Raw genomic sequence first — 72,089 nt, 5'->3', positions numbered from 1 at the left:
AGATAGATGGATGAATGTTGCTGCTTATCTTAATCTGCCTGTTGGAAGTTCATTATTATTATTTACTTCTTCCTGTCAACAAGGTGTTTAAGACATTCCTCAGAGATTTGCATCCAGCTTTACATGACAGCACCACACAGTTTGTTTTTTTTTTGATGACCGCACATCGCTGACATGGTGACATGGTGTGCTATCCTGCTGGAATAAGACATCTGAAGATGAATATGCTGTAGTCATAATGAGATGGAAATTGTCAGCAATAATGCTCAGATATGTTGTTAAACCACGATCAGCTGATGCTAAGGGGCCCAAATTAATATATAAGGCATGATGGATCCATGGTTTTATGTTGTTTGCAGCCAATTCTGACCCTCCCACCCGAATGTGGCAGCAGAAATCAAGACTCATAAGAGCAGGCAACATTTTTTTAAGCTTCTATTGTCCAATTGTAGTGAGCACGTTTGCAAAATAGGTTCAGTTTACTGTTCTGTAGCAGTTTCAATGTTCAGCATATTGCGCATTTATATATGCTTGTCTAGATACCTCGGTTTATCAACAGTTGATTATTTGAGTTGCTGTTGCCGTCCTATCACCTTGAAACAGTCTGGCCGTTCTCCTCCGACAACAACAAGGCATTTTCACACAGGGAACTGGATGTTTTCTGTCAAATTTTCTATCAAATGCATTATCACTGCAGTTGATACTTTAGTGTAAAATTTATTTCATTTTTATAATAGACATCTTAAATACAGATTATGTTTTATTGTCCCATCCTCACCACTCATGACGAAGGGCTAGAAACCATTGTACTAAACTGGACTGTGCACAAAACAGACTCAGCCTTGACTTGTTACAAGAGAATAAGCTGCAGTCATACCTATATACCAGTACGTAAATTAAATAATAGAATACTTCTTCTACTGCTGATAAAGGGCTTCAAGGACTGATGTGTCATACCACGTCATATCATGTAACTCCACAAATTTTAAATGAAAATTTTTTAAATCATCTTGAAGCTACAGCAGGTAACTGTATCAGATTAATAAAGGTATTTCTAAGTAAATTCTCTCCTTGCAGCTTCTTAAAAATCTGAATATTTGATAGTTTTCTTATTATATTAAACTGAATATCAAGTTTTAGACTCCTGTTCAATCACACCCAGCATTACAAGGACATATTATTGACGTCTGCATAGTAATGAAAGCATTTTTGATTATATTGCTGAGACTTTATGGGTTTAGGTAGCAAGTATATTATTTGCTGTCTGTCTTTTGTTTTGGGAAATAAAACAAACAAACAAAAAAAAACACCACACCTCTCCTGAGCAAAAAATCTTTTTTTTTTTTATTTCTCGTTGAAAGGAACTTGGTAGAATACAGCAGAACACACATGACTGAAACAGCTGCCATTTCACGTAACACAGTACAGGAAGAAGGATGTAGTTCAATCGCATGTGTAATATCATATATAGTATACTCATATCAATAGAAAAGAAAAAAAAAAACTATTGCTCCCAGGTGTTTATTTTTTTCATATGGCATTTCTCTGCTGTGTTGAAGTGGGTAAAGTAAAATTCAACGAGAGGTTTTGCACACCAAAGGAAATGGGACAATGAGAGTGACATTTCCCAGAATATGTGGGAAAGTTGTGGCTTTTTTTTTTAATTAGGCTGTGAAGTAAACTTTCTTTTGTCTATTGCAATGCAGAAATAAAACTTTAAACCGCTCTCAAAAAATATGGATAAATACCATTATACAGCAATCAGAATATGCAAAAGAAAAGAACACAAGGCAGCTCCGCGTAAGAGCAGGCATGCAAAAATGATCATATTTTAAAAAGGAGCACTAAAGACGAAATGTCGATGACTTCAGGTGTTTATGTTTGCGCCATTTGGCAACTGATGGAAAGCCAATTCATGACAAAACATGGGTTAAAAGGTGTGGACTGAAACGAGGGGACAACTCGATGCTCTGTAAAGTGAACTGGAGTGCTGAGTGTTTGCTGACAAACTACTTCAGTGAAGTTGTTTCTATAAATTGCTATAACATACTCTGTTATCAATTTGTTGTACTCTCTTTAATTTCCTCTAAGGAAAAAAAAAAAAGACATGTTAGGAAAAAAGCAGGTATGAAATATCACCCTGGACATTTGCATCCAAGTTTAGTGTTTTAAATAAGCCACTTTAGGCAGCATTATCTATTAAATGTCTCGTATTTCTAAGACATATTTTAATATATCTCTTTTGAAAAATAATTCTATCTATACTTGATCTTTTTTAGTAAGTAAATCTCTTCCAGTATATATATTTTTCTTTATGTTCCTTTAGGTACAGCACCCCATTATGGGTTTTAGTTTTCCAAAAGCACCTAATTTATGTTACAATCAGACTGAATAATACTTCAGTCATTAATGGTCTGAGTTCAAGATTAGAGGATCCAAATGGTGAACCCTAAGTGAGTCAACAAGATCAATACCCTTGAGACTGTAGCTCAAGCCCGGCAATATTAAGCTTTTTTTAAATTCGTGACCAGTGCTACAGGCCTGAGCTCACTGCGTCCCCCTTTGAGAAGAAGGTCACAGGGGTCAGACGTGGCCATGCATCTTAGGAGACATCATCAGTTGCCACAGATGGCTCAGCTGCAGCAACTGGCTGACCAGATCTGCACCCAGAACCTCTTGAGGATGATGCACAGGCACAGGTAGTGCTGATATATATAGATATATACCCCAAAATACAGATGGGACTTGCCAGCCCTGAGACACAACGAGCCACGTGTGAGCAGGCCACACCGCAATTCAGCTATCGGAGCAAGAAGTCAGCACCTGAGGAATGCCCAGGAGGGAAAGTGGAAGGGTGCAAAACAAGGAGAGAAGAAGGGTGGGAAGTCATTTGAACTCATTTGGATTGTCTGTAGAATCCAAATGAGTCGTGTGCTTGTAACAGATCACCTTACAGGGAACCTCACTGGGCTGAGAGGATGTCCGGCGATGCCAAGGGTGCCACCCCACTCCCATGTAGCTGAAACTGTGGCTCTGAGCGTTGTGGGTCTGTCTGGGCAAGCTGTTCATTACAGGTCACTTTAGACAAGAAACACACACAGCCATGGTGAACGGTGCAGGTGCTCTGGCTCACTGGCACACTGCACCTGCTGGTTTGGGTATGTAACATGTTTCACACTTCCTTATTATCATCACACAGACTACAGGTCAGCGCCAGGTGAGCTCTTACCATTTGATGTCAACTAGAAAGTGGTACCGGTAATCTACTGCTGTGTCTCTGCCAAACTTAATTTGCTGGGCTACATGTGAGGTCATATGGACAATCAATATATTTATATTTATATATATATATTCATATATATTTTTTAAATCAAAAGGGAAATCTCATACAGGAGCTGACTACTGCAGTCTGCACTCAATTAGCTATAACATCCACCTAAACTTTATAACATTATTCTCTTATATAGACAGTAATTTCTCAGTCAAATATACTTTTTTTTTTAATTATTTAACTCCGGATTCATTTCATCATGCACAGAATAGTCGTTCCTCTCTCTCCGTTTATATCCAGGCTTTGCATCATGTTGTCAGCTCCATCACAAATAGCCACCACTCCTCTCTGCATCAATCGTCGTCCACATCGTCTCCCTCCGACTCCTCTCCGGCTCTCCTCTCGTACATCTTATCCCGGTGCCTCTCCTGGATCTCTTTCATTTCCTCGGCGTAGCGGCTGAACGCTCCCCCGAACTTGCTCCACGCCTTGAAGGGGATTGTTATAGAGTTTCTGTAACTGGGCTTTACTTCGCTCACCCGCAAGAAAACTCCATACTTGTTGGATCCAACGTCAAAGAAGAACCGCTTGGAGTCCACCATGATTGAGGTGCCCTCCGGAAGCTCGCTGTAGCCCCCGGCCCCTCCGCCACCGGCAAGCTCTTCCTCATCTCCCCCGTAGTCGTCTATCAACTTGGCCAAGGCGTCACGGAACTCTATTAAGCCTTGGGCCGGGAGTGCGATGGTTTGTCCAGCCTGCAGGCCAGCACCGGGAATGCCACCCACTCCGACTCCGAAACCAGGGCCTCTATTGACGGTCTGTCGGATCCGGAGAAACCGACCCCGCTGGTTCTCCTTTAGGTCGAGGTAGTATTTTCGGTTCTCACGCACCAGGAACTCGCTCTTCAAGGCCCGTCTAGGCCCGGTGTCATCCCCACCGGAGGACTGAGCAATCTGCTCCGGAGTACTAGGCCCAAGTTGGGCGTAGTGCTCTATGAAATCCCCCAGGTAGTCACGGAACTCCGCCGCAACTGACATAGAGAGGGTCAGCCGACTTTTGGAGCCGCCAGCTCCGACTTCGGCGATTTTGATGAACCGGCCTTTGGCGTTCTGCTTTACGTCAAGATAGAAACGTTTATTCTGAATGTCCAGCCGCTTCGACGCCAGTTCCTGGGTCTCCGGTTCCCGCTGGTAATGCTGAAACCCGCCGCCTCCACCCCCTCCGCCACCGCTGCTGCCACCGCGCTCACTACCACTATCCCCATCCGCCATCTTCGCCACCAGCAGCCCGTTTTCTCTGCGTATCTTTGACCCCCCACCCCCCTTGTTACCGAGCTCACGGAGGCAACCGGACGCTGACTGCTGAGCTCCGGTTGGCTGTTGTGCCTGTCAGTTAAAACATCAGACGAAGAGCCCAAGTTTTCATTCGCTATTTCTCCTGCCTGTCAAGACAACGTAACGGCTTTCCAGATGACATTCGAGGAGATACTGTATTTGCAATCCATAACTGCTTATTGATTATTTGTAGCATATGTTCAGTGGAGTACATGTCATTTAGAGATCATTTTACAGCCATAACTAATTCATGTATGACGCCAGTAGAATAATATACACGTTTGAAGACGTTATTCGTGTCCTTGCACTGAATTTCATGGATTTCACTGAATTAATCCGAGCTATAGCCCGCTTTGTTATGTATTTTGTACGGTTTTAGGATGGATGTCCCTGGAAGGACACTACACACAAACACACAGTCCCGCCTACTTCGTGGTTTCGTGCGCAAAGACAGGCACGACGAGCTTAGGGTGGGGGATGGGTGGAATTTCTGCAAAGGGCAAGGCTATTGGTTTAGACTGAGATTCGAAGTAACAACGCACTCTCCTATTGGCTCTCTCGGCTCCCACGAGGGGTTGCATGCAAACGATTTGCGAAAAGGTTTATTGTTTCTTTGCTTTCGGGAGCCGAAACTGTTTGGAATCTACTCAGCGCTACAATAAAATAACGCGTCGGGAAAAATGGTATGTGAACTCGGGGTAATGCTCAACGTGTTATAGGATATATTGCCGTTTTTTAGCTTGAATAACTGTGCAGTTGTAGAAAGTCCTGCTTTGAATTTGAACTGGGGAAATCCGCGCAGAATGTGTGTGGTTAACAAGCTTGCTAAGAAGCTAACTGACAGCTAAACCATTAGCATTATCGTTACCGTAAGAAGTTCGATTCGTGTGGATTTTCGGCTAAAAGTAGACTGCTTTTAAGCTTTGAGTGTTTGTTCCGAGTTGTTTTGGGTATATTTGCAAATTTTTGGAGGTGGGTCGCTCATTTAAGAGATTAAACTGCTCTTTGAGTCGGTGTAGCCTGTGGATGGTGCTTTAGCAGTAACTGCAAGCTAACTTTAGCTAGTTCGTTGGCTTAACGGCTGGTTAACTGTTAGCTGCTGAATAATTCCTTTAAAATAAGTCTGCAGGTGATGCAAATTAGTAAAGACTACTTTGTGTTTTATTTGAGTCCAAGTGACTTTGTAAGTCCAACTTTCTTTGTCAAAATCTCTGAATGAAAACTTGACCGCTGACGGTCTTAAGGCGGCGCGTCTGTTTTGTTTGTCGCGGGGTCACTGCCAGCAACCTGCTGACAGGTTCTCGTATTTTTTAAAGAACGGAGTCGTTATTGTCTCTATTAAATCGGTTATTTTATCTTTAGGGTGTATACTTGCTGTTTCCGGGGCCGGTTAACGTTGCTACTTTTCATTTCTGTTTTATTTTTGATTGGCGGGAAAGCGACAACTGTTGAACCGGGCGTAACGTAAACTACTAGAACAATAACACGGAGAGCTCAGCGGTGACTCTCTAATTTATTCAGATTCGATTTTGCTATGTCACTTTAAGTCTTTTATTTTTCATTTAATACAAGTCAGGCGTATTCGTTTCACATTTGCTTCCACTTTCTGATTTCATCTTCTTCTTTTCCGTTTAATCACTCAATGCAGGCTGGTGGCAAAGCAGGAAAAGACAGTGGCAAAGCCAAGGCGAAAGCGGTGTCGCGCTCCCAGAGAGCTGGTCTGCAGGTAAATGTCAATCATTTGTCGTGGTGCAGTTTGTGGCTTTGCTGCAGGTGTTAAACGCCACAGGACGTTTGCTTTTGAAAAAGAAAATTGGACCACTATCTTACTTCTGTTTCCTGACAGTTCCCAGTGGGTCGTATCCACAGGCACTTGAAGACTCGCACAACCAGCCACGGTCGTGTAGGAGCCACAGCAGCTGTTTACAGTGCTGCCATCCTTGAGTACCTCACCGCTGAAGTAAGACTTCCCATTCCCTCCATTTTAAACTTTGTTTTGATTAACAGTGTTACTTAATGTCAGCTTTGGTTGTTTTCACTGTAGCTAATTTTTTTGTTGATATGAATCCTTGTTTCTTTGTTTTTTTCCAGGTACTAGAGTTGGCGGGTAACGCCTCCAAAGACTTGAAAGTGAAGCGTATCACTCCTCGCCACTTGCAGCTGGCCATTCGTGGTGACGAGGAGTTGGACTCCCTTATCAAGGCAACCATTGCTGGAGGAGGTGAGCTGGCAGTTTTCTGGACTGATTAATCGATATTTTATATAAACCATCTGTGTACAGATTGTATTCTATTTACAGATTATATATGTAAATCTCATGTACATTTCCTTTTGCTTTCAGGTGTCATTCCCCACATTCACAAATCCCTCATTGGGAAGAAGGGCCAGCAGAAGACTGCATAGATGCCATGTTGACCAGAAATTTGGGGGCTTGGGCTTTGAACGGACCAGGAGTTCACCTTTGTTCTTTTTTATTATTAATATTATAGCAAACGAAGAGTGATTGTTAGCATTTGTGTTTGTTATATTTACCAATAACTAGATAAAAAGTACAGAAAACCCCTTAAAGACAGTAAACCCTTTGTATGTTAATGTAGAGCGTTTGACTGGGGAGTTAATGATTATTTGAAATGGTGGCAGTGAATTTGTTTGATTGGCCTGGCTCTGTGTAATGTTTTATACTGAAAAAACAAATTGTTAAACTGTTTTTTATATAAAAGATCTTGTTTTGTGGTTATTTTCTCTGAAGTTATGATATTTACTATGACACATTTTTAAGGAGAATTTCTTTTTTGAAAGTAAATTGGATAACAGCTAAATAGTAAAATGGTGCTTCTTTTCCTTTTGACTTACTGTAAAAAAAAAAAAAATTGAACTGCACAAGAATAGTGATGTATTAAAAGTTACTTTTTTTTTCTTACATCAAAATGAAATAACGTGTTGTAACCGCCTGCTACAGTGTTTTGTCTTAATGTTTACAGCAGTTGAAAAAATGTGTTAAACTTGAAACTACGTATTAACAGTGTAATCCTCAGCTAATTGGGAAACACTGATTGTAAACTTGTTGCCTCACTGTGGAACACAAGTCCTGCCATTTGTCAGCTACATATCACCACTGGGTACATTCAGTACTCTGATACTTTGGGAAAATAAGTAGAGGATAAGTAATCAGCGCTGAAAACATTTGTCTACACTACCAAAATATATAGGCATACTAAAAATATATTTATATTCCCCTTCTAAAAGTCCATTTCATTTTTAACGTTCAGATTTTGGAGCCTTTTTTTCTTTTTCTTTTTTAAGCTGTATTCAGGGAAATGACTTTGCCTATTTTATCTTTGAATAAACACCATTGGCATGTTATCTCTGACTTGGTTTGAAACATAAACTCATTTATAGAGACTGGAACATTACGTGTGACGCTGCAAATCATGAGCATAACTCCAAATATGCTTTCACATTGACTTATAGTCGTATTTTGGAAACTCCAGAATGGTTAAAAACAAGACTGTGCTCTTATGACTCAAAACAGCAGTACCAGATAAAAGCTTTCTGCATAAAAATAATTTCAGAAAATTAATGTTAATATAAAATCCAATCAAAACTAAACTATAAAGTAGCTTACGTTTCTGAGATCTTATTCAAGTTAGAAATTTCAAGTGGTCTTAACACTGGTTCAGGCTTTTATGTCAGGAGGGTTATCCCCTACTATTGCCAGTTACTCCGTACACTAAATAAGCCTGTTCTTTTTTACATTGACATTAATAATAATTTATCCTACAGCTAAATATATCTCCACACTGAAAATACCCCGAACGGAAAACATGGGAAAGTTTTCTAAAAACTACAAATCGTCTATTTCAATTTATATACCATCAGTTCTCTTAACATTCTTGTAAAATTTACTGACAGTTGTTTTAATTGCATGATTGTTATGCATCACTAAGATAGAGGGTTTTACGACATGTGATCAGATATTTAAACCTGCCTTAAGTTCCATTTAAAAAAAAGTGGGCAGTGATTGCATTTAATAGTGATGCAATCACTGCCCACTTTGATAGGAACCCCTGTTCCACTGTTTGTTATCTCAAATATATAATCACACATCAGCAACTTGATGCATTTAAGCATACAGACATGGAGAAGATAACCTGCTCAACTGATCATCAGAATGGAGAAGAAAGCTAATTCAACTTTGAACGTTGTTGCTGGTTCCAGATTGGCTTATTTCATTCATTCATTCCATTCATTCGCTTCCGCTTTTCAGGGTCGCGGGGGGAGCTGGAGCCTATCCCAGCTGTCATAGGGCGAGAGGCGGGGTACGCTCTGGACAGGTCGCCAGTCTGTCACAGGGCCAACACACAGGGACAGACAACCAGTCGCACTCACATTCATTCACACCTAGTGGCTATTTGGATTAATCAATTAACCTATCCCCACAAGCTGCATGTCTTTGGACAGCGGGAGGAAGCCGGAGTACCCGGAGGGAACCCACGCAAACACGGGGAGAACATGCAAACTCCACACAGAAAGCCTGATGATGGAATTGAACTCAGGACCTTCTTGCTGTGCGGCAACGGTGCTAACCACCGTGCCACCGTGCTGCTGGCTTATTTCAATATTTAAGAAATTTCTGATCTGCTAGAATTTTCCTGCACAACCATCTCTAGGCTTTACAGGAAATGGTTAAAAAAAACCGAGAAAAGTGGCAGTTTTCTTTGTCCCACTGACAAAGTGGACAATAGAAGAATGGAAAAATGTTGCCTGGTCTGATGATCAGAATAATGCTTCTGCAAGCATCATGTAAACGCTACGCCATGAGTATTGATGCCGACCACGTTCTTTAAGATCGCAGCATGCCCATCTTCATATGGCTCCTTCCAACAGGTTAATGAACCATCTCACAAAGCTCCGATCATCTCGTACCGGTTTCTTCATCATGACAATTTAATGATTTAATGTACACAAAGTCATCACATCTCAATCCAATAGCCCCTTGAATACATGGTAGAACTGGAGATTCACATCATAGATGCTAGTTGTTATACACCCACACACTACTTTCACACTACTGCTTCAGCAATCAAAACTGGATATTATCATATTTGTAAATATTTTGATTACTCTCTTTTTGTCTCTACAATAAAAGATATAAGGTTATTTAAGTGAGCACACATAAACAAATCAGGCTGATGTAGAATATAATTGTAAATGAACTATTTATTCTCAAGAACAATACTATATTAGATAACATCCCGCTTCCTTATATCATTTAACTGTAATGGTCTCAGTTTGGCTCATGATGTGATCAGCTGTCTACAAAGTTTGCAGTTACTTGCAAATTTGTAAATGCAAGTTCTGTATAAGTTGTCTTTGGTGATATCTCCTATTTATTTATTTCAAATTACTCTGCATCTTAGTTCTAACTAGTTTAGTTTAGTTCTATTAAAGTGGAATTTCTGAATAAAAATAAAAATGTAGTCATGCATTAATTACAGAAGAAGTGAGAGTTTTAAAAAGGATCCAGTTGTTAAGTAAACCTCATACAGTGATTGGCAGTTTTCAGCTCAGCTGGGGAGAGCACACACCTCTCATGAGAGCAAAAACTTTCCTAGAGAATATAAAAAGAAAATATCTAATATTTGTTTGTGACACAAGGTCAACTATGGCATCTTTTTGGTCTTTTGCTTACAAACCCATCAGTTACTCTGATCCGCCTCGCTCCTGCTTCCTGTCATACCCGATTCATCCACTAGATGTCCTCAGACTTCTGTTCCAAGTCCTCTGTCCACCATAAACCATCTTACCTTTCCCTAATTTTCCCAACCACTGTCTAAATATTTACCATTTTTCTTTCTCCCATACTAGAGTATTAGTTGAGTTCTCAGTCACTACTCTGATTCCTGATCAAGCCTATATTTTGTGACAATCTGAGGGCAAACCTCTATCTAAGAATACAGAATAGAATAGAACTGAATAGCCCTTTGTTGTCATTGTACATCTACAACAAAATTATGGGTGCTCAACAATTAAGAGGGATACATGCAAAATAGGAGAAATATATTCCGAAATAAGAAAAAGGCACACAATAGAGAACAAGATGTACAGTGCTTAGAAGTAGTGAAAAGAAAAAAAAACTTGGTCTGAGGTGTTACTCATGAGTCTGAAGGTTTGGGACCTGATTGGCCTAAGCTTGAGTTATGCATTTTTCGCATGTTCCTCGTTGCATGTGGGGTTCATGTCAATACCTGGGAACGCCTCCCTGCACAAACCATGACAAATACACTACCAGTTTATTGAAATCATTCAAAACTCTGGAGAACATGCTTTTTGTTTTCTTGGTGAGAGTTGGACTGGCAAACTGGAAATACTCAGCCATTCTGACTGATGACTGTGACCATAACCCCGTCGTTTTTCATAGGGCTGCTTAAGGATAGCTGTTTCCATATACTTAGATGAACTTAACCCAGCTTAGGTCTCAATGGGAAGACTTGAGTTATCGCTGTCTTGATGTCATCCTGGTGTGTTTATGCCAGACATAAAGATCAAGGGGTGGATCTAACTGCACAATCATATGATTTTATGCTACTTTATTCTTCTTTTTGACAATAATAGGTACCATAATGTACAAAATAAACAATATGCATTACACTCAGAAGTAATGCCTATTGTCCATTTTTTAATGTCTATTCTAGCCTTATGTTTCCAAATAAACAGAGAAAGCTAAGTATTTACCCAGTCATTAAAAACCTCATTTTTTTGCAGTGCTTTTTAATTTTTCTATAATCCCTTATGACAAGCTAGTTTTTATGTTTTGTATCACCACAACACCTCATTGTCGTGCTCATCTCATTATTTTTGCAGTTCCCACAGGCTGAAGCGTCAGATAATATCTTTTGAACTGCAAATTACATGGAAGAGACGAGTGATGAGACGGCAGAAGATCAATCACCTCTCTGGGTGACAGGAACAGAAGGCCAGTTTATAAAAAAAATAAAATCACAGATACTTCTGAACTTTTGTTTACTTATGTCTGACTCAGAGGTGTAATGACTCTGAAATGATGAAACGCGTTGCTTCGGATGTGTGGTGGCTCACAGGATCTTATTAGAATAGAATAGAATAGAATAGAATAGAATTCAACTTTATTGTCATTGCACATGCACAGGTACAGGGCAACGAAATGCAGTTTGCATCCATCCAGAAGTGCTTTAGTGATATAGATATATTACAATATATATTAGCAATAATATAGATATGTGAGTATATTACAGAAATGGGTCTATTATGGTATGTTATAATGTACACGGTATGAAGTATGTTGTGAATATTCTATAACTATAAGTATGTACAGGCTGTAGTGAGTACAAGCTATGTACAGGATATGAACATTACATTGCTAACAGGGCTGACCTTTGCGGACAGTTCTCGAATACACCGAGACACTTTTTCTTTTCTCTTTACACGACAAACCTAAACTGAGTCACGGCGTTTCATTATTTTTTTTGCCCATTATCAGGTCCAAATGAAAGTGGAACAAAACATCTTTCAAAACAGTGTCAGGCAGTGGATGCTTCTCAAAATACATGCGTTACCCTTTCTTTTAACCAAAAGATTGAAGGCAGATGCTCTGAAAAGGTTACAGATTTTAATGAGGAAATTGCAAACAGAACAAGTGAGAATGATGCAAAACAAACTCTCGGGGGTCTGGCTCAATCTCTTCCACAGGATAAATCTGCAAGGATCCACACTCAGATTATTCATTTAGAAGTAAAAGAATCAAATCACTCGAGAAGCGAGATCCCCAAAGTAGTTCAGCCAGACCTTCAAATCAGACTCTGCTCCACTCCCAGGTTAATTAGCCTGGAGCTCAACACAAAAGTCCAAATCTCCATAAAACTTGACTCTTAGGTTCAATGCTAAATATCTCCCCAGGCTCCACTCTCCAACTTTTCCCACTATTCACCAATAGTTCTTGTAGATGGGCTTAGAGCCAGCCTTCTCCCCAAGCAATCAGCTGGCCCTCCAGGAATAAATCTAAGCTACAAGCAAAGGTAAGTAAGACTGGAAATGGGAGCCCAAGTGATACTACCAACAACATAGTACAACAAACTGGGAGTGAACGACAAGGAGAGCCGGGTTTAAATACTGCAGCTGATAGTGATGAGAGACAGCTGGAGTTCAGGTGGCCACACCTACTCCTGGGAGGAGGTAAGCAGGTATTTCTGCCCATACGCGCCCACGTGGAGTTGTAGCAGGGAGACGGAGAGAAAGGCAGATCAGCACCTCGAGCACAAGAGGGGTCGTAATGTCCTGTGGTGTTGTATCTAGGTACAGTTATGAATTTCCAGAATTTCTTTATATTTTCCACAACATTCTATCGACTTCCATTTTCACTTTTTTCAGAGCGTGATACCTAGATCATTAAAATCTACATCCACATTATCCCTGCATTTTTGAAAAGGTCTCCAATGAACAAATATCCTTCTGAATCTTTTGGATCCTATTTTATTTGTTTATTTCATATCGCATATAAAAGTGCAAATTTGTTCTTCTTTTGGCCTGATGCTCATTGCTGTCTGATTTCATCATTGTTCAAGCTTCTTCCTCTAACCTCGCCTTCACAGTGTTTTATTTTTTGGTATAATGTTTGTTGTCTTTTAATAATTTCTCTGTATTATTGTTGGCTCTGAACTGAGCTGAATAATAACAAATTAAACTTAACATTTTTGACACATTTTGTAACACTTTTTCCCAGCAAGGACAGGCATGAAAAGTCTGTAAATAAATGTAAATAAAAGTCTTCTTTCTAAGTAATGTCACTACTTTCCTGAAGTGGAAACAAAATGTTCTGGACGAAACAAGCCAGTGATAATCAACCGTCTCTAAGACCTGGTATCATTAGTCACATATTGAGTGATTGAGCTCATGGGTGGATTAATTTAACACTAATATCTTTATTAGGTGAGAATGATCAGAAAGCCCATGAAACCTGAGAAAAATGTTTTTTATTGTGTTTTTTTTTTTTTTTTTGCTTTGTTTTGTTTTGTTTTTTGCAGTGCATTTGTAGCTTTGTAGCAACTTCACACAATTCTTCTTCTTATTGTGTGAAGTTGTAGTTCCCAAATGGTGCAGAGGCACACTGTTGTACCTAGAGATTTTGTGTCAGTCTTAAGTACTGCAAGTGCACAACAAGTAATGAATTACATTTGAATTTGCCATATTTGTACACATCAAAGGGTGTGACTGATAGCAAGGAGGATCACACCATGTGCGCGGGTGTGAAATGCATCACTTTCATGTGCACAGTGAGCCACAGTTTACTCGAAATTCTCAGTGTTATGAAAGGTTCCAGCACTGCAAATATGCTATCAAAGGTGCCTTTATCTAACATTATAATCAGAACAAGAACTGATTATATTTCAGAGGACAAAGTATATATTTTTTTGCAAAACTGAAGACAGCTGTGACTTGAAATGTCGCACACTTTCTTATTTTAGAGATACCCAGAAGCTCAGCCTCTGGGTCTAGATTTGGTCATACCCATTGCTGACCCATTGCTATGGCCTTACCAGGAGAAAAGTGGTGGACTAATGAAAAGTTTCATCCTTACAGCTAATCATGTGGCCACAAGGAGCAGCATTATTGTAAAATATCTGCAAAGGAACTCTTTGATTACCATCAAATATGATGGCAGATTACTCCTTCACCTTGTCCATCAAATCCTCTAAAATAAACCGGATGTTCAGACTTTCAGGTAAAAAAAAAAGTTGGTTATGAAGCAGCTGCAAACTCAGGAACTCCAGCACATGAAGTAAAGATTTCTGTGATTGAGAGTGACATCAGATGTATTGTCCACATGAATGTGGGCCTCTGTGGGAACACATGAAAGCCAGCGCTGCCTCACATCTTCAAAGAGTAAGAATCATTTGTTTATTCTTACATCTCCCTTTGTCTCCTTCTTTACAGTTTTCTCCCGAGGATGGTGGGAGTGTGACAGCCAGAGGTCAGCCTTCAGCTCCCATTATATTCTGCACTGCCTGAAATGCACCACACAAAACGGGGACAGCTTACATGGTAAGAATTCTGAAATTCTTTTTCAACTTGTTTCTATAGTTTTCAAACCTGTAAATTCCTGAAGTTATTTAATGTAAAAAAAAAAACAACTTCACGCATTCTAACAAAGCGTGAAGGATTCCACATTACTTTTTCCTTGAAGAAAGTAAAATACGGACTAGACTGTTAGTATCAGTGGGGAAACAAAAAGCAGCTCCTCAAGATATTTTCAAGTAAAAAGATTGTCACAGTATGTGTTGTTATGTGATTGTGTGCAGAAGGTGCAGTATCAAGGGAAGAGAGAGACACAATACTGGAAAAAAAAGGAAATGCAGGGATGGTTGATTTAAAGCTACACTAAGCTACAGTGTAAATTAACCAGGCACTAAATAAGATGCTTTAAACTCCTCTTGGAATTTTTTCTTGGTGTTTTGAAATAAATAGTAGCCTGTTTCAGCTCATGTTTTAGTTCAGAAGAATGCGTTCAGTGTCACTCACAATGTGTTGAGCTACAGAAAGCAGCCGTTTATGGTGTAAAACAACAGCTAAGAAATCATTTTTTTCATGTGGTGACTAGTTTATCTGAATTAGCTTTTTCCATGTTTTGACTGTATTATTCATTTGATTAACCTCCTAGGACCTGGCGTCCACATATGTGGACATCACATTTTGGGATGTCTTGACCAAAATATGAAATTTTACTCTACAAGGGCCTGATAACCACTTACGAGGACATTATACTGCAAATGTTTGATTGAAATGTAAAACAAATGTCCTCGTATGTCAATCTTATTTTTGTCAGAGATAAAATCAGGTATAAAAAAAACCTGGAAATTCTTTGTTTTTATATTCATCAGGTCCCAAACAGCCCAAATAGCAAAGAGAATTTAAAAATGCATGCCATGAAAGAGTTTGGGTCTTAGGAGGTTAAGCACACACAACCATTCATCTGGTACAGTTAGCAGAGGGGCTGTCTCAGCTCACAGTGGAGAAAGGATATCTTCAGTATACCCAGGAGTGTACAGTGCAGTCAGCCAAACACAATGAGTCCTAAAATATTCACACAGTCCCTTTCTAGAAACTATTTAATAAAATATTTAAATAAAAAATAAATATAAATATAAATAAATATTTAATAGCAGAATAATTATCATATTTAATTTGAATGAGGTATTAAATCTGCATGTGCCCAGTTGTTAGGATATGCTATACTGGATATATATAGCATATCCTATTGTCCTGATAAAATATCTGAAGAGACCCTTGTCACCTTTACACTCTCAAAAGATAAGGTAAGCTCACCAAAACGCTGACCTCTAAGGTACCCTTTACACAGGGAATTTATCTGTATCACACTAACCCTCTTAGAGAAGCATATTACTGCCAAATTATGATCAGCGACTCACATAACTAATATTGCAAACATACGTGTATCTTTTTGGCACTCAAAATTAGGATATTCTGATGCTGGCCGACACCCCAAACACTGCCCGTTTATCTATAATGTACCTACCTTCCCTACTATCTTTGTACTTGTTTCTATGTCCCATCCTTCCTTCTTCTTTCTCTGTTTGTCATCCTCTCTCCAGGGGGTACCAGAGAGATCTTCCATTTATGGGAGCTGCGATTGATCCACAGTCAGGGCTCTAAGAAACCACAGCCTCCAGTCTACTTCTTTGCTTTTCTGTCTTTTTTCTGCCATCTTCATTATTAGTAAACCTTTCAGTACCTGCTTTTGAGGGTACAAATAGCTACCTTGAAGGCCAGTAATTAGCTCTAGGAGGAGCTTTTGTGTAAACTGGAACTGTAGAGACAGGTACAATGGAATACTGCTTTGATCTGAAATGCTGTGCAGCTACTACACAGTTGTTATTAGTTGTTATCCAATGAAACACTTACAGATTTATACCTTTTACTTCTAAATTATTGAACAATTTAACTTAATTAAATTAAATTATATTTAACTCTGCCTTGTGGAATGTACTTTGAAAGTGTATCAAACTAACATCAAACTAAAGACATGTCTGGGTTAAAAGCACCCTGGATATCCTTTAATCACAAGGCTTTTATTTTATGTACTGATGCTATGACTTGTCAGCCTTTTTAAGCCCTTCCAGATGAACTGGATTAAGGTAAGAAAACCATTTGAATACTGTCAGGAACTGAACAGCCCTTCTGGTGACCTACAGGTGTCGTTTGTTGCGGTGTGGTTGTGAAACTGAAGGTAACACCTACACAGGAATAACTTAATAATGAAAAGAGACGTACGCTTGCTTTGATCTTTGATGTAAAGAACATGTTCAATAGACACTGACAGGGAACATCTTCATCCACTTCGAGGGAGAGGTGTTTCCAGAGAGGCCTGTCAGTGAGCCTATATCACCGTGTCTTTATGTTTGACATTTTAAATCCCTTTAAACCTCGTAGCTGGAGTTCAGGGAACAGACTTTACCACTGAAGACATTTATTAGAAGGACATCTTAAAAAATAACACAAACTAGCAATAGCACTATGCTGGCCTTGAGCGTAAAAAAAAAGCAAAAACAGGTTTTCAGTGAGCCTCTTCCAAAAGAACTCGTGAGCATCTATTCAGTAAAATAGCCCAAAATAGCCATGAGGAAAAAATTAAAATGTTTTGCTAACACAAAAAGTTTTACAGTTGTTCAGAAAAATCAAAGCAAAGACTTGTTTTCTCTTTAAAATCGTTTGCATTGAACCTTGATTGACTTTTTATGCAACTGGAGTTCATAGTGCAACAATAACGCAACCATCTTTTGACCATTCATCTATTTCTACATCACATCAAAGTCGTCACATATTCTTTTAACGACCCACACACGAGAACTAACAGGGAGTTAGTTGTACTTTCAGTTTCAGACTTGTGTATGGCACGGCTGTTGTAGCTTCAGCAAGTGAGGTTTTCCCTGGAGGCACCAACATGGTGTTGGTAAAGGTTTATGTTGGCTACGGGTTCAACATCAGCAGTTTGTTTTCTTCACATGTGCTGCACATGTTGGCCACATTCATACCTGAGTAGGTATCAACAAAAAGAGATTTTTTTTTTAAATGTTCCCACTCATCTAGCTAGAAAAACACCGTTTTATCTCTCCCTCTGCGTCCCTGAATGTGTCGGCACTGTTCAGGAGGCGTTTCATCGTCACTGTTGCTCTGCTCAGTGGATCAGCACCAGGCAAATGACCTCCCCACCATTTCAAAGAATAACTTGTTTGGCTTTCTGAAGTACCGACAAAGCTTCTTCAAGGCTTGGGTACTGAGTGGAGCATGTGGCCTGCCTTTAGACTCGTCCAGGCACTTGTCGTGTCCAGCCGACAGGAGGCAGTAGAAGCCCTTGGTGGTGTTGTAGTAGAAATTGCTTGGGTTGATCCTGGGCGGCAGGTCCAGAAACCTCTCTGCCTTCCTCAGCTCAGGGAAGGGATCCCGAATAAGCGCATCTCCGTCCACCACGTGGATCTGCTCCCTGGGGAAGACCTCCAACCAGCGGGCAAGGTGCTGGTGATAGAGGCTCCTCTGCAGTGCCTTGTATCCAGGATCAATATGGCCCTTGTGGAGTAGGAGCTCCTCTAGGGGCTTGTAGGGCTTGTGTCGTGTTAGGCGGTTGTGCAGAACCTGGGTGTAGTCAGAGATCAGCCTCTCAGCTGGGTCCCGGACAATGAGTAGCAAGCGGACAGCAGGGTTCATGTCCGAAACTCGTGCAGGAACCTGAGGAGCTGCGAAGTAACCTGGGGTCTTTTCCACTGTCAGTTGACCTGGGACTGTGAAGGGCATCTGGGCTCGGTACCAGGCCAGACCTCTGCGGTAGTGCTCCTCCACATTGAAATAATGCACCTGTCAGAGGATGCAGAAGGTATTTAGTGATGTAGATTGCCTGAGTTGCATCTCCAACTTTCCGAGTGCAGAGTTTTACACTTCTACAGTATATATTTGCACCTGGGGCATTTTGTTAGCTCCATTACCTTGAGATTGAATTTTTTGCTTCAGTGCAGCTCTATATTGTTAGAGCTGAGTCTGTTAATACATATTTTCAGACACAGAAGGTCTATCCACAGTTACAATCATTATTACTTACTGAATTTTCAACTAATTTTCAAGTACTATGTTATTTTCTTTGCTTGGAGTTTTCAGATTTTTCATGGCCAACCAATGTCTGGTTCTTGGCCTGGAGTTTTGCCACTCTAAATACAAAATCCTGCGAGCTTCTCGAGGTTGACCTTGCTATTCTTTGAATACCATCAGGTGGTTTTGAGGCACACTGATGAAATTTGTACAATTCAATAAAAGCAGATTTTTTTTAAAGGATATACAAGTGAAAAGAAAAAAAATGTTGATGTGAGATTTCACATAAGGGTTTCAACAAAAACTACAAATGAATTTTTGACACGTATAAAAATAGATTTTGACGTCCATCATATATTTAAGAAGAAAACAGACATTTTTCTGAATGGGAACATTTTATCCCAGTTTGACGTTAGAGTAGAGAAGATGAAACTACCTAACAACACTTAAGTGCTTAAGTGCAAACTGAGTAATTATTGTCCACAGCTGGTGATAGTGAAAAGTGTTTTGTTTATCACCTCAGCCTTTGCCACTTCCACATCTGGGTGCAGATTGAGCATCTCGAGCAGGGCTCTGGTGCCACCTTTCCGCACGCCAATGATAATAGCTCCGGGCAGCCGCTGCTGGGTAGCATTGTAAAAGGAGGAAGAAGATGATGGAGGGGAGTAGACAGAAGAACTGGAACCCCCAGAGCGCAATTCCCTTAAGCACACAGACAGCTGAGTCTGCAGCAGCAGAAGCACCAGCAGCGCTAGTAGCACTGTCCACAGCATGGTGCCACACACAGAGGTGGAGTGATGGTTATGAGCACACTCTCATGAAGCTCCCGGACTAGTACGTTGTGCTTGTTATGAGTCAGCGGGGGGTCTCGGGAGGGAGCCCTTCAATTGGACAACCTATGAAGCAGGAAAAAAATAAAGGTTATCATCCACTTTTACTGTCTCACTCTGCCACTTTCTTCTTTAATAGCACCAGTGTAGCAGAAAGGTCGAAAAGTGATACACTTGTCAAGAAAGTTGATGATAAATAAGCAAAAATTAATTCCGTCTGAATATAAATTACTGTGAGCAATCGTTATTAAAATTCAACAGCATGAAAACTGAAGGCTGAACTAAGACCTTTAATGTTTTTTTTATCACTTTTATTGCAACCTCATAACACATTTTAGGCTGTTATTTACTGTAACTCAAGGAAGCTGCAGTCAGATCAAAACAAGGAAAAATGTTTTAGCCTCAAGCATGAAAAAAACATTTTGAAAAATCGAATGTATTATTAATAAGTGGTTTATAAGAGTTTAAATAGAACAATAGGTGCAATGAGGCAACTATTTTTGATCATATGTAGGTTAACTTTAAATGTGGTACATTTTTCTGTCTGCTGCATGTACTGCACATATAACTGCATGCTTTAGGAATTCCACGTTAGCTGTTGAATCTGCACCAAAAGAATAAAAATCTTTAAGAAAGGATGTCGAGTCGGCAACACTCAGATTATGACCTCAGTCACAGTGCAGTTTCTTTTCATCCCACATAGCTAAAGCTCATTGCTACATGGTGCTTGCTCGACTGTTTCGTGATCCCATACAGTATGTCTGAGACAGCCCTGCACACTAATGTGTCAAGTCCAGGCCAAAGTAGTGCAGGTTTGGAGCCTCAGATATAGGGCTGCAATATGAATGTAGACAGAAAATATTAAAATATTAATCTATATCTAAAGCAAATGGAGGAAATGCATTGAAAATTTATGCTGTTATGGGGTTTACAGTCTCCCTAAGGAGCGCTTACACCCATCTGAGTTCAGTGGAACCATTTTTACAGTGGAGGAGACGAGCCGCAGAGATCCTGAAATCCCGAATGTGGAATTTTGTCTCATTGGGTTGTTTGAGTTTAATCTGGTGGTGAGGTTTTAAATTAGCATAAAATTTTGAATGCTCGTGTTAAAAACAGACAAGGTTTCAAATGATGAGTTCAGAGTCTGTACGAGGAGTCCCCGTCAGGGGAGAGATCAGACCTCAGACGACCTTAAACACTCAGGTTCAGTTTTTTCAACTCTTGACTCTTTATGCTGACAAAGAAAGCAGATATACCTCATATAGTCATGTAAAACAAAGCCTATTATCAGATAAAAATCAGATTTTGTGCTACTAGAGTCCAAGAATAAAAATATGGAGTTGCTAAACTTGCAATGAACATTTTAGGTCCCCTCTAACTGTAAGAAAACATTTTTTCCACTACTGTATCTAAAGGAGTCCAGAGATCTTCCATCCAAAAAAATATCTTTGCAGGTGCCCCCCCCACCACCTTTTTTGTCTTTACATAAATAAATAATATGTATCCAGGCACAGTATACAGGAAAACACTTCTTAAAGAAAAGACAAAGGAGAAACTAAAGAGCAGTTTAACTTCAGTTCTTTGTGGTGAATTTGTTTTGAAGATGTGAGTTTAATAGTTACTGTTTCAGATTCACAGCAGGATTTTTACAGAACTTCTGAGTCCTGACCACAGTGATCAATAACCCATGAAGGGTGCCAAACAAATACATGAATAAAACATACTCAGATGGAGGAATAATGATCGTTTTGTTCGAAGCATGCTTATGGGCTTTAGTTTTAAAATAAAATGATTGAAATAGCTCTCATATTACTGGGGTAAGAATAAAGTGAGGAAGTGAAAAAAAAATTAAACGTAAAAACAATAATGCAAGGTCTGTAGAGCTTAAAAAAAGAGGCAACTCTACTTCTTTAAGTCTTTGAAGATTTCAGCTTTCATCCAAGAATATCTTCAGTTTAAAACCAAGCGGTGGAAAGTCCCAGGTATTTATACCCGAGTGAGGGTTGTTCCCTTGGGCACGAACCTGAAGGTCACTGACCCACTACTGATAATATGAGTCATCACGTGGTCACGTGAATAAAAAGGTGCAGGCCATTCCCATCACTGCGGGTTAAAGGTGAAGCCACTGCGAAACCTTACCCCACCCTGGATTCACAGTCTCTGTCCGCTGTGAAAGACCGTCATTGAACAAAAGTGGAAGCTTACAACAGCAGCTATCAGCCACTTGCAGTGAAGTCTTCAGATCCCTTCCCAGGAGCTTCAACACTAACACCTTTGTCCAGGTGAACTCAATAGGTCACATGATAGTGTGAGGCAAGGTCTCACAGGGGTTTCACTCTGAACCCTGGTGAAGAAAATGACCCACGCTATTTTTTCACACCTTGGCTATTGATCGGTTAGTCAATGACCCTCAGGACAGTATCCGAGGGATAACTCCCATCAGCTTTTAAACAACTTTTTGTTCATTGCCCTTTTCAAGCTCCCTAAGATGATTGAAAACCTACACAGAGAACAAACTGCAAGATCTGAAAATTAGTATTATACATGTAGCTGTAGAGGTTGGACACCAATGTTCAATTTCAGATTTAATCTTCCACTTTATCACAGTCATTAAGCTGAAAAGGTCATTCCACACCTCCCAGTTTGATGTGACAAATGAGTGCAGATTACCTGCATATATGGCATTTAAGGAGACTTATGTGAGAAATTCATGTTTAACTGGTTTCTGTTTTATTTTTTATAAATGTTTTGACATGAGCCATGTAATAACCTGCTTTCTGGGTGTTGTTTTTTACTTGTTGCTGGATGTTGTGTGGACATGTATGCAAATAAGAATCCAGAGAACTCAAATGCTGTGAATAGCATTTCTGTGCACAAACTTTCCTTCAGTTTTTATCTGTTTTGACTTCAGAAATTTGATTTCAGGAGCTTTTTCCCAGTAAACGTGTTGCTTTCTGCTCGTCAAACCAGCACGATCTCAACACAAAAACATCAGATGTTTAACAACTCAAGCCAGCGGCCTCTTGCGGTTTAATAAATGCAAGTAAATTCACTACTGTTGATGCTACAATCAGTCCATTTGATAATTCCAAAGACGTTTGTTGCACATGAGAAAAGACTCCCATCGGCGCTTTGTTCCACAACAACATGTAGTGAACACTGTGAAAGAGTCTTGTTTTGTGAATAAACAAAATAAAGTAGTTTAGATGCTTTAACCTAACAAAACAGCAAGTGAACATGAAGACAGAAAAATATAAAAACAGCGAACAAAGGGTAAAAACAGCGTCCCCACATACTAAGCTTCTTTGTTTGGCAAAATGATCACAAACTTCTGGAAAAGGAGACTATATATCGTTGTATCTCCAAACAATTTATCATTATAATTTGAGCAGTGATACTGATTCAATCACCCTGATTATACTCCACTGGGTGGTCCAAAGTGCTGGTAAATTTGCACCAGTATGCTTTGACATGTCAACTCCAACTGTAGAGTGAAATATTCCAGTCAGGAGAAGGTAAGAATTTGATTGAAGCCATGTCAAAGCTCTCACACTGTAGTTAAAAGCACCCGCACATTTGATTTGCAGTGCCCAATTACATTATTATTATTATATCATCATATAGTCTACAAATTTTAAAAGATTTTTATTTGTATGGTACCAAATTCTGTGCATGTGAGACTGTGACAGTTGAAGACGACGTACAATAAGAGCTGAAATAATTGGTCCATTTACATAAAATGATTGCTTACTTATACATAATAAGTTATATCATAAGATTATAAATAATATTTATAATTTATCAGATTTTTGCTGAAAATGATTTGACTTTGACACGTAATATTTAAATTTTGATGCCTCACTCTTGGCACAAGGCGGCTGTGTAATTTTTTAACACTTCCACAAGATTTTTTCCTGCATTCAGCACTTTCATGCTTGACGCTTTGACCACATTTTGTCGATTCAGCTTTTATTTATGTGATATTTTGAATGCAGCTCTTGCTGCAGAGTGCTTTTACACTGAAATATTAATCCTTCTACTAATGTAAAAGAAGGCCAACAACAAAAACTAGCAATGTTTTTTTCTTTGAAGAAAATCCAGTAAAGAAAAACAGCTTCATCACTTATAAAGAACTTTGTTTGTTGCTTTGGCAAAACTGTGTTGATATATGTAGACTCAGGCATTACATGACATGACCACGGTCACATGACGGGTGGATTGCATTATGGCGGTTTAACCAGAGACACTCACTTTTATTTTTCGGCGTTTGTGGGAAGCTAAATTAAAGGTCAGGTTGTGTTTGTGTAGGAAACTTTTAGCGATCACTTGTTTTAATTAAAACACAGCTTCTTCCTGTTCCTGCTCTTGTTGTTGTTGTCGTTGTTGAGCTGAAGTTGCAGTGACGCGACTGAGTTATTAATTAGTGTAACAATGTTCTGGTTCAGAGGAGAAACCCTGTCTAGCATTGTTCCTGTAGCGACTCACTAATTGCACCTTCAGGGAGCGTAACTGCACCCCGACCTTCTGTGCTATCCTCTGGCTTAGTGACGCTGGCGTCACACGTCCCTTGCTGGCTGTGGATGGGACTCCCAATGTACATCAGCAACGTGTGGATGTTGTCGGCTGAAGTAGGTGTTGTGGGTGACGTCATCGCTCATTATTATGTTTCAGAAGTGAGAGTAAACAGGTTAATTTTAGAAAATGTTCAAAGGAACATTTCTGCAGTTTTAGATGACTTTTTTGTAAAGAATCAATGGGATTGGATAAAATTAAGTATAGTCATGTAAATTAAAATAAAAAAGAAACATCTTAGACCTGTGCAAAAAATGCATATTCAATGTACATTTTCATGACGGTTATGTCAGCACTGACATAGAAAGAAAGCTGAATCAATCTGCCCACTTTGTCAAAAAAGTCCAAATTCTACTCATTCAACTTTAGTCAAACTACAGCTAACAAACCACATTTATTAGCCCTAAGCTACTCATTTGATTCCAAACTATTTGTAGATAATGCCACAATGATCTCTCTGTTATCACTCATTATTATATGCAGCTCTGAGCTGAATGAATGTTGTTTTGTTGTTTTATCGCAAATTCTGACCGGTTCCAGCTTTTGACTGAAAAATATATTCTCCGTTTTTGCAAGCTCAGATAGATGAACAAGATTTTCAAGAATTACACAGGGATTAAAAAGTTGCATCTGCAGTGATTATTATTATTCCTGTGGTGTCTTATCGCTTTGTACAAAACCAGAACATTCGAGTCGACTATTACCTCCAGCCTCACACTGTTCAGTGATTACAGCCCCTTAATAATTCAGCCAATAGCAACTAAAATCCCCGGCTCCTATACATTAGCTGCTTTAAGCAAGTAGCAAGATTTCCTGATTCAGATTCCCTACAGTCATGATTTTGATGTAAAGTGGCAAACTGCGTGCTGACGCCAATCAATCACAGTGTAGGGCATGTGCAATTTATGTGAGTATGTGAGCAACCGAGACAAAGAAAGTAATCCTCAGCGAGGTTTATGTGTGTGCGCGCTGCACAGAGACACGCATGCCTTGCATTAAGTGGTTGCACGAGTCCCTTGTGACTTCTCTGTAAGCTGGAATATTCCCCTGCTGTCAAGTCGCTTCGCTTCCACTTCACCTCGTGACCTTCCTCTCCCTCTTCCACCTCCTTATTACCCTCCTTCTCACCTACACTCATCATCTTTCACCCTCACCTCTGCTCTTTGTTTCCTCAGCCTGTTCCTGACTCTGTCTTCCTGAGTTGTTTGAATCCTTGCGTGTTTATGTGGATCAGCAGCACATGCAGCACCATGCTAATGGGGATGCCCTGCAGCAGCCTCTTAGCGGCTGATAAATAAAACACAAACGCACCTTTCCGCCCAGAAATATTTTTGAGTCAATGAACTTTTAATCTTGATGAACAAAAAATGACACAGGATTGCAGTTGGAAATGGGAAATAGTTCCACGGATGTAAAAACCCGGCACTGATTAAAAGTTATTTCAAGGTTTAAATAAGGTTATTGCTGTTTGGCTCAATGTCGTGATGGAGCACACTTTGAAAAGTAAACCAAAGAAAACACTGTAAAAGTACAAAAAGGGCAAATCAGCAATCCATTTTTCATATTGCTCATGTATTTCTTGGTTCTAAATTATTTGTTTGAGTCTTTTACTTGCAGACAGATTTGCAAACTTGCAATCGGAGTTCCTTTAAAAGACAGAAATCTTTGGGATAAATGGTATGTCTGCTGAGTTTTACTGAGAAAAGTTTTTGCTTCCACCTAAACCTTCATGGAGATAAACATCAAACACACAATAGCTCAACGTGGCCGCAAAGTCAAGCTCAGCCACAGTCCCAGCCAATCAGCTGATTTCAGTGACAGCCCACATCGGCTGATACCTTCTACACTCATAGTAGGTTCTTTCAGCCAGTCTACAGTTGCAGCACATCTGCAAGCCACTTTGAAACCCACCTCCCCTCTAGCTCCATCATTTATGCAGTTCTGACTTTCAGCATTATGTAATATTACTGATTCTTGCTTTATTGAGACGGGGTCTTGCTGATGTGCTTTGGCTTTTCATCTCTGGTGGGGATTTCCCAGAATGGACCTACACCAAATGTAAAAATGAATGCAGATAGAACTCACAATTTTCTATTTATTTTTTGACTACAGTGGTTCTGATTGAAATTACTTTTTCAGTTTGCACTTTGCTGAAAATTGACTAAAAACTAACATGGATGTTCTCTTCATTCAGTGCTTATTAAAATGCATGCACAAGTCCCCTGTTAATGATAAAAATAAGCAAATGAGTTTAGGATTAAAAAAACTGAGAGATTTCTGTTTAGCAACTGGCTGGACTGTTTTCTTTTTTTATTGGCACCATATGAGCAGCCTCTCAGCTCTGCTCAATGAGCCTCACATGAATCATTGCAAGTCCTTGTCTTTCCCCGCTCATCGCTTCTTGTGATTCACATTAGCCAGCATGCAAAGGGAGAACAAACAACAACAACAACAATGCCAAGATTGCCAATGACGCATGAATTCTCCATACTGACAAACACACGTTATCTAGCCAAGCTGCAGACGATAGAGATGGAGGGGAAAGGAGAGAAAAGGGGGAAGGGTGGAGTGTAATTATCTGTGAAAGGCAGATGCTTCCATCTGCATTTGGGGAGAGTACCAGTGTCTTATAAGTTCTGGTGTGAGTGTGTTTGTGTGTGTCTTGTGTCATCTGCATGTGTGCAGAGCCTTAGCCTTTTGTGCAGACACCCAGCATGTGACTGCTAGTGATCCAGGCCCCTGGAAATATCTTTTTACAGAGCGATGGTATTTGGGGGTGGGGGAGGGATTATCCTGTACAGAGAGTCAGAGGGTGGCAGGGAGGGAGGAGATGGGTGGTAGGGGGGAAGGATGAGACTGAGGTACAGTTGTTGTGTGTGTGAGGCAGCAGGAAGATTGTCTCTGGTAGGGGGTGGCATGGTGAAACGCTTTGGATTGCCAAGCCTGTCATATCACCAAGGCTGTGAAAGTCTGATAAAACTCTCTCTGTCCTCCTTCCTTTTCTTTCTTCTTTCATTTGCCCCCCTCCCCATCCATCTCTTTTTCAGACTCTACTCACCATCCTTTCCTTTTTTCACCTTGGGTTTCACCTTCATTTACCCCAAACTTCCCACACATTTTCTTAGTTTTCTGTCTCTTTATATACCTTCTTTAATCCAGGTCCTGCTCAGCCAATCACGCTTGCTGATTACAGCGAACATACGCCGAGCTGATTGCCTTTCAGAACAACAAAGGAAATGCAACAAGGCTGTTCCTATTCCCCATCCCTTTCCCATTACCCGCCTGGAGAGGAGATGGCCAACACTCAGAGGGGGGTCTGTAATCAAAATAGATGGAGCTGAGACTGCAATCGGTCATACTTCCAGATCACGCCGACCGCCAGTTTTCCTCGAAGCCTCAGACAATAAACAGTAAGACTGAATGCTTCAAGTCCATCTTTTTGCTTTTCCCAAAAATCCTTTTAACCCCATAGAAGCTGATCTGCTGCCAGATCTTTCAAAGTTTATGCATAAGATGAAAGAAACATCAGATGTGAACAAAAAAGTGAAAAGTCCTCTTCCGTATCTATTGAAGTTCAGGAGTTTCACCTCTTCCAGGCATTCTGTTTTTCTGCGTGAGTAGTTTGAGGCACCTTGCACCAGGTACTCAGCCAGAGGAAAAAATGCTGAACTCGGAAGATTTGATCTATTTCTGAGAGAACATGGGAAGATGAAGCAGAGGGTGAAAAAGAAGTGTCTGAGAGGTTCTTGACAGGATCCTTTTTCTCCCTTGTTATCTCTTCCTCGTGGGTCTGTTTCTGCTGTAAAACTTCATATGAGAGTTATTTAAAATATCCCGAGATGATATAATCTCCAAATTCATCACATATGATCAGAACTATTTTGCTTTACATTTGCATGCAGCAGATATCCTTTAGCATGACTTTTGAACAAGGTTACTGTTGTGTTTGTTTTTTTAGCTCAAACTATAATCTAAACCCCAAGAAGCAGACAGTTGCCTAAACTTAACTAAAGAAGTTAATGCGTGCATTGTACAGAACAATTGTTTTGCTCAACCAGTGCATATCAGCTTAAAACTAAATAAAATAAAGTACAATAAAGCTCCACAGTCAAATGAGTGTGGAAACACTAAAGCAGGAGTTTACTATTTCTGAATCTCTTAGAAGCTGACAGCTTTTGGAAAATGCCAATATTTGAAAAGACTATTTACGCTGACAAAGCATAACGTTTCTGTTTTCTAGAATGAGATACTTTTTAACAAAGTTTGTTTCACTTCCTAAACTATTTCAAATACCTTTTACAAATGATATATGTGTTTTGTGGGCAGCATGGTGGTTTGGTGATTAGCACTATTGACTTGCCTAAAGTAAGTCCTGAGTTCGACTCCACCACCTGGTTGGAGCCTTTCTGTGTGGTGTCTGCATTTTCTCCCCATGCCTGCATGGGTTCCGGCTTCTTCCCACAATGTGAGTGAATGGCAACCTGTCTAGGGTGTACTTTGTCTCTCACCCTATAGGTGATAGGGATAGCCCCTGTGCTACCCTGACAAGCAGAATAGGAGCTACATGTGCTTTACAGTATGAGAGTGCCCAGGAGATTTAGTAAGAAGTTCATGCCTTGGTTTGCACTCACTTAAGAGCTATTATATTTCTTATTTTCTATCCCCTGCATATATACTGTTACTGTGGTAGATGCTCATTTAAACGTGGCCCAAAATAATGAGCAGCTTATGTACAAGTAATCCCTGTGAGCCAAAAGATCAGGATTTATACTGCTCTAAATTATGTCAGTGAGAGTGAAAATCCTTAACATGCCCATACACAGAACTAGCTGTGAGAGCAGAAGCCCCTCCCACCTTGTGTTGTTTGCAAAAGGCAGCCAATCAGAGAAAAGTTCTGCCTGACAGTGGGTGATGAGAGAAGCTGCATGAATATCCAGTTTAAGATAAACAATGGTTATTTATGAATCATGCAAAGTAGTTGGAAATAGGGGAAAACTTAAAAAGGAATTATGCACAGAATTAAGTTTACTACATGCCACCAAACTGGTGCTTAACAAATGGGTATAATAATGGGAACCAGTGCTTTCTGTAGGAAATAAATTTCATCGAATATAAGTGTTTACTTCAATTACACAACAGAAACGACACAATTATGAACACAATGTGTCAAAAAGTGTCAAATGTGGTCTAATAGTAGCCTGGACAGCAAACAAACATAAATTCGATTTTATTTATTAATAGTGTGACTTCACAACCCAGATGTTTTCAGAACACACAATAAAGTGTGTCATGCAGGCTGACCTTCGCTGATGTCTGTCCATCTTTTACTCATCAACCCCCAGCTGCTTTTCAAATTAGACTAAAAAAAGGGGCCTGGCAGCTGGCAGTCACTTACCTTTCACCCGCTTATCATCTTATTCATTCACACATGCACTACACCCATGTAAGCCCCCTCCTCTACCAACCCCACCCCTCCTCCTTTATCCTCCCTCCTCCTCACATCCTTAGCCATGCACGCGCCAAAATCTGGGTCAGCCATATCAAACACTAAAGTGTGCGTCTCTGATGTGTGTTTACTGTGTGTGTGGATGTGTATGCGTGGCGTATGAATATTGAGTTTTAATATTGAGTCTGGAGGGGAAGGATTTGGGATTCTACTGTTGTTATTTTATCAGGCGCTGCACTGGGGGGGAATGTGATTAGGAAATGCAGTTTTATCAAAGGGATCTTTGTGTGTGTGCATGCATAAAAAAAGCAAGATGTTTCTGTAATAATGTGTGTGGTGTGTGTTTTAGAGAGAGAGAGAGAGGCAAACTGAAAAGCAAAGCTTGGAGGGGCTGTGTAAATTTGCTCTAATTAAAAGGATTTTTGGCCGGAGCGTCTGGGCATTGCCACTGGCATACATTCAACACTCATGTTTGTGTGTCTGTGTGTGTGTGTGTGTGTGTGTGTTTTGGGCCACTTGGCACAAAGCCTGGTACAAGCCATTTGGATTTAGAGATGAGAGAGAGAAGGAGAGCTGGTGTTTTCCTGACCCAGGTACAGTTGGGGTCTGAAGTTTACACACAGTCATCATGGGCATGAATGTCATGGTAATTTGGGGTATTTAATGATTTCCTTGAATCATTCTTTTAAAATGGTGGAATGATTATAAGATACACATCTTTAACAAGTTTGAATTTATTGTTGAATATTGGATTTTCTCTAATCTGTACCGTCAAAGTCAAAGTACACATCCAGGTTCAAAACATATACATAGACCCTCACTAATACTTTAATATTTGGTTAAATGTCCCTGAACACGTTTCACCTCAATCTGACACGTTTGGTTGACGTCAATAAGCTTCTGGTATAATTCTGTCTGGATATTTGACTGCTCCTCTTGACAGAATTGGCAGAGTTCATTGAAATTGGTTAGTTTCCTGGCACTTATATTGGTTTAAAGCAAAGTCTACAAATTTTTAGTTCGATGAGGCTTTTGGTTTTGGAAAAGTCATTCCAGAAGTCTAATACAATAAAGCTAGCCTGCTTTATCCATTCCAAAACAATTTTTGATGCATGATTGGGATCTTTTTCCTGTTGGAACACCCAATCCTGTCTAAGTTCCAACCATCTAGCTGCTGATTTGAGGTGACATTGAGGGATTTGGAGGTAGCTCTTCATTATTCCAGTTGCTTGTGCAATGTACTGCTACCAATTACTCCAAAACAACACAAAACCATGATGCTGCCACCACCATGCTTAACAGCTATTACACTGTTGAAAGATTCACCTTTACTCCTTCAAACATGTAAAACTTCATGCTGGTGTTCCAGCAGTTTTAAGTTGCTTTTCTGGAAAATCCCAATAAATTTACTCTCAACTTGGTAAAAGTTTGGATCTTCATCCAGATCTTGGAAAAGTGGTGGCATAATCGAAAAACTTGTATTCAGTACAGTTGTTTGAGCTGATGATCTTGGAATTTGGACTTGTTTTGAAATGACTCAGAGAGATCTTCCTAACTCGTATAAATGTACAATTCTCCTTCTTAGATCTACACTGAGTTCCTTGGACTTTCCCTTTGTTCTCAATAGTGGTCAGTCGAATGAGTGATGCCAAAAAAACAAAACGCTTTTTATGATAGGGAAGAGATGATGACTAAAAAAATGTTAGTAAGCCTTGTAAAGTTAAAATACATCACTTAAAAGATTTAAGTGAATAGACCATGTGCAGAAAATCCAAAATTAAAAAGTATGCATCCAATTACTGTTTATTTTTTAAAGTATTCAAATTTCTGCTGTATATGCTGATTTATGCTGTATAATCATTCCACCAAAGAAATCATTAAAAGCCCCAAATTACGATGACATTCATGCGCGATGCATGCCAACTTCTGACCACAGCTGTACATGATAAGAGACATGTTACCCTTCCTGTTTAACTCTCTTGCACACAGGTCTTCTAAAGTGGACTTACTGCTTGTCTTTTGTCATATTATGCTGGCAGTATCATGCACACTCAATGTGACTCTAAAGGGGTACGTGATGGAAATTTTATGAGAAAAGAGTCCTGGCGGATCTGCAACAAGAATGTTTTTGTTGCAAATGTTAAAAATTGAAAAAAAAACAAACCCTTCAGATAGGAAGGATGGCAGAAAGTCCTGCATCAAAACCTTTGACTGTTATGTCTCAGCAAAAATGCCTAACAGATTGCCTCATAATGTAATTTAAGTTGAAATGAAATTAAGGTATTCGTAACAAACATAAACACAGAAAATTAACAAATGAAAAACAGCAGAGCCACAGCAGATATTTCACTTATGGCTATTTGAGGTAAATTGGATTAAAATGGTGGTTGAGCTCGCTGACCACACACATCCTCCTTAATTCACACCCCTGTCCCCACCCTGCTGCCAGGATCCTTGTTTACACACTGATACGTCCACATTATCAGACATAACATATGTGGGCTTTCTCACAGGCAGCTTGGTCTGACAGTAAGAGGAGTCTGACCTGTCAGAGTGGATTTAACCAACTGTCACTGAAGGAAAGCGGGACAGTCGCGGGGTGCAGGATGTGTAAAATAGCAGGGTGATGGGAGGATTATGGGTGTGTCCCCCCTTCACAAGGTCAGAAGCTCCAGGGCAACAAATAAATCAAATAGTTTTCTGGGTGAATTCAGTGTCATTTGCTGTACATGTGAGTGTTAAACTTGTGTACATAAGGGCGTCTGGAACAAGGGCAAGCTGACAGATGGGGCGAGCAAGTTGTGTCTGGTCAATATCATCATGGTCCAATGAGCCCAAATATTAACTGGGTCCTGAACTGTGGTTTTTCTGGGTTACAAACTGTACAGAAAAAAACCAGATGGTGTTTTTGTAAATGAAGAGGATTTAATGGATGGAGGTAGGGGAGAGGAAAGTGAGTGACTGATAAAAAGGGATACCATAGGAGAAAAAAAATGCTTTTCCAGCATCGTCAGGTGTGTTTGGGCGCCTGCTGGCAGTTTACCACAGCAATGATTGTTAAGTCTGATGTCACCTGGGCAGTAGACCCCAGGGACGCCAGTTTGTTAAAGCGCAGAGGTGAGGGAGGAGGGGAAGATAAAATGAGAGGCTGTGGAGGTGCGGAGGGGAATCAGGGGATGGAGACAGGGTGGTGGTGGGTACAGATGATGCCACAGTTGGTGTGGTGTTGCAGCCAAACGGTGCCCTACGGCGACAGTAATAAACCATCCCGGCTGTTGGTGGCTTTGTTGTCCAAAATGGACGATTAGTCTGATTTGTGTCTAAAGTGTTAAACCCTAAAGACAACACGGAGAGAAGGATACCCAGTTTAGCAGCACAAATCACAAAGTCCCTTACTTCATAAAAGAATCTCCGCTTTTCTTTTAGTTTGAATTCAACAGACAATAATTCACCTGTGAGACAAACAGAAATGAGTAAGATGTGTCAGAGCAGCGAGGGTGCTCAGCTTGTCGCCTCCAAGCAGCAACCTCTGGGGCTGAAAAATGAAGCCAGTGTGGGAGTGCCAAAAAATGCACTTGATGCAGACCGCTCGAGGCTTCAAAAGTAATTCAGGCCCTCATATTAAAATGCCCAACTTCAGAGAGTAAACAAAAAGGTACGGACACGACTTTGGGATCTGTAGTTAATTTTCTCTCTTTGTACAGGTGGTCGGGTTTTTTAAAATGCTTCACTTGACTAAACATTTCAAGGCTGAAAGCTTGCGTGATAGGTAGATGCCAACACAGATGTGACTAACCACTAGCTGCCTGCTAAGCTTTACCTCAGCTAATCTGAGACACATGAATATCTCTCTCTGTGCTTGTTCTGTTGGTGCCTTTTGAAGCAATTTAATACAAAAATTTGGCAAATAATGTCTTTTTTTTTTTTTACTGTTAACACTACAACCTTTGGTAAGTGGAATTCTCGTATTTAATTTCTATGCTACTTAGCGCTAACTAGCATGTATCTTCACCTATACAATCAATGCCATCTGCTAACCAGACTGCAGCTAAAAGCATAGTACTCACCCAGCTCCTCTATATGGTTGCTTCAGTATGCAAGTCCACAAATCTTGTATATACAGTCTGTGTTTAAAATATAATGACCAGACAAGTGAAGAGTCTGCAGTAACTCAGTTCAAGCTGCAGTTTATGTGGAACTTGTCAATTAATAATGAGCTTCCTGGTAGGTACTTGCACCTGCATTAATCAATATTTTACTCTGTTTAATGTGCTAGTATTGTTGACAGGGTTCTCTAGTCTCTTTCGGCAGTTCCTCTTTGTTATCTCTATCGAGTATCAAGACTTTCAGGTAGCTGTATTTCAGTAATGTTGAAAAACAAGCAGCCAGAGTTATTGTTCCCAGCCTATCCAGTGTGAAGCTGCAGATAGAGAAATTGAATGCGTGAACACAATAGAGCTCTGGAGTGATGCACTTTTTATCCTGTTAGATTTAGAAACAACACAAATGTGGCACAAATGCTGGTTGCGCACAATGTGATGATGCAGTGTTCTTGTTCAGCCATTTGATCATATTCCCATCTCTTTTTTAATAATTGGCATGTTTCCTGTTCCTCTGTGGGTTTTGTTTCTGTACATTTGTGCTTGGCAAAACAGACGTATTTACAAATGACACCATTAAAGTGAGCTAATGAGTCAACAAACCAGGGAAGAAAAGTTTCTGGCTCACAGGGTATTGTCTGAGCTGGATAAAACTGTAGAATTGTCTCTTTCTTGTGGAAGAATCCAAATCAGTCTGTAAAACAATTTGGCAATTTAAGCAGTAAAAAAAAAGAGTATCTGCAAGCAGAACAAGAAATACATAATGGACATGAAGTCCTGCAGAGGCTTCAAATTGGGCTGAAAATCTGGCTGAGGCATAGAAATAGGTGCAAATGCATGCACATGTATTTGCACGCACAAACACGCAAACACATTGTGATGTATCCAGACAAATTGCACTCTAATCACTGCATCTGCTGTGTTGCCATTTTCACACAAATCCAATGGTGATGCATCCTTTCTTTTTGCCTGCCTTTCTTTCTCTCTTTGAGCACAGCATCCCACTGCCTCTCCAGACTGGCTCGTTCACCCCTTTGGCGCACACACACAAAGACACACATTAAAAAATATAAGCACACATGGATGCACAGGCTCATTTCCCCAGATACACAGAAACCCATCAGTGCATTTTGTAACTCCTCTTCTTACATCCACACACACATACATATCCACACACACACAGTATCATATTTATACATACATGCACATACACAAAATCAGAGGCAGACATGAGGTGCCTAGCAGGGGGTGGTTTTGATTGACCAAGCACTTTATGACTCTTAAATGGCTTTATTGCCTTCCTACTTAGCCCACACACCCCCTCCTCCTTCCTCTCTGTCACAGCACAACAGCACAGATACACACACATGCACGCACCATCCTCAGGGGGTCTCTGCGACTGGAAATTAATGAGAGCCATCACTAACTGCGCGCACACATGTGTGGTGCCACCCAGATTGCAAACTCCCTCCTACTGTCTGGAATCTATCAAGGTCACTCCACAAAACTAAAGCATGGTTCCTCCCTCTGGATTCTTTATCTCTGCCCCCTATGACCTTGCTTTGGTACTTTTTCTTTAAATTTTGGGAGAGAGCCAGGATTCAATCCTAATGACTTTGTTACTATACATAGCAGGTCGATGCATGGGCGATTGGGTTGATTGATTATAACTGGCAGGACATCAGGAGGCGTGGGGGGGACGCTGGAGTCCTGTCAGCACAATGGAATGAGAACTTCCCTGTTGGGATATTTTGAAGGCTCCTGCTGATCATGTTGTTATCGTTTGACCTCTGTCATGAGTAGCATGATGAATATTAGAAATATTTTGTTTCAGTGATAATTCCCCATCTTTTTGTCATTTCCAGGGTCAAATATGGCTATTTTTTAAAGCCAAAGTATGCACGACACGTTGTGTTGTGTCTGTGCTTGATCCACAAGGTTTAAGCAACAGTAAGAGACTGCAGGATTACTTGTGGTTCCTAACATATAAGTAGAATGGGAGGCAGAGCCTTCAGTTTTCAGGCCCCTCTTCTGTGGAACCAGCTTCCAGTTTGGATTCCAGAGACTGACACTGTCCCTACTTTTAAGATTAAGCTTAAAACCTTCTTCTTGCTAAAAAATGTAGTTAGGGCTAGATCAGGTGACTCCGAATCCTCCCTTAGTTACACTGCAGTAGGTGTAGGCTGCTGAGGGATTCCCATGACGCACCTTTTCCACTCACTATGTGTTGATACACTTCTCTTCCACAGCATGTCTTTTGTCCTGTCTTCCTCACCTTAACTGGTCATGGCAGATGACCCTGGTTCTGCTGGACCCTGGTCTACCTCAAAATATAAAGCACCTTGAGGCGACTGTAATAGTGATTTGGTGCTGTTTAAATAAAATTGAATTGAATTGTTTTTAAACCTGGTCTGTGTAGTGCGTTCTAGTAGTTCAGTCTTTACTGCTATTTAAGTGAGACATCAGCAGCTCCCAGATTACAGAGAGCGAGGTGCAGCAACAGCTTGAAAAGAAAGAAACCTTTGAAACTGGAGAAACACTCTTTACTGTAAAACATCTGATTTACTGTACAGACATCAATCCAGCCTCCTAATATGGACTTTGAAGCTCTTTAAAAGAGGACAGATGGCTTGTGCAAGGTGTCAAGACACTTGCTCCAAAAGACACAAAGTGTTTGACACTTTGGGGTGAGAGCACATCCGATTCGTATACCACGCAACTGTTCATATTGGCTCAAACACGCAGAGTTAAACACTGCATCATGTCATAAGTAGACAACACTTTACACTTGATTGCTGTAACTATTTGCTGGAAAACTTTCTGAGATTTTCTAGTACACTAATCGCATCAGTATTCCTCTCAGGGAAAGTGAAGAAAGATGTTCCTGTTATGGTGAGTGGGAAGATCATCTTTCAGCCTGAAAACTTTGGCTCGAGCCCAGTGTGTTGACAGACATCTCATCCTGCTGATGTGCCCTTTAGCTACTCACTGAAAACTTGCCAGCCAGAATGACTGCTCTGTAGCTGACCTCCCAGTTCTGTGAGCAGAAGGCCAAGTGAAAGGAAAAAATCCCTCCAGTGATCAATGCAGTATTAATTAACAGAGCTGAAATACAGTGTGTGGGCCAGAGTATGAGAATATGTAGCCCTGGAATCTGTTCGAAACTTTGGCTGTTTAATTAATAAACACAGCCTTGTTTACAGTTTAATTCAGCACAGTAGCTGTTCCTGAATATATCACACAGTCATCGTCAGGAAATAGAGCTGGTGACCAGTCGTGGTATAAGAGCTAAACTACTACAGTAACTTTACCAAGGTCTTTTTTTGCCACAAAATTTCAGTTCTTTCATTTCGATTTTTTGCAACTCTAAAACATTTCTTACTGATAGGAACGTCGAGTCCATAAGTCATAACAAAGAGGAGTTTTCATTTCAGCCATTAGCTTTGAGGTAAGATCATGTATCACGTCAATGTCTGCAGGACGGTAAACTCTGCGTGGCCCTTTTATTACTCATGTTGCCGGGATGCGACTCTGTTTGCAGACATAGTTTTGTGACCTGTTTTGTTTCCAGGGACAAAATGCAAGCACCCGTAATATAATCATTAAAGTTTAAAGGGACAGTTCACCCTAAAATCTAATATGGATGATTTAAAAAAAAATCCTCTAGTACCAATATAACATTTCTCAGTTTTGAACGTATCAGCTGTAGACATGTCACTCACCTGATGGTTCTTAATATATATTTGGAAACTCAGCCGCAATGTCTCTTTTCAGAAATCAGGACTCACTGACTTAAAATTAATCTAAAAACTTGGTGTAAGCAGTTTCATACAGGAACTATTTTCCTTCCGCTGAACAACATCCCGGCACTGTGAAGTAAGAAGCATGCACTGACCCATGTAAACATGCACATGCTAGTGACTGTGACAGGATATGAACAATATTTTTAGAAACATTTCCAACAAGGACCTGATGACACAGCCAAAGAGAATATGAATATATTTCTGGCAGAGTGACCTCTACATTTCAAAATATTTAAGAGAACAAATATTTCTATGGGCGATATCTCAAAAACTGTGCAAATCTGACGAAAACAATCTAGTTCGGGCCTGGGCTGCTGTGGAGGGCTGCACCAATAAGCTGAACTGGACTGTGCTCACTATTAATGCTATCTTTTTATAAGCTTATTGGTGCGACCCTCCACAACAGTCCCAGTTTCTCATGGTGCGACTCTCAACAGCAGTCCCATCTCATGTGGCCCTTTGGGAAAATTATTTGCCCATCCCTGGTCTAGTTGGATAAATATCACTGCAGGCCAGATAAAAAAAACAACAACTTGACTTTCTAGACTAGACTTTCAGGTAAACTTTCCCTTTAAGGTGAAGGAACGTATTAACCTTATTTTAGGGTGCGCTAATGCTAGAGTAGTATTAAATATATGAGCTTAAGTAGCACTACAGATATCTCTGTTGGTTCACTCAGAAGTCAATTGCTTTTAGTTGTTGTCAAGTTTCTCTTAGATGAACATGATTAAATAAATTGCACTTCATTCATAAACCCTTCGGCTAGATTCTATATTAGGGATTGAGGTGGGAACTTTACTTTACTCTTATACTTCAGCATAGCAATGCATGTCAATAATATATTAATTCAGGAGGAAAGAGTGTTCCAGATGGCACAGGGGGAAACAGAAAAGAGTGTATCTGTGTCCATCTGCCTGCCACCAGGAGTTCTTGTCACCTCAGAGGCGCTCAGAGGTGTAACAACCACTTTTTGTGTGTATTTTCCTGCTCAGCTAGAGTCGCTGTGAACCTTCACCCTGACAGAGCGGCCGGCTGCCAGGCTGATGACCTCCTACCCCAAGGTTTTGCAAATACAGTTAACACTGACCTGGCCTCCCTCCAGCTGCAGCTCTTTAACCCTCTCAAGGCAGGCGTTGCAGATTTGCAACAGTTAAAAGCTAACAACCTGATTACCCCACATACATATTTTATGAGTTTTTTTTAATCAGAAGTACCACTGCAGGTATTCCTTTGTGCATTAGCAACAAAAACTTAATTTGAGCCTGAGAGGGTTAAAAACCACTCACCACATCCCGAAATAAGACAGCCAATAAAGACATTAAAGGAACACAATGGTTTGTATGCTTTTAGCTAATTAACAACATGTTTCTAGCTAACCGCTTCAGTTTAGAAGGTGCATTAAGCAAATTATCCTGCATATAATATTCGATTATATAAATAAAATACAGAATAACTGTAGCAGTTTCAATAATCAATGGTTATAATGCAATAAAACTTAAAGGGCTCATTCTTGTTGTTGCTGTGTGACCAATGCAATAAAAAAATGTAACACCAGTCAAGATGAAAGAGACATATTAGCCTCCATGCTTCCAGCTGTCTTTATAATCTAAAATATCAAAATGGACTACAGAGAAATCATATTCTCAAGGCCGTATTGCTTTATTATGATGACTGAAGGACAGTTATTCAAATAATGTTCAACATTTAGCTTTTTTTAAACTGCTGAACTACCTCTTTCCATCCTATTAAAGCAATTGTTAGATTAGCCTTTTTGTATTTTAGATTCAAGAATTCTAACTTTTTAAAACATCAGTAGTGACTAAATCCAAAATATGCTTTTCATGTCAGTGTTTCATCATGCTTATTTAACTTGGAGGGCTGATTTCACAATATTGTATGTATACTTTCTGTTGAAATCATAAACTTCTCTGATTCAGCAACAAATAAAATTTTGGCTTCTCTTTCCTTCAAGGTCGTCTCCTTGGGCACCTCTGGACTGTTTCCAGTGCTGCTGCTCTATTTATCTCCCTGGAGGTCCTGTTTTGAACACTTGCTGTAATGCATTTGTGATGTGCACTGGATCTCCTTCAGCGTGTCCAAACGCCAACCTTTCTTTTCTTTCTTTCTTTTTGGTGAACAGTGTGCAGGGTGCTTAGCTAGACTGCATACATCACAGTTCAGGTGGTTTTACCAAATGTTCTTCCTCAGCACCTCGGGACATAACAGTAAGAACTTGGCATTGACGGTTTTGCCCTGCAGGATGAATTTCATGATGCATAACCCACTGAATGTCCAAAAAAAAAACCCAAAAAAGAGATGAATACCCACAATAAGCATGCGACTCATACTCTGCCTTCAGGCATACGGCGTCTTCTATTGAAGACTTGTTTGTAAAATGTGATTATGAATATGTATTTCGGGTCATTTTGACATAGAAGTTGTTGTTCGATATCCATACTGGTTTGATTTATGATAAAATCAAAAAGCACACATGCAAGTGGCCAGAAGGAGATTTAAAAGTAGCAGTTTCTCTGTAGGATGTCCAGATGTGCACAAAGATGGCTTGAAATTGAAATTTTAAACCTGGTTATGTTTTTCTTTTCTTTTTTAGTGGGTAGAGTTCTGAAATTTATGACAAACCTCCTATTACCAAGAAAAAGCTTTTCAAAGTCCATCTGTTCATGATTATTCTAGTTCATTATTCTCTTCACTAACTACATGATGTAAAATTCATTGCAGTGGATTACCTAGTTACAGAAAATGGGTTATTTGTTATATGTTATTGTGGATAATTGCCTACAACTAATGAAGCTTGACCTTGATAATATGGGTTTATTTATGTCAACAACAAAAAAAAAGATTATCCAATCCACCCCCAATAAACCATAGATCACCAATTTGATATGAACACACTCATGCTGAGCTCATATGACTGTGTTCCCTGCAGTCATATCTGAGATTTGTCAAGTCATATCTCGTCTCCGGAATAGAATTAGTATGTAAGAGAGGAGGAAATTCACTTGAAGAGATAAAACTCTGAGAAGAGGCGATCATGAAAATGTCACTTAAAAGTTTTGATTATGAGTGTGTAAGTTTGTAAATGTGTCTGAGGGAGTGTGTGAGCTATAAATGGGCTCATTGGCTTCCCTATTACTCCTAAGGATTGTTCAGTGGAGTGCACTGATTGTCTGATGTCACCTTTTTGTGTCGACCTGCACAAATGTTGCCACGAAACTTGTACACGCACACACACACAGATGTATCACCTTTTTGTTCAAGCACTCAAAATCACATAATTTTGCAAATTGTTTTTCCATATAGGCACATTACTCATGCTGACAGTACATAACTCCATTTTTATATTGTGGGGAGAGACTCACTGTGACAAAATAATTAAATATCACGGCTTGGTTAGGATAAGGTTAGGTTTTGGATAAAGAGAAGGCTTGCCTGGTATCAGTTACGATTAGCTTCATGTTAAGTCTCTAGAAAATTAATGAAAGCCAAAGCAATGTCCTCTGAAGTGACAGAAGCATGACTGCATGTGTGTAGCCTGGTTTAGGGTGCTTCAGAGGACGTTTGCACTCTGCTCATAAATAAAAGCCATGTATTATTCAGGGCTGCTCCTCCAGTTAATGCCCCTTAATGTGCCCAAACAGCCATAATGTACTCTGCTAGCAAAGGTGGCAGAGACCCCCTCACTCACACAAACACACCAGCATGAGCAATCTACCCTTTAATATCACACAACGTCTTTGTCAGTGTTACTCTCGACCTCTTATCTCACTCTCAAAAAATCCTAATTTTCTAAAAGATCCATTTTACTTTTCAAACAAATTGCTCCTGCTCACACATTCTCGCCATGTTTCCATCAAACTTTGCTTGATTCATCCCTAATTCTCACCCCTCCTCCCCTCCTAGCTACCCCTCGCTGTTTCTTTCTGTCTGTCTCTTTGTTTTATAAAAGCACAAATACAGAATACAGTTATGAAAACTCTACCTCTCTTCACAGTTGGGAGGTGCCAGCTTTCCGCCAAATTTTGTCTAAGCAAACTGAGAAGCTCCAGCAGTGAAGCTTCCTAAGTACATAATCTTAATCAGATTTTAGAGGAAATTACACCAGTGTAATTTCCTCCAAACTGTTCCCTGTTTACACAGAGGTAAACAGAAAACAGTGTGAAGTAAAATTAAAAAAGCCTAAAAATCCATAAAATCAGTTTAAGGTGCAGAATTTATCGCTGCTGCTTTGCTCGTCCGCATTTTTATGGACAGTGTTTTATGTTCTAATCACTCTGTAATTGATTTGCCTCTTTACCATCTGTGCTTTTAATTGTTTCGGCAGTTTGTGATCCCGTTTTGTTTTGGTCTCTCTGAAGCACTGTGTGTAAAATCACTTGGGCTTTAAATTTGTCATTTGTTATTATTACTTTTTAAATTTTCTGTCCCTTTTCGGGGGAGCTGTCTTGAATTCTGTGTCTTTCATGTTGATATTGCACTGTTTCCTGAGCAGTTCTGAACAGAATCAGTGGTTTTGTTTGGTCAAAGTGTTGCATGACGTTCACATTGAGCAGCAGAAAGTTAACGTGGTAGTCCTTGACGTTGTTTTTTTTATTCATTAATTGCTGTCGTTTGTCATGTACGTTAAAGCTTCTCTAAGCCATGCAGCTGTATTGACAAACCCACAGAGAACCTATAGCCTCCTTCAGGTCTGATGAGCTTTGTAGCAACTTTACTTCACTGCCTTTGCTTTCTGGCCCAAAACTTTGCTGTTTTGATTCATTCTTGCTGTTCTCAAAACAGTGTTATCATTCACAGCAGGCAGCTGTTTTAAACAGTGTCAGCGGTAGTGTCGTGGATGAGAGAAGGAGGACCCAAACGCTGGACTCACAGGCAGGTAGGTGAAGGTGGATGTTTATTGCCGAAGGAGCGAGCAAACAGTACAGAGGGAGGAAATGGCTGGCTGGCTGGCTGGCTGGCTGAATGAATGAATGAATGAATGAATGAATGAATGAATGACCAAAAGACTGACTGAACATACAGACGACATCAGACTTACATCAATGACCCGACACTGAATGGGTAGAACAGAGGGCTTAAATACACAGGCTGGTGATAATGATGATAATGAGGGACCGGTGAGTACACAGCTGAACATAATAAACTAATGATAATGGGAAGAGGACTGAACATAATACACACAGACCAAGGCTAACACAATAAAACAGGAAGTGGAACAGGCAGTAGATAAACAGTGAGTGTGAACTGAAAACACTGGGTCACCGACCCAGGAACCCTGACAAACAGAAACACTCCAAGCACCAAACAGTAGGCAAAATTGGTTTCAAGCAACTAGTTTGAGAAAAAAATGGAAGACTTCAAATAAATGACAGTGCTACTTTGTAACTGTTTAGGAGCGAGGCTGTGATTCCCTCAGGTCAGGATCAGTGGTTTGTTTTAAATATTAAATATTAAAGCAGTTTCTATTTGTTTTAGACATCCGGGGGATGATTAATGGCTTAGCGAGCTATGTCAAGCTTAAAGTCTGAGTTTTTTCTGTGTCATGAAAGTAGCACTCGTGTTACCGAGCTAAATGATCATGCTAACTTATGCTAAACATATAACCTGAATGGGAGCAGGTTATGTTTGAGGTTTTGTTTTAAAATCGGCTGACAGCGCCATGTTTTCACTGATTCTTTCATTTACAGCATGTTTGAAGTTCATTATACATTCTCTGCTGGGAAATACTTTTGTTGGTAAGCCATACCTTAAATATCGCTATAGCTGAATTTAATGTGCTGCTAAGTTTCTTTTAGTCTGCTGGAAATGCTGCTACTATAACACAGAACACACATTAAGAATACTTTACCAGTCATTATAATTATTTCACTTTGAACTGCCAACAAACTGATGCGATGCTGGGATATGTGCACTTTTTGATGTTTGGATGTTATATATATTATTTTGGATAAACTGTAAACTAAGCTAGTGTATTAGGCTTCATGGTTTTTCTATTTTTAAAAATCTTCTTCAGCACCATGTTGTACCATGGCTGTGAAGGCACAATGCTTATATATTTAGCCAGTTTTATTTAGCCTGTTTTGGAAAAAGAGAAGCTGCTCATTTTGTGTGTGAAATAAAGCCCTTCCTACAAAAACATTATATGGCTCTCCTTCAGTAAAAGTACAACAGTGGCTTCTTCTCTGGGCCCTGCAACAGCTAGTGCACTTGTTTGTTTACACAGGAGGTAATCCGCTTGTTGCACATTGCTTTATTGCTCATAGCTGGTGCTACCGGATATACCAAGCGCTGGTCGCCTAGGTAACCTTCTAATGTATTTGCCACACAGTGATATGTTACTCAAAGGTATCCTTAGTGGTTATTTTGCCAGGCTTGAAGTTGCTGACTAAAGAGGACAGAAGTTAGAAGAACAACACATCTAAACTCATAGAACAACAGTATAGACACTTAATAGTTATAGATTTATAGATTATGAAGCAGCTTTTTATTTTGGTGGTGGGTCAACAGGTGGAAAAGATATTGAGATGTCTGCAGTGTGTGCATCAATGCAGGAGATTTGTTTTGAGAATATAAAATGATGCTGTTAAGTTGATCTATAGTTTGTTTTGTTTTTTACGTCTACATCAGCAGCAGCAGAAGTTTGGGTTCTGTTTAACATCTTAGTGATAAGTGTGTTCCATATTTATCCTTACGCTACTTGTGTATTTGTACTTTGGAATCATTTGTCACAGATTTCTAGGTTTCTGTTAGTCTGACCTTTAATGTTGGCTAAAGTTCACTCGGTGCTCAGACAATCCAGTGCATAAAATCACTCTGACTATGAACAGATGAAGTCCAGAAGTCTTTGTTTACAGTGTTCAACACTGTTACCAAATGTTACCAGAGCAGCCTTTGCTAATGTGAATGTTTCTGCGAATATTGTTATTGTTACCGAGTCGTTTAATGCGATTTCTTTGATTACAAGACGGGACACATTTTGGTGTAACATTAACCTCTCACATGTCACCGATTGCTCAGTTTGTTTTGTGACGTGCAAAACACACCCCCTGACTAAGCGCACACACACACACACACACACACACACACACACACACACACACATAGAGACACACACACGGACACACTAGACAATGGGTTCATTCATTCATTTTCCCACTTTGTTCCTTCTTTTTTTCTCTTTTTTTGTTTTATCTTCTTATAAACACAGTGAAGCTCAACAAACCAACACACACACACTAACTCAATCTTTTCACAGACTCTGTGACCTGGATTCACTCCAGTTTGTCTTTTTACAGACTGTTTGACTGTTCAGATGTACCAGAGCAGGAACTATCTTTCCTGGTACCACTTAAACAAATTATTTGGGAGTGGCATGCTCCTGAACAAAAATGACTCCCTTGTTTTAGGCAGTCATGTGTTCACAGTATGCTACAGACATGCAAATAAAATGTGTTAATTGAGCACAGAAAAACACCACTAAGTGGAGGACAAAGGATATTGCACATGTCAATAAAGGTGGCTATTACTAATCAAGTGTTTCATTTTATACGCCATAAATAAAAAGGTTTTCACATTACATTAAGCACGGTACTACAGGAGTTAGCTGTGGCTAAAACTGTCTTATATTTGGCTACAGTTTGGTTGGAGAGCACCACAGATTAAAAGCTCATATGCAGTCATTTTTTTTTCTTCAGCCTTTGTCTTTGATGTGAAATAACAATAGTATAAGGAGAAGAAGCTGTTAACTACATACAAGCCAGGAGGTGGCTTAAGGGCTGACAAATGAAGCTATCGCGGCCTTTACCAAATCCTTCACTTCCTTAAATGCTAATTAAACCTGCATTCTTTCAGGTGGCCAGAAGGGGGCACCTACTGTAACTACAAAAAGAAATCTGAGTACAAAAAAGTGTATGAGAAAACAACCCTTCAGCTCACTCCACTATTTAAACATAATATACAATTTGTAAAAGATAGTAACCAATAATGGTAAACCAGGGTATAATTGGGGGTGGGCCTATCTTGTGGTTGATAAATAATTGTCGCTGTTAGCTTTCAGGGATTTGAGTGAGCATCACCCAGCATTTTGTCAGTCTGATCCACCAATCCCTCAAAATATTCAAGTTAAAAACATTAAGATGCAGACAGTCATCAATATAAGACTTCAAGATGAGATTTTTACATTTATCATTTGCTAATGATAGTGCTGAAAATTGCCAGTTTACAGGTGGTGCAAAAGTGATTTTGGCCTCATTTATTTGACTCATCAACTTAAATTCGATTAAAGCTGAAATATTCCTTTCCCTTTCGTTATTACAGGCATGGCTACTCCTGACTGACAGACACCAACACATGCCACTATTTCTTAGGCATCCGTTTGGGTAACTCAATGGACATCATGGTCATGTTTGTGATGTTGGTGGCTTTCTGGAGCATTTTAAAGGAATTATCTGATAAATAATTTGGTCTGAACTTTGATTATTTGTACTAACAGCCTGCCCTAGAAGTATATATTCTGGTACTGGTGAGTGAAATTCAAAAATATATCATTTCAAATATACCACATTTTGCACAAATTAGGGAACAACTCTGTAACCATGCTTGCTGCTGTTAGCTGATAAACATTTAAATATGGTCTTAAAAAAGACATAGTAAAATTAGAGGCTTCAAAACTGGACTGCACAAACTTTTAACTTCTTTAACTTAAAGATATGACACTGTGTCCTGGCACACTTATGATACTTGAGCCTAGTTTCCGTGTTAATCTGTAACCTTAGTAAGCGCAAGTTATAAAGAGACGTTCTTCTCTGAGACACACGACTGCTGTCAAACTCTATGGAAAGGATCTTTGAGATACTGTTTTATTAGATTTTTACTTCCTCTGAAGTTTGTTCTTACTCTAAATTAGTACAGAAAACATGTTTCAAACACACAAAATTATACCCTTGAGATCATTTATGCAGTTGTTTTTCTATAAATGCACAACATAAAAGTTCACTGCAGTTTAATTCTGCAGTTTTACCGCCCTTTCCCGCAGGTAAAGAACAAATAAAAAAGTCTTTCATAAAAAGATCATAAACTTAAAAACGAGACATGAGGTCACGTGAGCCTGCTGGTACAGAGTCAGGTGCACAGTGTGTATTTTTATTCACACTATGTGCATGTTACACTCAACATTTTCTGTGCTGTGTATGTGAGTCGGTTTTTCAGTTTCAATATGAAAACTAGTTCTACGTAAAAAGGGAAAGATTAAAAAAAAGTGGTCTTACCTGAGTGAAGTTTTATCTAAATTTGTTCCTGTTTTTCTCTCAGGATATTTTCTCTTCTTCTTTTACTTCTTGTCTTCCTTTCTCTGGTGTTGTTTTCTTCTTTCCTTCCTTTCCTTTTTCCTTCAGCTCCGCGGCCGTCACTGAGAAGGTGTGCGTGGAGGCGTCTGAGCTTGTGTGTGCGTGCCGCGGCAAAGTGTGTCGGTGTGTGTGTTTCTGGAGGCTGGTAAGAGAGCGACTCTGCTTTGTGCTGCCGATCTCGGTGAGTGTGTTGCTGCAACTGACTGAGTGACTGCGAGAGTGAGAGAGAGAGGGAGGGAGTGTGTGTCTGTGAGTGTGTGAGAGAGAGAGAGATAGAGGGAGAGAGGGAGATTAGTTCATACACAAGCACATCTCCGCCTTTAGGGAAACACCCCTCTCCTTCTCTTTCTTGCTTCTCTTTTCTTCTTTTCTTTATTGCTTTCACATCAGGTCTGCTCTTTCATCTGATTACGCTGAAGGGCTCATGATGGAGCAAAACATTTCCAGTCCTCCTCTTCCATCTCCCTCCTTTCAGCACCCATTCGACCGGAGCAGATCCTCCTGCTTGATTCTGGATTTTTAACCTTCTCTTTTGTTGTCCTCCCTCCTCATATCCCCCCCCCCCCCCCCTTCAGTTTGCCGTTGCAAGTCCCCCGAATCATAAATAAGTTACAGAGCAGACACGAAACAGCACAAAAGCAACAAAACAACTCAAATATCTCTGACTGGCTTCTCTTTGTGAGCTTCTGTATTTTGTTTGACTTCATATCAGTGAAAATATTTAATGGTTTAGCATTTGCCATCTATTTTCTGCCTTTGAATATGCAAAGACATTTAATTGAATAGCGAAGCAGTAGGTGGAAAGAGAAAGGAAGCTTTTCGCTTTTCAAATCATTTCAGGGACATGCTGCTTATTAGTTGCTGTGGAGAGCGACTGTGGAGAGCGACTAACAGAGCAAATCAAAGTTTTTTGGTTCATGTTGTGATGTTGAGTCAGAGAATCAGCCGTTAAACAATAACACAGTTGCAAACAGTTAAATATTAATACAAAAAATAATTCCTTTTAAACCTTATTTCCATAAAACAAGTGCAAAAATCCATTATTGTATTAAAATATGTCTGGCTGCTATCAAAAGGAAATAACTTGTTTTTGTATCCTTTTGTTTGGAGAAGATAATGTTCAGCTTTGTTCCTTTAAAAAATAACTCAATTACAGAGAAAATGGACTTCATGAAAAGTAGATTTTCTTTAAACATGTTGTAAAAATCAATACCTGAACGAACATGTTGCAATAACACAGAGAAAATGTCTGAATGAACACTGACAGGTAATTGAAAGGGACAGGCATCACTTTAACCTTGAGAAGACCCCCACTCAGTTTTGCCTAAGCCCATCACAGCGATTACAGAATTTAGTTCTAGCCTCCTAATCTGCAGATCCACATTAAACTGCTCCTCAGGAGGTTGAACAGAGGGGGGTGTTTTTGTAGCTGAGTATTAATACAAAGCTCTATCGCCTGAGTTTTCCGAGTCGGCTCATTTCAACACTTTTATTTTGGTTAGAATTAAACAATGATCACAAGGTGAAGATGTGGATTTTTCTATTTAATTTGAGGGCGTTCACATTTGCTTATTGGGAATGTAACCGGTTTTGTGCACTAAAGATACAAACAGCCATGAGCCTTACTGTTCACGAAATATGGATGTAAACAAAGTCAAATATGCTGAAAGCTAAAAAACAAAGAGTACTTTAAATCTTTTTCAAGATTTTAAAGTACTCTGTGCCCTAATGAATTACTCCATGTGGTATAAGCAATTGCCAACAAATTCATTCTCAGCCCAGGCTGCCAAATACTGCTGTTCATTCAGATCATACTGGCATCTCAGAGATACGGACAGGGTGCCCTTCAGTGTTGCTGCCTTGAGGGTGCTGCATTATTGGACAAGGAGAAACACCAGTCTTTTGTTGAGGAGAGAGACACGGACAACATGAGGAGGTTGATTGAGTGCTGATGGAATAATTCTTTGTTCACACCAAATATGTAGCAAAGTTTTAGCACAGAGTGATTACATGCAAGGTTTTTGAAAAAAGACAATATAAGAGGGGCAAATCTGCAGCCGTGCATGTTAAACACTCTTCAGCATAAGTGAACCAACCTGAGATTCTCCCGGAGACTAGACTATCCTGATGCTACTGACAGAAATTCATCAGAAACAGATGATGAACTTATTGATAAGGGCAGCTAGAGCTGTTAGTTCAACTTCACTGTTAAAGATAGAAAAGCAAAAAAGAGGTGTACTTGAAGAAAAATGGGCAAAAACTTCAATCACTGTTCTAAAAAAATGGAGGTACACTTTTGAGTCAAAGTATTCCAGGATACGGGCAGTTTCTTTAAGAGAGCCGGATAATGCTGCAGGAGGTCTTCAACCCATCAGCAGTGCTGGTATCTGCTTCTTTGTGCAAGCAGGAAAAGGATGAGCACTGCCAGAGCCCTACAAAATGACCTACAGCAAGCCACTGGTGTGAATGTGTCTGACCAAGCAATTAGAAACAGACTTCATGAAAATACCCTGAAGACCCAGTGTCCTGTAGTTGGCCCTGTGCTCACTTTGCAGCACTACGGAGCCCGACTGGCATTAAACATATAATACCAGTATTGGCAGGTCCACCAAGTTGACCCTGAGAACATGTTACAGACATGAAAGTGTCTGCAGAAACCATGAAGGACGTTGTGCTGCCTTTAACATCATTCAGCACGACCGGTTTGTTGGTGGGTTAGTGATGGTTTGGTGATGCATATCTATGGAGGGACATACAGATGCTGACTGCCACTGGGTATCAGGATGAAATCCTTGGACCCACTGTGAGACCTCACACTGGTGCAGTGGGTCCTGAGTTCCTCCTGTGCTTGACAATGTCCAGAGTCATGTGGTGAGATTAATCAAGGAGTTCCTGGAGGATTGACTGCCCCCCACACTTGCCTGACTTAAATCCAATAGAACACATCTGGGACATTATGTTTTTGTCCAGCTGCAAGGTTGCACCTCAGGCTGTCCAGGAGCTCAGTGATGGCCTGATCCTGATCTAGGAGACCCCCGTGGACACAACTCGTTGTCTCATTAGGAGCATGTTGTCTGCATACATGCAAGCACTCGGGAGCCAAACAAACCATCGAACACCATGCTGAATTGCTGCAGTGAAGTTTTGATTAAATATCCTGCCGTGTCATTTTTCCTTTTGATCATCTTTTGAAAGCTTTGTCTCTTTGCTTTGTTTCTTTTTTTGTTTACTTGTTGATTTGCTTTTTTGTTCAGTTTTTAGCTTATCTGACCAACGTTCTGATGAGCTCATGAGATTCACTACTCCTTTTAAAGCAATGATCAGCTTTGAGTAAAAGTCTTCACCCAAACTGTGCTCAAGGTCAAGGTCACTTTTCCATTTTAACGCCACAACCTGCAGAGGTTTTGCAAATTTACATGCAAAAACTAATAAAGAAGGTGCAAAAAAAGTGATCCCCCTTTCCGTACTTTACATGCACATCAAACAATTAATTGTGACAGACCAAGAGCCAGATGAGCAACTGATTTGATTTAAGCACCCAAAGGAAATAATTTTCACTTGAGTTAAAATACGCCAGTTCATAAAATCAAAATGACGCTCACACATCAGCTTTAATCGTGACACCAGAGAGTGTTTTTCAGTCTCCTATATGTGACGAGTCCAGATTGACATACCTGTCTCACTTGGCAAATTGCCGAGAGACGCCCGCAGCTAAGCAGTTATAGCAAAACAACAGAATGTGAACTGGGAATGGAACACAATTAATGTTCATACTGCATTTTTTTTTACATCAACATAACAAAGAAACATTCATATCAGACAGATCTGTTACTGTGTGATCCCACAATATCTGCTTTAGATTCTAAAGAATTCTTAACTTTTAAATGGTTAAGTGTGTTGTGATTATCTATATGTTTTTCTTCAGTCTTCCAATCCATTATTCAATACTTCAAGACTTCCTAACTGTGTTTATGGCGCTCAGTCCCAACCCCCTTGGTTCCAATAAATATTTAAAAAATAGGTCACAAATACGGAGTTGTCTTTTCTTCCAACAGGCTAAATAATTCCCTGTACTTTTCTATCAAAAGCTTTTCAAAGAAGAAGAAATGATACATTTTAAAGGAATGTTTTCAGCAGTGGATCTATGGGCACTTGGTTCTCCAGTGACTGCTGTGTAAAATGAGGAAAAGGTTAAATAAAAAAATGTGTGTATCTTTTATGATGAAGGAGAGTGTCACCAGTACAACAGGCTAGTTCACTGAGAAATATGGAGATATATGAAGCTTTTTGTATTTATTCTAAATAACAATATATAGTATTGTGCAAATATCTTGAGACCCTGTTATTTCTTTAAATTTTGCCAATTGGCAAACAGGTGTGGCAATATAATAAAACATGTGTACACATGCATGGAAATACAGTATATGAGGCAAACAGAATTTGTACATTTCGAACAATAGTTGGTGTGACCACCTTTCTTCAACACAGCCCAAACTTTCTTAGTGTTATATTGTCTTTAAATAGTCTTCAGGGACAGTTCTCCAGTCTTCATGAAGAACATTAGAAGTTCTTGTTTGGATGTTGGCTGCCTTTTGTCCATTCTCTGTCAAAATGATCCAAGACTGCTTCAATAATGTTGAGCTCTGTGGAGGCCAATCCATGACTAATAGCTTCCCATTGTATTTTTTTTGTATCCAGCTATGCTTTTACTAGCAGTGTGTTTGAGATCATTGTTACACTGAAAATGAAGCTGTTGCCAATCAGATGCTTTCCAGATGGTGTTTCATGGTGGATCGAAATCAAATGGTACTTTTTTCTGTGTTTATAATTGCATCAATTTTAACAAATCTCCTACCCAACCCAAAACACGACAGAGCCTCTACCATAACTTACAGATGGCTGTAGACATTCACACTTGACCTTATCTATACATAATGACAATGATTTGAACCAAAATTTTAAATTTTAGAGCAGGGGTGCCGAACTCCAGGCCTCAAGGGCCGGTGTCCTGCAGGTTTACATCTCACCCTGGGTCAATACACCTGAATCAAATGATTAGTTCATTACCAGGCCTCTGGAGAACTTCAAGATATATTGAGGAGGTAATTTAGCCATTTGTGTTGGATCAAGGACACATCTAAAACCATGACACCGGCCTGGAGTTGAACACCCCTGCCATAAGACCTGTTACCACTGATTTTCAGTCTGGTTCTTGTCTAATTCGGTGTACTTTAACCTTTTCTCCACATTTTTCTTACTGAAGAATGGCTTCTTGACAGGCATCCTTTCACAGAGCCCAGTGAAAGGTTGGCGTATTTTAAATGTATATCAAACATAACACAGTAATGTGTTATGATTTAACTTTTTAATAGATTCAACTAAAGAAATGGGGGTAAAAATGTAAATTGTCCCTATAAAGATACATTTTTAAAATGGTTCTTTGCAAAGCCATCTGGTATGTACAATCACAACACTGGTTGATTGCCTTTTTTATGCTTGACGGATTCATAGGTCAGTGGCCAAAACAAACAAACAAACAAACGAACAAAAAAAAAAAAACCCACCAATCATCTGAAAATGGTTAGGTACAAAAACTGGGCAGAAAATGAGTGTAAAATTGGACAACGTCTGAAAGAACACTTTGAAAGACGTTCAGAAAGCCAAGACAACAAAAAATATTGGGAAATAATTCAGGGTGACTCAAGACCTTTGCACAGAACTGTACCATTTCCGGATTTATCTATGAAGAATGCAATCTTTTTAAACAGATGTTTTAAACATCGCAGTGTGAACCGAGGTAAGAGATACGGAATGTTCCTTTTCAATATTTAACCAATACCGTGATCTTTTCCTGATCTTAGCCAAGATTTTTCTCTAAAGTTGTCCCAAATGTCAGGTCTCTTTCTTTCTGCAGTGTAACAAGGTCACTCTATGACTTATTTAGCAAAGCAAATATAGAAATGTGTTTTGTTGCTCTTGCAGATACTTTTGGCAGAGTTAGAAACATTTGCTCCAAATTTAAAGCAAATACTTACCTAGAGGACGGTTTTAAAAATGCATTTCTCGTGCGTTTCTAAACCACTGATGTTATTTGTTATTTGTTCATAGTGTGTTTGAGTTTGAAAATTTCAAAAACTCTTCGGGAAACTTGATGGAAATTTCCTTTCTCCGCTCCCACTCCGTGCTTTACCTCGACTCATGCCAAGAGAAAGGTGCATATTCCTCACTGTCATCCAATCAATGTTAAATGAACTGAGAACCTCTGTTTAAGATAAAGTAAGCAAATCGATATTTATCGATAGAACATTCACTAAGTGCATTAAAGCAAATACACAGTATGCAAAATGAGAGTTAAAGGCAAAAGAGTAAAAGGAAGAAAGTGAAATTAAAACTAAAAATAATCTCCATGAAAAATATTTAAATTTGTAACATTTTTGTGCAGTTTTTGTGCATAAATCTTTATCTTTAGAGAGTATAAATTTTCTGACTCTTTGAAGAAGAAGTGAGTGTTAGAGGGGTGAATGGTATCAGGTAAAAGGGGGATTAACTGCAGGTGACAACAGTCACTGGGCACAAAAGCAAAATGGTGCTTTGCCCCCTCCTGAAAAATGGAAGAGGGTGTTTGTCTACAGTGAACATCTGCATAAAATCCTAAATGATAAACCAAATGCAGTAGGAGGTTTCCTGTTTGTGTGCATGTGGGTGTGGTCGACCTGAATACATTTTGGTGGTCCCTCTTTCACACTTTCCTCCTCGAGCGCAACAGAAACGCAGCATTCATGTCGATAAGTTTACAGTCTTCTCCGTCCTTTCACATCAACCTGCCATCTCACGTGACTTTATTTTCCATTTCAGTCTCGTGCTTCACAAACTACATCATGATTTATTCAACAAATCTGTTACCTTCTCATGTTTTCCCTTTAATCAGAATCAGAATCAGAATCAGAATACTTTATTGATCCCTGGGGGAAATTATTTTTTGTTACAGTGCTCCATTTTAAACCAACATTAAGACAAGACAGACAATACGCTAACTAAGAATAGTACAATATATACATATATATACATACATACATACATAAGTCACTTATAAATAAATATTTGGAAAAGAAACATGTGTAGTTGTAGCAGCAAACAGTGTGTTAAGTGGATGCGTTGTACAGGGAGATGGCCACAGGCAGGAATGATTTCCTGTGTCGTTCAGTGGTGCTTTTCGGTAATCTCAGTCTCTCACTGAACGAGCTCCTGTGACTGACCAACATGCCATGGAGTGGGTGGGAGGTGTTATCCAACATTGTCTTTATCTTGGACAGCATCCGCCTCTCCGACACCACCTTGAGGGAGTCCAGCTCCATCCCCACAACATTGCTGGCCTTACGGATCAGTTTATTAAGTCTGTTGGCATCTGCGACCCTCAGCCTGCTCCCCCAGCATGCAACAGCATAGAGGATCGCACTGGCCACAACAGACTCATAGAAAATCCTCAGCATTTTCTGGCAGATGTTGAAGGACCTCAGTCGCCTCAAAAAATAGAGACGACTCTGGCCCTTCCTGTAAAGTGCTGTGGTGTTTTTAGCCCAGTCCAGTTTATTGTCAATGTGTACTCCAAGGTATTTATAGTCCTCCACAATGTCAACACTGACCCCCTGGATTGAAACAGGGGTCAAGTGTTTCCTGGTCTTCCTGAAGTCCACGATCAGTTCCTTGGTCTTTGCCACGTTGAGCTGCAGATGATTCTGCTCACACCACGTGACAAAGGAGTCGACCACAGCCCGGTACTCTGTCTCATCATCCCTGCTGATGCATCCAACCACCGCAGAGTCATCAGAAAACTTCTGAAGATGGCATGTCTCTGTGCAGTGGCTGAAGTCTGTGGTGTAGAGGGTGAAGAGGAAGGGGGAGAGGACAGTCCCCTGTGGTGCCCCTGTGTTGCTGATCACCTTGTCAGACACACACTGTGGGAGACGTACATATTGTGGTCTTCCTGTCAGGTAATCAACAATCCAGGACACCAGAGAAGCATCCACCTGCATCGCTGCTAACTTATCACCCAGGAGGGTCGGCCTGATGGTGTTGAAAGCACTGGAAAAGTCAAAAAACATGACCCTCACAGTGCTCGCCGGCTGGTCCAGATGGGTGTAGACACGATTGAGCAGGTAGATGATGGCGTCCTCTGTTCCGAGACGAGGCTGATAAGCGAACTGAAGGGGATCCAGATGTGGTCTTACTATGGGTCGCAGCTGGTCCAGGATGAGCCTTTCCAGGGTCTTCATGATGTGGGAGGTCAGTGCCACGGGCCTGTAATCCTGGGGGCCACTGGGACGAGGCGTCTTTGGTACAGGGACGAGGCATGATGTCTTCCACATCACCGGGACCCTCTGCAGACTCAGACTCAGCATAAACAGTTTATGAAAGACTCCACACAGCTGGGGGGCACAGGTCTTGAGGACAAGGGGACTCACTCCGTCTGGTCCAGCAGACTTGCCTGAGTGAAGTCTCCTCATTTGCATCTCAACCTGGTATTGAGTGAAGGTGATGGGTGGGGGAGGGGTGTCAGGAATCTCACAGGAGGCAACATGTGAAGAGAGAGGCTGGCACAGTGGTGTGGCTCTGGATTCCAGGCTGACTGCAGGTGAAGTTGTGGGGGTGGGAGCAGACACTGTGGTGTCGAATCTATTGAAAAACAGATTCAACTCGTCGGCTCTATTCTCACCTCCCTCAGCTCCCCTGCTGTTGGTTGGCCTGAATCCAGTGATGGTCTTCATGCCCCTCCACACCTCTCTCATGCTGTTCTGCTGGAGTTTCCACTCCAGCTTCCTCCTGTAATTGTCCTTAGCCTCTCTGATCTTGTCCTTTAGTAACACCTGGACCTTCCTCACCTCCTCTTTGTTGCCCCCTCTGAAAGCCCTCTTCTTATTGTTGAGGAGGGCTTTGATGTCCTTAGTCACCCACGGCTTGTTATTTGGGTAACAATGAACAGTCTGAGCTGGAACAATGGAGTCGGTGCAGAAAGTTATGTAGCCTGTGATACACTCAGTAAGCCCATTGATGTCCTCGGCGTGAGGCTCACAGAGTGTTTCCCAGTCGGTCACCTCGAAACAGCCCTGTAGTTCCGCTATTGCCTCCTCTGACCACCTCCTAACAGTCCTGGTGGTCACAGGTTCCCTCCTCACAATTGGCACATAGCGGGGGGTGAGGTGAATCAGGTTATGATCTGACCTACCAAGTGGGGGGAGGGAGGAGGAGCTGTATGCATCCTTGACGTTAGCATACAGTAAGTCTAAAGTTTTCTCTCCCCTGGTGGGACAGTCCACATATTGTTTGAATGTTGGTAGTGTATTGTCCAGTGATACATGGTTGAAGTCACCCGAGATCACAATAAAGGCACTCGGGTGCTGAGTCTGTAGCCGAGCTATGGCAGAGTGGATAGTGTCACATGCAGCTGTGGGGTTAGCAGAGGGGGGTACATAAACAGCCACCAAGATGACGTGAGAGAATTCCCTGGGTAAATAATACGGCCTGAGTCCAACAGCACACAGTTCAGTGTCCGGGCAACAAATCCTTTCTTTGATTGTGAAACTTTTCAAACTCAGGTATAAGGTTTCAAATCAGACGTCTTGGGGTACAGATCCAAAACAATGGGAAGCATGTCACCAGTACTTACGGGCTGTGTATTTACGTGTGTGTCAATGTGTGTACAATAGGTTGGCAGCATGTGGGGGTGGGAGATGACTGAATTAGAAGGAGCCTCTCGGAACAAAGCTGCTTCACCAGCTGAAATGTGGAGCGTATGGGCGTCTCTTATCACCACGTTACTGTCGAGGGTGTTGAAGAGGGTTTTCTTTTTCTCCACTAAACAAAAAGCTGACCCCCTGTTGAGCTTCTCTGCGGGCGCGCACTTGCCGAGCCATCTTCCTCTCCCTCCGAGACCCATGGGAGACACTCAACCAGCCCTCCTCCCGCTTTGCCTCCTCCCTTGTTAGTTCCATCACCCCCACCCTCTCCCCAGTCTCTCCTCATATTTCCCTCCCTCCAAGGCTTGATTTAACTACCGCTCTGATCGTTTTCTTCTACACTATTTCCCCGTCTTTTATGTCTTCCCTTTGTGCTCACTTCTTCGTTTCTTTCCAGTCCCTTGTTGTCGCTCGACCTCCCCGCCGACCCCAACCTGTAATCTCCCTCCACTTATCTGTCGCCACAAATGTCTTCTTTTTACAACTTCTCGGAAAATGCTACCTTTTCTTTCCAATTTTCCCCTTTCTATTCCATCTTTTTTTCCTCTCCTACCAAGCAGCAAAGTGATTTGGCACTCACTCCGGCCTGTGAGAAGACCCAGGGGGTTTGTTGCTCTATGAGGCGACATCTCTGAATAAATAAGCATGGGTAATTTGCACCAAACCTGCAGCCCCTTATTTATTTTTTTTACTCCTTCTTTTCACCCTACTAGTTTAGAGCGAGGAGATAAAGACACAATAAAATAGTGGGAGATACTCACAGAGACTCATTATATGGTTGTCAGCAAAGTTTTCTCACAGGGCTTTGTGACGCCCCACTCTGCTCCGTCTGTTTCTTTTCAGGTCAAATTATCTATATTACATTCCAATTTCCAAAGGCTGAGTATTTGGATAAAACCGTTCTCATTTAAGGAAGTAATGAACTGCCAGTTTTAGCTGAACTGAGGCAGATTATCAAGAAGAAATAGCAAATATTGTCTTACAGAACTAACTGCTATTAGCGCTGTACCACCTCAAACACTCAGCCAATGAGACACTGATGAGGATTAAGGAGTTTATGAGCAATTTGCCTCTGAGAAGCGAGGCTTTATGCAATTAATGGTTATAATGTGTCAGTCCCGGAGCTTGTAGCACTAATCTATTTTCACTCTGCAACACACACACCCAAACACACACACGCACGCTTGAATTCACAGCTCGGTGAACGAAGTATGTAAGGGGCAGGTCAACTGTGAACATCAGGTATTAATAATGCAGGACAGGAAGCTGCCCCTCCAACAACAAAGCTATGCACTCTGACTCTGCGTCTCTGCTCCCCATCCCACCCCTGCCAGCTACATAACCCAACACAGACAGGAAGGCAGGAGAGAAAGATCTGCCAAATGGTGAAACTATGAAAAACTGTTTGGCAGATTTTGGCTCATCTGCTCTCACGGCGTTTGGAGCCTTTCAGTGAAATTTATGGCAACTTTTGTAAAATTTGGGAAACAAAACAGTGGTGAGGTGTAAAAAATAGGGAAAAAAATCATCAGTGATGGAAAGTGTGTAACAAATTACACATTTTCTATCTTAAAAGTTCAACTCTTAAGATCTCTAGAATGTCTTGTTTGTGAGAATTTAATCGCAGCCAGAACTACAATAACTTTTCCCTCAATTAAAGCATAGCAAAATAAGATCAAAGCCTCTTTTTAAACCCATTCATTTCTTGGTTTTGGTTTTCTGGTCGTCAGCTTTGCAGTTTCGTGTCGCTCTCACTGCATTCCTTGTGTTGTTTTTGACTGCATACTTTAGTGTTCAGCAGGCGGATCAACAAACCAGGATAAACAAAGGAAGCCTCAGAAATATTTCACAGTTCAAGGAACTGTTGGACATAGTACGCCCTTTTGTCTTTGTCTGAGCTTGAGGAATAGTAGATCTTTATGTTTTGTAGGGGTGTTTTTTGGCTTCCACTATGGACTACTTGTGGTGCTTGACAGGTTTTGTAATAAACTATTTCAAAATGTAAAAAATTATTTTTAGTTATTTATTTATTTAAATAATGAAAAAAACAAAACAACAGCGAATTCCGGGCTTTACTGAATTAACCCCTCTGCTACATGATGTAATACAGTACTTTCGAGGCATCAGAGTCAAATATGAAACTTTGCAGTAAGTCATCAACTTGCTAATAGACACCACATCATGCAGAAAAAGAGGTTTGTACAGGATTGCTAAAGTCATGTGTAAACATTAGTACATCCCATGATTCAGTAGCTATTCACTTTCTGACTTTTCTCCCGTTGCTGTGGAGCCCAATTTACAAGTTAGCTGCAGTTCATTTGTTTATGCGCAGCTCATGTCACAGTATTTCAATTGAGTTTCAATGAGGCTGAAGCCTGGATTTTCTTTTTTTTTAAAGACCGCTGCTCTGCCTTGATTGGTTCCTTCTTCAGCCTTTCTGTTGTAGATTTGCTGCTACTGCACTTGGGATAATTGTCCTAATGCATCACCCAATTACAGCTAAAATTTAGATGAATTCATGTTTCACTTAACTTTTTATACATGTGTTGATGATTGACTCAATGACTTTGGGTCAAGTGCAAAACATTTTCTGAATATTCTTTATTTCCGTATTGCATGGTCTGACTTAAAATTGGTCTGCCTTAAATTTGGTGGGACATCCACTCCTGGGAAGAATGTGGCATTTTGTTAACCCTCATTTAAATGTTCCAGATAGGAAACTTCTGCTTTTACAGGTGTTTGTACTCGCTGACTACCAATTAATCAGGTACATTTGAATAGCATTACCTGGCTACTACTTTTCCCCATAACTGTAGAACTATAGAGGGAAGACTGCATTAGCATCCAATAACCAGCTTTTAAATCGCCTCAGAATTTCTTAAATATTCAAGTGGAAATCTACTGATGCTGGATGTGAAACTTTCTTCTAAAAGCTAAGCAGCCAAAAAACTCTGATGACTTATATTTGAATTGGGTGAGAAACTAGATGGTTAACTTTAGCAAATTAGAAGTGGTTGAAATTTGGAAACCTTTGGCATAAAAAGTTTGTGCAGAGTAACACATAGCCTGAGGGCTTGTACTGTTTGACCAGGCAAGTTACAGGGAAGCAAGTATTCCCAGTGCAGAATGACAAATTTATTTTTGGAGAATAAGTCTTTATTTTTATTTTACTTTGGCTCAAGAATTAGTTCTGGAGTACGATAATAAATTACACTCGAAAAAGGTGAAATTGGATGTTAACTTGTAATTGGAACAGAATAATTTTATGTTCCTGTGGTGAATGTAATTAAATCATATGCGATCTGCATGAAATTCAACAAGTTAACACTTCACGTTAAATTTATTTTTGTTGAGGTAATGTGAAGCAATCTAGCAAGAGTCACAAGATTACACAAGACTTCAAACCACAGGACAATCACTGGGCTATAAGAGGCAGGAAAGCATAGACACACCACATGTATGTTATTTATTAACCCGTCAAGGACAAAAATGTGGAGAAAATTTACTATCAAGGTTTGTAATCATGGCTTTCCTACTTTTTTTTTTTAAGCATGACAGCTCGGTGGTGATTTGCACTGTTGCCTCAGAGCAAGAAGATCCGGAGTTCAAATCCACCAACTCAACTTTCTGTGTGTAGTTTGCAGGTTATGTTTGTGTTGGTTCTTTCTGAGTACTCTGGCTTCCTTCCACAGTCCGAAGACATGCAGTTAGTGGGGTTAAATGGTGATTCTAAACTCCCCATAAGTGGGAATGGTTGTCTGTTAGCCTTGCAATAGACCGGTGACCTGTCCAGTGCTTCCCCTGCCCCATGACAGCTGCGTAGGCTATAGCAACCCTGAAATTGAAATGAGTTGTATGTTCATGAAAGGATGGCTGGAGTGACAGTTATGTGAAGTTTATTATAAATCCACTAATTTGGAATAATAAAAGATGCACATCACAACTTTTATGTTAACTAGACTCTACAGCAGCCAGACTTACACTCAAAAAATAACTTTTTAAATGAACAGAAATTAATCTTGGAAAGGATTTCCACACTAATGAAAGACTTTCTATTAGCATAAGCATTAATTCATTTTGTTGGACTAAAGTAATTTGCATGGGTTGAATTAAATTAAGTTGAACTAAACTGCAGTAAATAAGTTGATTCATCGTTAGTTAGTCAAGTTGCTCCAACTCAAGTACATTAAGTTGGAATAACAGAACTACATTACGCTAAAATAGAGCAATTGAATCAAGTGGAATTCTTTTCCATATTTTTTTATGTTCATTCAAACATTTATTTTTTAGGTGCCAAATCTGATTCTATATTCTAATGAGAATTATTGCCTTTACTTTCTACAGTTCAAATTTTTAATGCTTCCACTCTGCCACCCCATATCACGCTTTAAAGCAAAGCCATGAATGATAGTGTTTTTAAAAGAAATATAGAGTTTGTTTAAAACAAATAAAAACATAGAGTTCAGCACTTCTTAGAATTTTATCCCTGGTCTTTTTATCGGTGGCTCCAGGTTTCCAAAGATTGTGTATGTTGGATTGCTGAAAAGAGACTCCAGTCGATTACAGTAACAGTGTTTAGAAATAAATCCATATTGCTATGTTAATTGAATTTAAATGTCTTTGTTCTGCTGTGCAAACACAGCCTTTCTTTATTGTGCTTATTTACAAATATTGATTTGGCAGTTTTACTCTACAGCATTTCTTTCCTTTTTTTGTCATTTGATAAGAAAACACAAATCTTACTCCTCTGCTTACTGATTGAACAAAGTGCTGAAACAGATTTTTAAATAAATGCCAAGGCTTGCAAGGACAACAGAAATTACTACATTCATACCATCACATTTTCACATTTACCAGCCTGGTATCTTAAAATGGTCAACAAACAAAGTGGTAAGTCATTACATATGTTGTTTAACGCTGTGCAATGACACAAAAGAGCTTGAAATACATTAAGCTGACAGTGTGTCTAAAGTGGCATGCTATTTATACAAGAGTTCCACTTTAAATACTTATTAATTCCAACTTCGTGCTTAATTCTCCATGTGCTCAGGACAGACTTTGGGTAAAATATCATCTTAAGCAGAAGAAGCTGTTGGAGCTGGCAGCAGATAACAGATGTTTCTCAACTAAGTTTCATTTTTCACTCTTATCTTTTTATTTTATTGTGAGCAGAAATTAAATTCAGTGTTAGAACTGTTTTGGATTCCTGGGTGCCCTCTGCCAGTTTTCCCATCTGTTCTTATACCCATATGTCAGCTGTTGACTCATCTTTTAAAATAAATTGACCTTTTGTGATGAACTAAAGCACCTGCTGAATGGAGAAAAATACAAGGCACTGCTAAACACATTTTATGCACTGAAAAGATCTGGAAAATAAACTAAAAGGGTTCTTTAGCCTTCTGAAAGGTCCTTATTACTTTTGGGCACATTAGAAGTGCCCAAAAAATAAATAGGCTGCTCTTCATCCATTGGTCAGCCATAATAAAGGCGTGTTTCAGGCATCAGTTTTAATCAATAGGAGCTCTTATGATTTAAAACCAAAGCCTATTTTTACACCTTAAAAATTTGTCCTTTTTTACTGCCTGGATTCTGTTTTGGGTTTTGAGTCACCTGAACACCTGAACCAGCCTAGAGTCTGTCAGAGACCATCAGCTGCTGCTGCTGCTCGACTCCCTTAGCTAAACAGCTGGTGTAGGAAAAGTGCAGGCCCAACGCCAGGCTTTCTCTCACAGTTGTTGCGCTGTCTTGAGAAATATATATATAAGATGCCCATTGAATGCCTCTTGAAAAGTAACAATCATAAAACAGTTGATTGTACTGAATGTATTTTACCTAGATCAAGAGCCAACCACCAGGACTGAAAAATAAAGGCTGCAAAGAACTGCCAGCAACAGCAGTTGGCTTGGATCACCATTTGAGGCTGGAAATAAAAGTGAAGCAGTCCCTAGAGACTCCTGTGTTAAGATGCCCAACCTACCAGGACCAAACAAACAAATAAAAAAATGAACAAAGTATTTAGCTACAGCTTGGCGCACTAGTTCTCTCGTCCTAAAACTGAACATATTATATTTTTTTTGTTTTTACACCTCTCTGCAATTAATTATCTCTGGCTGTCTTCCACAGTGTGTCTTTGTCCCTTTTTCCTCCTGTAACCTAAACTTGCTCTGCTCGAGGTTTCTTCCTTTTAAAAGATTGTTTTTTCTTCCCACTGTCACCAAAATGCTTGCTAATAGAGGGTCATGTGATTGTAAGGGCTCTCTCTGTTTTCTTTGTATTATTGTAAGGTCTTTACTTTACAATATCAAGCATCTTGAGCCAAGTGTTGTTGTGATTTCATGCTATATAAATAAAAATATATTGAATTGACTGATGTTGGGGTTTTTTAGCTTGTTCATTTAGATCTCCAAAGGTTGATTCTGTTCCTCTGGACGAAGCGTTTTCAGTGGGAGAAACGTTTCGTCACTCATCCAAGTGACCTGCAGTCAGCTGAGACTGAATAAGTCACTTGGATGAGTGACGAAACGTTTCTCCCACTGAAAACGCTTTGTCCAGATGAACAGAATCAACCTTTGGAGATTTACTTACCTGGATGATTGAGAATGCATCAAGACATTGTTCATTTAGATGATATATTATTTAGATTATATTGCATTATTAGAGAAATCGCTGCTATTCACTGTATGACAGCTGAATGCTGGCAAAACCGCTATTAGCTGTGTGCTTGATTGACCTAATTCATCTTATTAACCTGAATTTGTGGTGTTGGTGCCCTTTGGAGCATTTATAGAGCAATATTCTAAAATTATGGTCTAATGTGAATGTGCAGCTAGTTAACTTTCTTAGACTTTCCAGCAACAGAAAGTTTGTGTTCAAGAATTTTTCATGACAAATTTTATTTCATGACCAATGTTTTATTTAGTTCATGCCAAAAGGAACTAAATAAAACACAAAATATTTTCAACAGAGAGAAGAGTAAGAACATCAACAAAGGCTTACGGTGCAAGTCGCTACTCAAACTCTGGACCTCCAAATCTGGGGACACATCCTTATTTCACTGAGCCACCTGACTTGAATCACAGGTTTATAATGCTGATTGATGGCAGCACGAATATGGCAGATGTCCTGCTACTATAGATTAAACAGGAAGCTAGCTGGCATGTAATTATATGTAACCTCAGCTTCTCGGTGAGACACCTGTCACCTTGTAGTCTCATGATACATCACTACCTAATTAACCCTTTCTTTTTCTGACCTTCAACAACTTTTAAAAAAAGGCTAACCTACCGTTTCAGCTAATATCTTTCTGTTGTTTTCCAAGAGGGCAAAACTTACCTCAGTGAGATGCAAGAACTAGATTAAAGAACTGAACTGACTGAGTGTTTATAGCGATTTGAAAACGAAAATTATGAACACAATGCAAACGTTGATATGAAACATTACTGAGTAAAAGGAAGTTTCACAGAGTAATCTACGAGCTGTTAACAGGAACCGAGCACCGCTGAGTCACGTGATGTTAAATTAATTTGTATCAACATGATTTACATTTCAGACACATCTTTTTGTGGAACCGAGATAAACAGCTGTTAGAAAACCCACTCTGTGAACAGTTGGTCTCTGCTGGAGTCACTGCAGTCTCCTTCTGGTGCCCACCATGACTCTCAGCTCGCTTTAGAAGCTGCTGAACAACAAACTGTGTTCATTAAGCGCTGATGAGGCGTATAGCTGCAACAAACCAAACTGCAGGCTAATTGGCTGCCATTTGCCAGCGTGGACATCAAGCCACTGTGCTCTTGATGTGTGCAGTCTTTGTGTGGGTTAAGAAAGTAGGAGAGAAGTAACTGTAGAAAAAAACATCCCCAGAACCATCAAATTCAGATTTTCTAAATATTCAAGAAGGTTAAGATAAATTTGGTGCTAAGGCTTTTTGCTTTTATGTTGCATATTTCTTCTGACAGTCAGGTTTGCCACCAAACTGGGCCCTCAGTGCACCATCACTTTACGTGAATAACTGCAAAGCTGCGCAGAGGATGGAAATACATGCACTGTTTTGAGTTGCCGCCTCTGTTCCAGTGAAAAATGATCACTATGTGTGTGTAAAAATAATATACTGGCACAGCTGTTTATGAAAGTTAAATTTATATCGGATCCAAACCAGTCAGTGGGTTGTTTTTTTTGGTTTACTGCTATTTCCTTACTGTTTATGTAGTGTTTGAACAAACGCACACTCGCCTTCCCATAAGGGAGCAACACAAGGGAAGAAATGACTCGAACCAATGCAGTTTCAATAAGCAGCCACCATAATATTATATAACATATTCGTGAAGCCAGTCAGGTATTGTGATTGGTTCTTCACAAGCAGAAGTGTAAATAGCAGTTGGGTGTCCTTTAGCTCAGCGGTCCCCAACCTTTTTTGTGCCACAGTCCGGTTTATGCCCAACAATATTTTCACGGACCGGCCTTTAAGGTGTCGTGGATAAATACAACAAAATAAAACTAGCACCGGAAACGAAAAAAAGAAGATTTATTCATAACACACATGAAAAGACCCAGGAAAACAGAGTTAATGATAAAAACGATAACAAAATAACACTGAAAACCGATAAAAACCCTGAAAACCACACATTTCACACCTGAGCCTCAACTCTCACGGCCCGGTACCAAACAACTCATGGACCGGTACCGGTCCGAGGCCCGGGGGTTGGGGACCGCTGCTTTAGCTGAGATAACTGTGTTAATCCCATTTTACAGAGTCAGGAATTGGAAAAAGCTGTGTGAAGCTGAGCTTTTACTCATAGAGATTACTTTAACTTGACTTATTTAATTTGTAACTTATTGAAGAAACCTGTCTGGTGATCCAATGTCAGGAGAATTTGCACCTGCAGAAGTATTAATGAATCATTGGTTTCTATAGTCTGCAAACAGTGATGCAATCTATTTCTACTGTTTGCTAAACTTGAGCTGTTCTATAAATATTAGAAGTGTGTGGGTGGAAATGTGATATCTGAGTTGTCTGTAATGCATTCAAGCCCACTGATTGTCCAACTATCCAAGTGCACAGCTGATATATTATATATAATATGCATAGACCCCAAGGTAACCCCTAGTTGTTGTTATTATAAGCAGTATTGTGGTTGTTGAACTCATCTTATTTATCACAGTCTGACAGTTTCAGCCTTTTTGTGTCGCGTATTTATTTATTTTAAATCTTGTCTGATAACTGATTTATATTTTTTTGCATTTTAGCCACTTTTTATCGACACATTCTTGTTTTGGACAAACATTCATCCAGGTATATTTAACATCTCTGTAAACTTAAAGACATGCAGTAAATCCAAACTTTATCTCATTATTTTGGTATCTCTTAAAGATGATGCTGGAAGCTTGCTGATGAAGGATACTTGGACCTTGTGCAGTACAACTGCATTAAGCCGCATTAAAAAGAAACGTTGTGATTTGTGACCAGACCTTCAGGAAAATATTTTTTAAATCAGCCATTTCTCCACTTAGTCTCTGTGGCTTCAAGTGCCTGTGATTTCTAACCACCCTGCTGACGTGATGCATTTTAAATAAAACCTCAGCAGCAGGGTGACTGCAAGTGTGTGAGCGCACATGTACTGAAGTCTCAGAGTCTCAGACTAATTACCTGCCATGTGAGCTGCATGTAAGCGGCTCCTCTGGAGAGTAAAACAGACATTTTTGGCAGAAAAAGAGTTCTCACATGTTCAGCTCAGGTGTGTTCAAGTGGCCTGGGACACCGGACCAGTTAACACAGCCAGCCGCTCCCACTGTCACTCGACACAGGCGAGAGCAGAATTACTGGTTATAAATTACTGCATCAGGAAAGTGTTCGTACTCTTCATGTAAAGATCTGGAAAGCAAGAGTTTACATGCACGTGTTGTCTGGGACTGTGCTTTTGCCAATGTGGATCTGGATTTTATAAAAGGCATGACTTCAGTAAAAACTGTGAAATAAATTTTGTTCCTTGCTATAAATATGTAGAAAAGCAAGCAGGCTAGATACAAACGCAGTCATGGCATTTTTTTTTTTTTTACCAACTGTGCACATGCAAGTGTTGTGTTGACATTGCTGTCAGTGCATGTTAGTGGGGGATATGTGCCAGATCCTAGAATAGATATGACCTGTCATACCCCCCACAACAAAAGAAGAACAGAAAAAATAACAGAAACAAGCAGCAATTTAAAAGTAAGCACGACGGCCTGCATTGTGAAATACTTGCAGACACACACACACTAATAATATATATATATATGAATATATTCTTGTAGAAACACATCACAGGCCAGGTTTTGGAGGCCTGTCAGTGAGTGTGAGTATAAGGTAGGAGGACCAAAATAATGGCAAGAGAGATAAAAAGGATAGCGCACTTCGCGGGGAAAAAACCTCACAATAAAATAGAAAGTTGATAATAATTCATAATGCAACCCATGACTTGGATTAGATTTACCAACACATTGCGTAAACACATTTCCGACTTGCAACTTATTCAGGAACCACATAATGTGGGAACGCTGAGACTTTTGCCACTGACCTTGCAGTATATGCATTTATGGAATTTCTTAAGATGCAAAAGATCAGGAGGTGAATATTTAAATCAGACGCATTAACTGATTTACCAGTGTTTGCAACACACACTTTACTGCTAATTGTGTTAATATTTAATGCCGAAAAAGCATTTCTTTGTGCTATTTGGGATTCCACCTCATGTGATATTTTGTCACACTTTGTAAATCTGGCTGATTGTTTTTTATACCCACATTTACCAGAGTTCGAAAATTAAGATTTAATATATAGAAGTGAGCTTCGCTTTTACACTCAGCTCTCCTCTTCACCAATATCTCAATTTACTGGTCGATCTACGTCCCTACCCTCACCTATGGCCACGAGCTTTGGGTAGTGACTGAAAGAACAAGATCGCAGATACAAGCAGCGGAAATGAGCTTCCTCCGAAGGGTGGCTGGCCTCTCCCTTAGAGATAGGGTGAGAAGTTCGGCCATCCGGGAGGGGCTCAGAGTTGAGCCGCTGCTCCTCCACATCGAAAGGAGCCAGCTGAGGTGGTTCGGGCATCTGACAAGGATGCCTCCTGAGCGCCTCCTGGGTGAGGTGTTCCGGGCATGTCCCACCGGGAGGAGGACCAGACCCAGGACATGCTGGAGAGATTATATCTCTCGGCTGGCCTGGGAAAGCCTTGGTGTTCCCCCGGATAAACTGGAGGAGGTGGCTGGGGAGAGGGAGGTTTGGGCTTCTCTGCTTAGGCTGCTGCCCCCGCGACCCGGCCAACCAGATGTGGGCCAGGTCTGGCAATGATGGCACTATTTATGTTCCTATTTTCCTATTTTAGTTAGAAGATCCACATACCATGTTGCAATACTTTACTGCTATGGTAGCCAATGTGTCAAATGCAGGTTTGACAGGTTTGTGATGACAGGTTACACTTTATCTAAAACCTAGTGGGGGTTTACTCATCGTTACCACTGGGTGGCTGTAGCTCAGGAAGTAGAGCAGGTCATCTATTGATATTGGAAGGTTAGTGGTTCGATCCTTGGCTCCTCCAGTCTACATGCCAAGAGCGTGAATGTGTATGAAATTAGGAAGCACTCAGTTTAGAGAAAGTGTGTGATTGGGTGAATGTAGCATGTTGTATAGAGCACTCTGGAAAGTGCTCTATACAAAGTGCTATAAAAGAATCAGTCCATTCACTGTTTGAACAGAGTTACGTCATGTTACTTCTGCACTATTATGTTCCGACACATGTTGTAATTACATGGCTTGATTAAAGTACACATTAGGCTGACATCTGGGGCCAGAGCTGAAACTGTTCTGGGCCAACACAGGGCCAGCAGTGTGTCTGCAACTGGCTATGTGCTGGCCCATGTGTGGGCCACCTCTGGCAAACCTTATCTGGGCCACCGAATCTCCACCATTCTTTGCGGTATGTGGGCCGTGTGTAAGCACATTTTGTGGGCCAGATCTGGCCCATACCAATTAGCTATGCGGGTGGGAGGCGATCAAAAGTGTTCACCCAGAAGTTGAAGGTGTTGCTTGGTAAACCTCTAGGCAACCGGTTGGTCACTATACTAACCTGCTATCTGTCACCAAAAGAAATTCAATCCAATCACCGGGCAACCACCGACTTTTTTTTTCTAGTCAAAAGGAGGTTGGCACCAAACTTTAACTCCAGTGTGACTGAGTGGTTACAGCTTATACCAGTGAGAGAGAACCAATCACAGTTAATACTGTCCACATACAGCATGTAATCCAGTTCAGGTTTAGATGACAAAATAATTTTAAATCATTTCAGTTTTCTAGTTCTGTATTCTATTTTAAAAACTTCTTTACAATTTTTCTTTAGTTGTATTTTTATAATGGCAACATTAAGCTAATGAGCTAAAAGTCCCCAATCCTTAGGCCCCATGGGGGCAAATTAAGGTTTTTCATACACTGGCAAAACTCTTGCTGGTTCTTAATGACACTTAAAAAGTAGAAAAAGGAAGTATAATTGGCAGTTTTAAAGGAGAGGATATACAAAGTATGTTTAAACAAGAACAACTGACTTCAGTAATTTAGAGGCTGTATTATGATCTTCTTCCTGCTCCTGTGTGAGCTGATAATATTTTGCATCTTATTATATCCTGAATAATGTTATCTGGACTCATTGTCCTCACCTGTTTGTTTCCCCCTCTATTCATCTGTTTCCCATTATTAATAGTTTATAAAAAAGACTCCTCAGCATGTGCTTGACCTTTGCCCTGTTTGGATTTTTTTAAGTACCATCTTTATGCACACTCTTCAGTTTAAAAGGGAAAAAAAAGTGTAATTATGCGATCTTTCGACACAGGGCGTTTGCAGATGGTTAGGATGAAAATTATGCTACCATTAACGCTTGATAACATTTAGGTTAAGCACTTGTGATGCCACATGCTCCATTCAGAACCTGACTGCATTAAAAAGTAAGCTAATTATAACAGAATAAAAGCATGGTTGCTGTAACACTGCGCTGCACTGGTGAATCCAGATGGGGAGGTTTGTGCCTGACTCCCCCCTCTCAGTTACCAACAGCTGATAACAATAAAAATCTGCAGTCAGGAACCATAAATACATTTATTAAAATTTAGAATATGAGAACAAACGCAGCTATAAAATGCCGGCATGTATGAGAATATCTTAGTTTAAAAGGGACAGTACACTGATATTTGAATGTTAAATTATTAACTTAAAAATCTCTAAAAAAAATTTTTACCAGAAAATGTTTTTGCCTTCTTTGTTTTTGCTTTTTCCAAATCTGAATCCCAAGAGTTTTATGTTGAAGAGAAAAATAAGTTATTGAACATCAACAATATGCAAAGTGACTATTTAAAGATCACTAAAACAAATCTTCCACTTACCGAGTAATGTTGCCCATTACTGCACCACAGGGGGTTTTACTTTTTTACTCTGACATTTCAAATCTTGTGCTTTTAGCATGAAGGATCAGTTTTTTGACACTGTCCTGCCACCTGGGGGCATAAAATAAATGCTTTAGTCCGTAATTAAAAAGCTAGTTGAAAAGTCAACTTAAACCCACATTGTGTGTTTTTTTTTTTTCTTTCCTGTCTAATTTTGTTATGTTTCAGAAATATTACAGAGCAGAAAAGGCAATTTACACTCTGGCACACATACAACTGTTAAACCAGAAAACATTTCATAAAAGTTTAATTATTTCCTTTGTGCTTTATTTATTTATTGTGTGCTGTTGTCATGGTCACTCTGACCTCCTGTGCCGATCCGCCAGTTCCTGTATTTCTCTCTCTCCCTGGCTGCTCCTTTCCTCTCACCTTGCCTTGTGTTTCAGGGCCGGGCTCATGTTGGGACCCACCTTGTGCTCCATATATCAGCACAATCAACTCACCTGTTCCTCATCAACTTGTCCTGAGTTGAACTAATAAAAGTTAGTTGTTCCTAGCTCATTGTTGGCTCTTTGTTGGTGCTGTGTTTTCCTGTGTTTCCTTTGCCGATGAAATCTTCCAAAGGTTGAGAGAAATAATCGTTTAATTAATTTTCTACATTACATAACACCCTAATACAGAAGCTGTTGCACTTAAATTTGCCAGAGTGTACATCCATACTATTGCTCTTTTGTTTTAAACCTGTCATTTTAGTTAAGTTTCCATAACAGCTACATTACAGCCCCAGTGTAGGACGTCTAAAACGCAGACCTTTGGAGAAGCTCTTCTGAACATGTTCAGCCGGAAATCAGCAGGGTGTCTAACAAAAACAAATATGATGTATATCTGCATTTACCGTGACAGCACCAGCAGTGGCGTGTCTAGAAAATTTTTGTTGGGGGGGCCAGGTAGGGGCACCGATTTGGAGAAGGGTGGCAGATTTAATTGGCAGATAATGTTTAAAAAAAAAAATTCTACCAACCCTTAACCATAATTCAATAAACCTAATAACCAAATGCACTTTTAACTCTTATTAGAATGAGATTTTAACCACTACGGTGCAAAGTTTTTAGATACTGCGTTGATAAAGTACAAGAGATACAATCAGTGCTTTGTCAGTGTTTACTCAGCATTCAAGGACATCAATATTTGCATAGTATTTTTACTGACATATAGTACACATATGTTTTGGGCAAAAACATTTTTGAAAATTAAAATACGAACATTTGTAACAAACAACTGACAAATTAGCCAATGCAAAACTTTATCTGCCTGTTAAAAAAAGAAGATAATCTTCTCACAAACTGGTGTTTGATTGTGAAACAGGAAAAAAGTGGGGAAACAACTGAAAAGACTAACATTTGAATAAAACCTGAAAGCAAGTAAATACTTTCTATGCTGCCTTATGGTAAACTTTGGTAATATTGATAAAGAACAACACTGGCTGACGATGAAATCCAGTCAGCTGGCATGGTGACACTGCCAGTATTAACCTGCAGGGCTGGACTGGGACAAAAAAATTGGGCATTTTGACTACAGACCGGCCCACCAGGTATTAAAACCATAAAGCCTTTGACTGAAAACAAATGCTGTTGTGACAGTGATGTACACAGTCTTGTTGGTATATGTATGATTTCTATACATTTTACGTCAGATAAAAACTTTGGTTGTAAGATTTAGATAATTATTTAATAAAAGCTAGATATTTTAAATGAGAATAAGAAAGAAAAGTATTTCTTTGTGCCCACCTTTCCCTGTTAATGCCCTACCTGGCCCCCTGGCAAAACTTTGCTAGACCCACCCCTGCACAGTTACCAGCTGTCAGCTACATAAAAAAGGATCCTGGTGTTATTTATCTCTCAGAAACAGTTCATAACTTCAACTCATTCATGTCACCTAAAAGGTAAACCTGTTTCTCCATCACCTGTTCAGCTCTGATGATTCAGTAAGGACATCTCCTGGTTTCATCTTCATGTTTCCCTCTCACCACATATCCAAACAGACATCATGACCAGCAGCTTTACAGCTGTGGCTCCAGCAAACATCAGCTGATACTAGAAATTA

At 40.0% G+C, this 72,089-nt stretch overlaps 3 protein-coding genes across 4 annotated transcripts; 1 reads left to right on the top strand and 2 right to left on the bottom strand.

Annotated features, from left to right (window-relative positions):
* Nucleotides 1-2,054: 2,054 nt before the first annotated feature.
* LOC308404696 (transcriptional regulator protein Pur-beta) lies at nt 2,055-5,000 on the bottom strand. The gene has a single exon (XM_080894856.1). The coding sequence runs from the start codon at nt 4,540-4,542 to the stop codon at nt 3,625-3,627; it is 918 nt and encodes a 305-aa protein (XP_080750982.1). The 5' UTR covers nt 4,543-5,000; the 3' UTR covers nt 2,055-3,624.
* Nucleotides 5,001-5,146: 146 nt separating this feature from the next.
* On the top strand, nt 5,147-7,326 carry h2az2a (H2A.Z variant histone 2a; the record flags this gene model as incomplete). Of its 2 annotated transcripts, XM_080894858.1 has the most annotated exons (5): nt 5,147-5,288; nt 6,254-6,331; nt 6,452-6,565; nt 6,697-6,826; nt 6,947-7,326. In XM_080894858.1, 5 exons carry the CDS (start codon nt 5,286-5,288, stop codon nt 7,006-7,008), a joined length of 387 nt encoding a protein of 128 aa, XP_080750984.1. In that variant the 3' UTR covers nt 7,009-7,326. The 2 variants fall into 2 exon arrangements, with proteins under 2 accessions (XP_080750984.1, XP_080750983.1); XM_080894857.1 differs by lacking the exon at nt 5,147-5,288 and having other exon boundaries at nt 6,248-6,331.
* Nucleotides 7,327-17,121: 9,795 nt separating this feature from the next.
* On the bottom strand, nt 17,122-47,165 carry hs3st1l2 (heparan sulfate (glucosamine) 3-O-sulfotransferase 1-like 2). Its single transcript, XM_080894043.1, has 3 exons — nt 46,771-47,165; nt 19,254-19,631; nt 17,122-18,507 (listed from the first exon to the last, which is right to left on the bottom strand). The coding sequence occupies exons 2-3, from the start codon at nt 19,506-19,508 to the stop codon at nt 17,842-17,844; spliced, it is 921 nt and encodes a 306-aa protein (XP_080750169.1). The 5' UTR covers nt 19,509-19,631; nt 46,771-47,165; the 3' UTR covers nt 17,122-17,841.
* Between the last annotated feature and the right edge of the window lie 24,924 nt (nt 47,166-72,089).

Source organism: Rhamphochromis sp. 'chilingali' (assembly GCF_963969265.1).
Source record: "Rhamphochromis sp. 'chilingali' genome assembly, chromosome: 10".
Taxonomy (NCBI): Eukaryota; Metazoa; Chordata; class Actinopteri; order Cichliformes; family Cichlidae; genus Rhamphochromis; species Rhamphochromis sp. 'chilingali'.
This window is presented reverse-complemented; position numbering and strand designations above follow the sequence as displayed.

Coding starts and splice junctions, on each gene's coding strand:
- LOC308404696 (XM_080894856.1), bottom strand. CDS start 4,542: ATGGCGGATGGGGATAGTGGTAGTGAGCGCGGTGGCAGCAGCGGTGGC.
- hs3st1l2 (XM_080894043.1), bottom strand. CDS start 19,508: ATGCTGTGGACAGTGCTACTAGCGCTGCTGGTGCTTCTGCTGCTGCAG. Junction 18,508..19,253: donor TGGAAGTGGCAAAGGCTGAG/GTGATAAACAAA, acceptor ATCCTCTGACAG/GTGCATTATTTCAATGTGGA.